The sequence below is a fragment of the Cynocephalus volans genome, chromosome 15 (genome assembly GCF_027409185.1).
Source record: "Cynocephalus volans isolate mCynVol1 chromosome 15, mCynVol1.pri, whole genome shotgun sequence".
NCBI classification, from domain to species: Eukaryota; Metazoa; Chordata; class Mammalia; order Dermoptera; family Cynocephalidae; genus Cynocephalus; species Cynocephalus volans.
Genome location: NC_084474.1, coordinates 68,898,344 through 68,970,432, shown reverse-complemented (window position 1 = coordinate 68,970,432; position 72,089 = coordinate 68,898,344).

Genomic DNA, 72,089 nt, shown 5'->3' with positions numbered 1-72,089 from the left:
AAGAAAAAAAATAAACAAATGGGTTTATACCAAACCAAAAATCTTCTGCACAACAAAGGAGACAATCAACAGAGCAGAAAGACAACTTACGGAAAGGGAGGAAATATTTGCAAACTATACACCCAATGAGGTATTAATATCCAGAATATATAAGGAACTCCACTTCACAGTAAAAAAATTAAATAATCCAATTAAAAAATGGGCAAAGGAACTGAATAGACATTTTTCAAAGGATCATACAAATGGTCAACAGATACCTGAGAAATGATCAACATAATTAATCTTCAGGAAAATGCAAATCAAAACCACATTGAGGTATCGTCTCATCCCGATTAGACTGACCAATATTTAAAAGACTGAGAATAACAAATGCTGGTGAGGATGTGGAGAAAGAGGAACCCTCCTAACACTGTTGGTGTGATTTTAAACTAGTGCAGCCATTCTGGAAAACAGTATGGAGGTTTCTGAAACAAATATAGATAGAATTACCATATGATCCAGCAATCCCACTTCTAGGTATATACCCAAAGGAATGGAAATCATCATGTTGAAGGGATACCTGCACTCCTGTGTTCATCACAGCTCTATTTACAGTAGGCAAAATATGAAACCAACCTTAATGTCCATCAACACATGACTGGATAAGGAAATTGTGGTATATATACACAATGGAATACTACTCTGTCATAAAAAAGGAGAGAATTCTACCATTTGCAGCAACATGGTTGAGTTTAGAGAAAATTATATTAAGTGAAATAAGCCAGACACAGAAAGAGAAATACTGCATGTCCTCAGTCATGTGTGTGCTAAGAGAGAGAGAGAGAGAGAGAGAGAGAGAGAGAGAGAGAGAGAGAGAGAGAGAGAGAGAGAGAGAGAGAAAGAAAGAAAGAAAGAAAGAAAGAAAACACCACAATAATATACTGATCTTTCCAAAGGAGAGAAGAAACTATGGTTTCTAGAGGTAGGGTGGGGGGAGATGGAGGTAGGGAGAGATTGACTAAGGGGCATAAGGAACAATTATGATTTGTAATAATGAATGAGCTAATAATATTGATTTGATCAATCATGTTGTACACAGGTGATGGTAGTCAATGTTTTACCCCCCAAACTATGTGTAGTAAATCATGCTTCAATTAAAAATAACAATAAATGGAATATAAGCACAACAGCTGCTTCAACTTAAACAAAGGTACTTATTAGCTCTGCCTCTATGCCCAGCATAGATAAAAAAAGAAAAGAAAAGAAAAGAAAAAAAAACTCAACACCCTGATATCCATTTTATTATTTTGGTACTGTAACCCTACTGTCCTTTCCCAAAATGAGTTGAAATAGCATTCCTAAAAGAATATTTCTGCCTCTTCCAAGTGTAGAGGGTGGCAATGAAGATTCAGGCATCAGGCCCAGCCAGAATCCATGGAACTACCCATAATAACAATAAATCCATTAATTTTATGGAGGGAAAACCTGAAAAATGTAAGAAATATCTCTATATTGTTTTATACTGTATGTTTGTAGCAATCAACATGGAGACACTAAATGATAAGGAGCGGCAGGTCATTTGATGTACTGTTGTTTCTCTTTCAGAACCTGTATTCTGGTCATAATACAAATACATAAATCTTGAACTTAATGTATTTTTGGCATATTTTCATCACCATCTTCTGTCTCAGTTCAGCTTCACAGGTGTTCACTAAACACTTGCTATATTTACTGTTCTAGTTAAAGCCTTTGTAGTCGGGGAGTAAACACTCTATAGTGAGAAAGCCAGACAGATGTGATAGGATGGCATAGTTTTTCAGCACATTAGGGCAGGTAGATGTGTTCCACCAGACCTAGTATATTGGTTAGATGTCATCCAATTGAATATTGACAAAAGTGTTAAATTGAGATTTGAGAATAAATTTAGGAATGCAGAGAAACTTATTCAAAGTGAGTAAAGTGTTATAACTTAAGGGAAAAAATACATTAATTAAGCCACAATTCAAACAAAACACAAAATATAAAAAGATAAAATATCAGAGACCCAAAGCTGAATGAGGAAGTATTTCAAAGAAGGATAAAAATTTTGATTTTTTTATTTCATTTATAGTATGTAAAATGTTTTACTAAATCCTTCTCTTGACAATTACAAAATAAATTTGAATCAAGTGTTTAAATATAATACTTAGATTTAATAGAGTGCAAAATGAAAATATTAATAGAAAATTGAGGAAAATCATAGCATGTCATTCTATGGAAAGCTCAAGGAAAGCTGACAAAAATATATATTAAAATCATTCTACAAACACAAACATTGGCATACAAAAATGGGCAAGATTAACTGCAAATAATATTATTATGGAAAGATATCTGTGTAGTAAGCTAAAATAGAAGCTCTAGACTCATTCAACTGCTAGGAGGCAGGGACTACGTGAAAGGGAATGAATTCAGACATTTAAAATTTTAAACAACAATATCAAATTGGTAGATGCAGTGTATCTTTATTGTCACTAGAGGGAAATCTGAGAGGGATTTAGGAGAAAGAAAGTTTATTGTTACAGCTGTAAGTTGAATAAAGGATCCTGTGCGAATAAATTTTCTTAACACTATGCCTACCTCAGGGGAAAAATGAAGCATAGAATGTCTGGGGAGAAGCCCTACTGTCCACCTGTATTGAAATCATTGTCAGCAAGGAACAAGATCTGTGAGATGTCCATGTTTAGACTCACATACTCTATTTCCGTATGCGTCAATAACATGCGCTGTATTTTATCAAATAGCAGGGAAAAAATCAACTGAAATAAGTGTTTTAAGGAAGATATAACATGGTGGTTAGCGATTTTTAAAACCCAAACAAACAAATAAGTAACAACAACAACTATTGGTTGAGTCTCAGCCTTTAGCCCCAGAGTCAGGGTACAATGTAGTTCTCAGATTGCCTAAAAAGTAAAAATTTTCTTCCCATGATAATAGAAGGAAATATATTAAGGTATTATATTAGTAATTGTGAACATTATTCCTCTGGCTGGCAATTGATCAATTTGGCATAAAAGAGTATGCAGAAATGATAGTGGAAAGTTTAGCTTTTTCTTTAGTTATGACATTCCCTTACCTTTACCCATTACTAAACTCTAATGCTCTCACACTGGTAAAGTGTTACTGTTTAGTTCCACTTCCTGTGCAACTATTTATTTTATTTACAATTTTGTAGTGTTTATTCCTTGATGCCTTTTTTGCTTTTCACATTACAGAAAACCACTAAGGTATTTATTGACCCGCTGCATACTTTAGGGTAAACAAATAAATAAGTCATACAGATCTACCATAAAGAATTTATATTCTAATTGGAAAAAAAACTACAAAAAATAATTAAAAGAATTCAAAAGTGTGTGAGGTTCCTGCAAGCTCATTATCTTTCTCTCTGAAATTGGTGCTTTTCTGATTTTTCCTATCGCAGTGAAGTGCCCCACAATTCATTCACTTATACAATTTAGAAATCTGGAAATTAACCCAAACTAAACTATTTCTTCTCCTTGACTCCATGGGCCAATCTCTTACCAAGTCTACTGAATTCTACCTTTTTGAGACCCATCAAATCTATTTGCTTCTCTTTAAGTCTGCACCACAAGCCTGGTCTATCCCACCTTCATCTCTCGCTTGAATTAACCTCGTAGCCATTTACTGGACTTGCTGCATTCGCCCTTGCTGAACTGCAAAATCTTCTTCTTGATGCAGTCATAGTGATCCTTTCAAATAACACATCTAATTGTGTTTCTTCCCAGTTCATAGTCCCTCAAGAGTTTTGTTTCTTCTGAAGTTAAAACGATGCTCATGAGGTACCGTAAGGCCCTGTATGCTGGATTCTTTCTGTATCTCTAACCTCATTTTGTAACATGCTCATCTGTTTTTCTTGTCCTGTCTATACTGGCCCTCTTTGAGTCCCTCACTCTCACAGTTATCTCTCTGCTAATGCTTCCCCCCCCTCCTTTCGTTCATGTATATGGTTTATTCTTTTCTCAAATCCATCTTTAATTCCACCATGAAGTATTCTCTGATCTCCTTGACAAATCCAAATCACTATTTTATAGTTCTTAAATGTTTCACACTTATCCTGCATAACATAGAGTTAAATTTTAAATTCTTATTTGTATTCCCACATGAATGTCTGTTACATGACATACTTTACCTATTTTATTAATACCAAGTTAATAACTGTTGGGTAAGAAATAAAATCACGAACAGATAAAGAGATGATCACTTAAAAATACAGTTTAAAGCACTGACCGTGAGTTTTAGACTCAGTAGAGAAAGATATATAGCCAGAACGTTGAAAAGAAAGTTAAGTGGGAATGAGGTAATTGGTGAGATGAAAGCAGATATAAATCATGATGATCTAGCTTTTGTTGAAATATCAATTAAGTTTAAAATCTTAGTGGATAAAACATCAATATTTTCTCACACTCAAGCTGTATATCGATTATGAATTGGCTAGGATTATCTTTTGCATTGTTTTCTCATGGGACCAGGCTGATGGAGAAGCTACTGTTGAATATTGTTTGTTACTGTGGCAAATAAAATGAGATAATGTGGCACACCAAGCACTGGTTTATAAAATTTCCTGTCATAAGTGACCGATAACACTTCCTCACACTTCATTGACCAAAGAAAGCCACGTGGTCAACAGAGAAGGAAAGTGAAATTTTAACATGTACCAAGAAGGGGACAAAACCAGGGAAATATTTGGTGAAACAGAAAATACTTCCATAAGATGCAAAGTTTGTCTGAAAGAAAATAATTTTAGAGTTCAGAGCTTAGAGAAGGACAAATTTTGGTCCATTATGTGGTGATTAAGAATAAAATTGTTTAAGTAAAGTAAAAGTGAAATATCAGGTAGGAAAATAATAAATATATAATAAAAAACTCACCCATTGTTATATTGATGTTATATACATTTATAAGACAAAACATAAATGTCACGATTATTAGAAAAAAATGTTAATGGAGAAGCTAGCAGTATGCATTCATTAACAAATATTTATTGTGAATCTTATTTTCTGGTGAGAGTGACAGGCAAAAAGTGATAAACAACATAAATAAATAAATTATATAGATAGCAATGTTATGGAGAAAAGAGAACAGAGTAAGCAGAATTGAAGTGGAGAAATCAGTGAAACATCAATTTGCAGTACTAAGTGGTGGTCAAGGCAGGCACCACTGGAAAGGTGACCTGCAAGCAAAGGGTAAGGAGGTGAGACAGCTACGTGGATAGTTGGTGAAAGAGTGTTCCAGGAAGACAAAGCAGCAAGTGCAGGGATGCTACCATGCAAGCATGCTGCTATGGCTTGAATATTTTGTGTCTCTCCCAAACTCAATGATCAGTATTCCTAATGCAGTAGTATTAAGTAGTTGGGCCTTTAGGAGGTAACTGGTGCCCATATAAAAAGGCTTGTGTATGTTAGTCCCTTTTTGCCTCTCCATCCTTCTACCATGTGAGAAAACACAACAAGGCATCATCCACAGAGCGGAAAGAGAGCCTTCACCAGACACGAAATCTGTTGGTGCCTTGATCTTGAACTTTCCAGCCTCCACAACTGCAAGAAATAAATTTCTATTATTTATAAATTCCCCAGTCTAAGGTAATTTGTTACAAGCAGGAATGGACTAAGATATGTGTCTTAAGTGACAAAGGAAAACAAAGAACCAAGTATGACTAAAACAGAGGGAAGGAGATGACACGAGAGAGAAAGGGGTTTGGGCAGGTCATAAACGTGGGGCTTTCTAGGCCATGGTCAGGACTTTGGCCTTTGCTCTAGTTAAAATGTTTTGGAAGGTTTTGGCGCATATCAGTGAGATGACTTCTGTTGTAGAAGGATGCTTGGATAGGTCAGAAGCTGGGAAAAGGGAAGATATTTCAGTAGTTCATAGAGGAGAAGACGGTGGCTTAGAATAAGGTGTTAATGGTGAGGGTGGTGAGTATTAGCCTGACTGTAGATATAATAAATGTGGAGCCAACTATATCTCCTCACGGATTGAATATTGGGTGAGGGAGAAAAATGGGAGTCAAAACTGCCTCAACATTTTGGCCTGAGCAATAAGAAGAAAGAAGCTGCCATCTCATAAAATGAGGACACTAAGCAGGCAGAAGAGGGTTGGGTTAGAATCAGGAATTCAGTTTGAGATACACCGTTTGAGTGGACAGCCTGGGCAAACTTGCTTGAGAAGTCATTTAGTTTAGCTTTACTTTTAGGGCTATAATACTTGTCATTATAATCATAATCAAATCCGTAATCACCATGGCAATAATGTCAGAGGCAGGGTCTGGGGGGCCCAGTGGTCGGCCTTAACCCACCCCGTCCTCTTACCAGTTTTTTGATTCCATCTCAGGATAGAATTCAGGAAGTGAGAACAGTTTAATATAACGAATAAGAGATCCAGATTTCACGGAGTATGGCCTAGCTCCAGAGGCTGAGTAGGAACCACACCAAGTTTAACACCAAAGCAAGAAATGCATACTTTAAAGTTCAGTATAACGTGCAGGCTGGCTCAAGAGAGTGAGCAGCCACCTGCTGAAAGTAAGTTTGAGACAAAGCAAAGTATACACACCTCAGCCCCAGGAAAGTGAGCAACAACGAGCTGAAAGTGAGTTTGATACAAAAAGGAAGAAATACACAATCCACAGGCAGAGTGCGGGTGGGCTCTGGAAGAGTGAGCAGCAACCCCCACTTCTGCCGGGATTTGACTTTTAGGGTTTCACTATCTAATGCGTATTCAATTAAGGGGGTGGTTCCCAATTATGTACCATAGTCTTGCACATGCTCAGTTGGTCCCTTGGAGCATGTTCATTGGTCAAGTCCTATCACATGCACCAGGCATGTTAAAGAATAGTCTGTGCTCTCCAGCACCTTTAGTGGAAGGCCATTCAGAGGATAAACTCCACTTCACTGAACACGCCTGGCTAGCAGATTTGCATAACCCCTTTCTACTGAAGCATGCCCAGCCATGGGATTTGTAGAAGCCATCCATCCTCTTGTGGTCTCATTTTCCCTGTGATGGTACCCAGAATAGGTCTAACTAGCAAGATAATTTTCCTGTAAGGGGAGGGCCTAGAGCAGGGACCTGAGACCTTGAAGAATGGCTTGAAACCCAGAGTTGTGTCCTGAAACCCAAGCGCAAGGAAACAGAGCACCTCCTATCTCAGAAAGAGCTGAGGAAGATCTCCACTCTCAAAAATAATTTCACTCCATTACTGACAAAAGGTATATATTAACTTTTTCTTAAAACTATTGCTGCTGTCTTTGTTTTATAACTTTTTAATTGTCACCATCCACCATCTGTCTATATGTACTGAAGTTTTCTCTTTGTGCTCATAGTCCAGAGAACTCATCAACTTTGCTTGCATTTTTCACGTAAGCGACTGTCTCATTTTACTACTGATCCACTTTAAATAATGAGATGCATTTAAAATCCCTTCTTTTTTTTATACATCTTATGTTCATCTCCCATATTCAACTCCTATCCATTTTATCCCCAAAGAGTTGTTTCACCCCATCTCATGTTTGTAAGCACCTTCTTATTCAGATTTTTATCATCTTTTACTTAGGCTCCTGCAAAACTTATTAGTGTCTTCTAGCCTCTCTCTCTTGTAAGATTCATATTCCATCTTTTTGGTAGAGCTATTTTTTTTTTGAAAGCCACTATCATGTCACAATATTACAGTTTCCCTACTTGTAAGAATGTGCTGACTCTAATCCCATTGTCTACAGAATAAAACACAACTTCAAAGTTGTGAATAAAAAGTCAGATCTCAATCTGACTTAACCTAGTTTTTACAAATCTATCTCTACTCATTCTCCTAGTAACATCTTATATTTTAACTATGGATTTCCTCAAATATGAAATTCACTTTGGGGTCTTCACACTATGGCAGATACTATTTTTTTTTCCTGAAGAGCCCATTGAATACATTTTATTCAAGGACAAGCTTCTAATAATTTTTTTTCATGGGTAATTGATGATTCATATCTGTCCCCTTTAAGAATTTATAATGTGTAACTTTAAATTAGTTTTTAATATACCTGATCTCCTTGAAGCCAATATCCACTATTTATTTGCCATTGAATCCAAACTGCCCAGCACAGTGTTTGTCACGTAGTAAGAGCTCACCAAAAGTATACTAAATATATGAATGAATAAATTAGTGTGAATGTTCAACAGATGTGCCATAATTCCTAAGGAATATATATGCGTTTAAGAGTAGACCATAATTCATATTGTCTTATCCAAAAGGATTGACTCTCTTTCAATTGTAATTCAGGTTGTTTGGCTGGGTTTGTGAAGAAGCATCTGTTTGCTTTTATGTTTCTTTACGTAATCAATAAAAATATATAATTTAAGCCACCCATAAATAAATGGGTATAGTTCTGTAGATATCCATGGTGACTTACAGATGGTAGCTACCCATGGTGACGTATTATTAACGTGGAACAGGAGAGCAACTGAGACCCTTACAAAAGTCAGCACAGCAAAGATTTACTATTGCTATTGCTTACACTTACAGGTACACAGATTATTATACATTTGTGGCATTTTTAAAATGTGATCAAGAAGATACAGGTTGAGTCTCAGAAACTGAACATTTCACAATTTACTATAACTTTCCATTGAAGAGTCACATTTCATTTAAAGACATTAATCAAAATGAAACTCACAAAGCAATTCTTTAGTCAGAGGAACAGATATTATTTAAAATTATTTTGTTCTTTAAAGTGAAGTGTTAGGTTGTTCACTTGACATCTTTCTATTCTTTTGAAGTGAGCATTTAATGCAATAAATTTTCCCCTCAATACTGCTTTTGCAGTATCCCACAGGTTTTGGTATGATGTATCATTGTTTTCATTAGTTTCAATGAATTTTTTGATTTCCTACTTGATTTCTTCTTGGACCCATATGTCATTAAGTAGAATGCTGTTTAATTTCCATGTGTTTGTATAGTTTCCAGAGTTTCGTTTGTTATTAATTTCTAGTTTTAATCCATTGTGGTCTGAGAAGATACATGGGATAATTCCAATTTTTTTGAATTTATTGAGACTTGATTTGTGACCTAATATGTGATCTATCCTGGAGAATGATCCATGTGCTGATGAGAAGAATGAATATTCTGAGGTTGTTGGGTGGAATGTTCTGTAGATATCTGCCAATTCCAATTGGTCTAGAGTCTTGTTTAGATCTTGTGTTTCTCTACTGATTCTTTGCCTAGATGATCTGTCTAATATTGACAGTGGGGTGTTCAGGTCCCCTGCTATTATGGTATTAGTGTCTATTTCCTTCTTTAGGTCTAATAGAGTTTGTTTTATAAATCTGGCTGCTCCAACATTGGGTGCGTACATATTTATGACTGTTATGTCTTCTTGATGGATCAGTCCTTTTATCATTAACAAAAGACCACGCATAGCCAAAGCAATGCTGAGCAAAAAAAATAAAGCTGGAGGCATAACACTACCTGACTTTAAGCTATACTACAAAGCTATAATAACCAAAACAGTATGGTACTGGCATAAAAACAGACACACTGATCAATGGAATAGAATAGAGAATACAGAAATCAACCCACACACTTACTGCCATCTGATCTTTGACAAAGGCACCAAGCCTATTCACTGGGGAAGGGAATGCCTCTTCAGCAAATGGTGCTGGGATAACTGGATATCCATATGCAGGAGAATGAAACTAGATCCATACCTCTCACCGTATACTAAAATCAACTCAAAATGGATTAAGGATTTAAATATACACCCTGAAACAATAAAACTTCTTAAAGAAAACATAGGAGAAACACTTCAGGAAATAGGACTGGGCACAGACTTCATGAATACGACCCCGAAAGCACGGGCAACGAAAGAAAAAATAAACAAATGGGATTATATCAAACTAAAAAGCTTCTGCACAGCAAAAGAAACAATTAACAGAGTTAAAAGACAAACAACAGAGTGGGAGAAAATATTTGCAAAATATACATCTGACAAAGGATTAATATCCAGAATATATAAGGAACTCAGACAACTTTACAAGAAGAAAACAAGCAACCCAATTAAAAAATGGGCAAAAGAGCTAAGTAGGCATTTCTCTAAGGAATATATACAAATGGCCAACAGACATATGAAAAAATGCTCAACATCACTCAGCATCCGGGAAATGCAAATCAAAACCACACTGAGATACCATCTAACCCCAGTTAGGATGGCTAAAATCCAAAAGACGATGAACGATAAATGCTGGCGAGGTTGCAGAGAAAAAGGAACTCTCATACACTGTTGGTGGGACTGCAAAATGGTGCAGCCTCTATGGAAAATGGTATGGAGGTTCCTCAAACAATTGCAGATAGATCTACCATAGACCCAGCTATCCCACTGTTGGGAATATACCCAGAGGAATGGAAATCATCAAGTCGAAGGTATACCTGTTCCCCAATGTTTATCGCAGCACTCTTTACAATAGCCAAGAGTTGGAACCAGCCCAAATGCCCATCATCAGATGAGTGGATACAGAAAATGTGGTACATCTACACAATGGAATACTACTCAGCTATAAAAACGAATGAAATACTGCCATTTGCAACAACATGGATGGACCTTGAGAGAATTATATTAAGTGAAACAAGTCAGGCACAGAAAGAGAAATACCACATGTTCTCACTTATTGGTGGGAGCTAAAAATTAATATATAAATTCACACACACACACACACAAAAAAAAAACCGGGGGGGGGGGGGAGAAGATATAACAACCACAATTACTTGAAGTTGATACGACAAGCAAACAGAAAGGACATTGTTAGGGGGAGGGGGGGAGGGAGAAGGGAGGGAAGTTTTGGTGATGGGGAGCAATAATCAGCCACAATGTATATCGACAAAATAAAATTAAAAAAATAAATAAATATAAATAAATAAATAAATATATAAATAAATAAAATAAGTATTCTATGTTGTTAAAAAAAATAATAATCAGATGAACTGCAATAAATAATATCCCAAAAAGAAAAAAAAAATAATAATAATATATACCATGCACGTAGTTTGACAAAATATAGTGTATCTGGAAGTAAATGAATGTAAACAAAATAAATGATTAAAATGTTACACTGTAAGTTATTAAAAAACATTTTGTACAGAAAGGATCTATATAATAAGTCCGTGAAATATTAGTATTCAGTAAAATATTTTGGAGCATTTAATAAGACAGAGCAATAATCTTTCTCAGGGCTAAACTTTATATTAGAATTTTAAAATTCTACCATTATTCTTTATGCCATTATTCAGAAGTAATTTAGAAATTTTATTTTCCAAAAATTCTGTAGGATAATGTCAAATTATCATGCTTTTACTTTGTGCGGTTTATTAAAGCACAATGAAGATTAGTAATAAAAAAGAAATATCTTAACATGGTTTTTACAAACTCAGAAAAACACTTGTTGACAGCATGGATATAACTTACAGTTCACATCACAGCATGAAGAAGATTGAAGTTAAAACCCTTTTAAAACTAATAAAATACAAAATAGAAATGAGGCTGAAGACATGAGCCACAAGTGACAAATTAGTCTAAAGTGAAAACATTGGGGAAAAAAAAAACAAGCAAATGAATTAAATGAAAATAAAACAAAATAAAAACTATTTAGTGGTCATCCTACATACATACCCAAGGCATTCACCATCCATCCATCCATCCGTTCATTCATTCACTCAACTAATGGGGAAGCAGTGTTGATGATTGATACAAATAAGGTCTCTGCTTTCGTGGGGCTTTATTCTAACTGAAATAAGAGTGAAACAAAAGGCATATTTTCCGCACTTACAACATCATCGGGTTCGTTGAGTTGACAGCATGTCAGTTAAGCCCCTAAGGATTTCACAGAATCTCCCACTGACTTTTTCAACTAAAATCAGAGTGCAATTCTACCAAATTGATGAGCTCAATGTTAGATCTTTTGGGGGTTTGTTTATTAGCAACTCTATAAAACCCTTGGGACTTACAACTCATACAAACACAAAAGGAAATATGTTACCAGCTGTCTTAGATAATTTTCTGTTGCTTATAACATAAAACCTGAAACTGGATAATTTATAAAGAAAAATAAATTTATTTCTTACAGTTCTGGAGGCTGGGAAGTCTAAGATCAAGGCGCTGTATCTTGTGAGGGCCTTCTTGCTGGTGAGGACTCTGCAGAATCCTGAGGCAGCACAGGGCATCACATCAGGAGTGGGCTGAATGTGCTAACTCAGGTCTCTCTTCCTTTCCTTATAAAGCCATGAATCCCACTCCCATGATAACCTATTAATTCATTAATCCATAAATAGATTAATCCATTCATGAGGGCAAAGCTTTCATGACCCAATAACCTCTTAAAGGTCTCACCTTTCTATACTACCACATTGGAAATTAAGTTTCAACATGAGTTTCAGAGGGGACAAATGTTCAGACCATAGCACTAGGAGATTTGTGTCTGGTACCAAAACATTACTAAATAAAATAAAACAGATTCTCAGAAAATATAGTGCCAAATATGGTCTTTGAATAATGTCTACAAACCTCCTCAAGAAATATGACTATCAAATCACATGAGAATAGGATTCACAGGAAATTGTTTGGATTATCTGCTGTATTAAATATTTTTATCAAAAGCACTTATTAACAGAAGAAAACACCCATGCAATGACTTCTGTTGATTCCTCAGAAGCATTTTGGGCGGAAGTAAAAATTATGCAGTAGAGGTATCTTACAGTTTCAAATAATTCCTCTCTTTATTTAACCTTTTCAGGCAAATTACAGTATGGCAATACTAGAGAAAATCTTTTTGGCCAGAGTGTTACATATGTGGCCTGATAATACACTTTTGAAGAAGTTATCACCCCAACAGCTGTTGTTCTGAAACGTAATCCAGAGATAAAGCAAAGTTTCAGTAGCTAGAAGGAATAAGTTCTGGTGTTTTAAGCTGATTATAGCTAACAGTATTATATTGTATATTTCCGAATATCTGTAAAATAGGATCTTGAACATAATCACCACAAAGAAAAGATAAATGTTTAAGTGATTGGTATGCTTTCTACCCTAATTGAATCATTGTACAATTTATGCATATATTGAAACAACACACTGTACTCCACAAAAATGTACAATTAATTTCTTTAAAAAGCTTTACATGTGGAAATAAAAAATATACGTTTTTCTAATACTTGAGAATTTTTTATTGGTATCATGTTAACACTAAATTTGATAGCATTTTGAGATGTGGAAATACTGTCATCTGATGAAATTCTAAGAAGTTCGATTAAAATTTTTCTATCCATCATTTTACTCAGTCAAAATGTGTGTGTTTAAAGTCTGCATGGTAAACAGAATGTTTAAATGTTTTCAAAAATACTTTGGAAGTAAATTAGGTTGGGTTCCCTCAGAAGCCAACTTTGGAACAAAGATTCAAGTGGAAGTAACTTTGGGGGGACGTGATCCAGAAACTCTGGGAAGGGAGTGGGGGAGTGAGAGAAGGAATGAGGGCAGCCAACAAAGGCTGTAGTACGAAGCCCGTCACTGTGTGAATCTTGGGGAAATCATGGAAACCATGGGTCTGAGTTTTTTCAGCTATGGTGAAAGTGAGCTAGGGTATTTATTTATAAACTCTCAGGACATCATGGGTTAAAGTTTACTTGGGGAACTTTAACTTGCTCAGGCCACACTTAGCAAAAAGCTGGCAAGAAGAGAGTCACAGGTGTCTCCAGTAAACAGTCTGGTTTGAAGATATGAATGCTGAGAGAGTAAAGCCGGAACACTCATAGCTTCCACACCAGGGGATACGTTAAAATTTGTAGAACTAAGACATAAGAAAATATAATGACTGTCTCTGAATTAAAGTTGGGATAAGTATTTTTTCTCCAGTAAAATACTGAAAATTTTCTCTATTTCTATTGGCCTCACATGAAATCCAATTTTCGGTTTAGGGTGTAGACAATTTAGTCTGAGCATTTTTTCCATAACACTTATTTTAGCATTACGAAAGTAAAAGAAACTGAGAGGCAGCACTAAAAGCTTTTGAAACCAAAAAATTCCTCTGATTTGGGGGGGAAGAAGTAGCAGATCTAAGCAAAGAGCCCAGAGCTCCTGAAATCTAGCTTTATGCTTTTACCAAGAACATCATTTTTAATACAAAGTGAAAATATTGTTAATTGTAAAAATATTTGCTTCGAGTTTACTTTAAAATTTCAAAGGTGGAAAGTATTTTATCTGGACAGGTTTGCCTCCGCTATTGGCTTCTCCGTTCTGTTATAGTTTAGACATTTGACTTTTATTAATGCATACTGTAGAAATGTAAACAATCTTCATTTGTAAACTTTTGAAAGATCTAAATTAATCACATATATTCTTCTGTGATGCATTCATAGAAATTTTTTTTCTTGCTTTTATTTGGCTGACAGGCATTTTTAAAATTGAAGATCAATACAGCTATGATAAATTGCATTATGTGTAATTACATTAGTGATTTTAATAATTAAAATTATTTACTTAAAAATAAAACTAAATGATTAGTTAAATTGATTTTCTCATTGGAGTAGAGTGCAAAGTTCTGGGTAAATCTACAATATGTTAAACTCATGCTTATTAAAGGGTCATTATTTTAAAAAACACAATAGAAATATGAACATATTATATGGTATGATATTTTAGAAATCATAAAATAAAAATATCACATATCAATAATTTATATTTACATATGTTTCATACACACTTATATTTACATATAGTGCAATACTGGAGAGGAATACATGAAAATATTAGCAGCAATAGCAATTAAAATAGCAGAATCATAAATGTTTAATATTTTACTTGATATACTTTTCTTATGTCTCAAAATTCACAAATAAGCTTGCATCGTTGCTAAATAATTATGAAAAAAGTAGGGTACTATAGAAATGAATTAAGTGCACTTTAATAGTAAATCCAGTTTAGGCTTACACATTGCCAATGGCAATAACATTTGATACAACCTACCTTTTAGAAAGACTGAGCCTAACAAATACTAGTGAGGATGTGGAATGTGGGGAACTCTTCTACGCTGTTGGTGGGACTGTAAATTAGTGCAGCCAGTATGGAAAACAGTGTGGGGATTTCTCAGACCACTACAGATAGATCCTCCATACGATCCATCAATCCCACTGCTGAGCGTATACCCAAAGGAATGGAAATCATCATGTTGAAGGGAAACCTGCACTTCCATGTTTATCGCAGCACTATTTACAGTAGCCGAGATATGGAATCAACCTAAATGTCCATCAATGGACTACTGGATAAGGAAAATGTAGTATATACACACTATCGAATACTACTCAGCCATACAAAGGAATGAAATTCTGCCATTCGCAGCAAGATAGATGAGTTTGGAGAAAATTATGTTAAGTGAAATAAGCCAGATACAGAGGGGAAAATACCACATGGCCTCATTCATAAGTGGGAACTAAGAGAGAAAGAAGGAAAGAAAGAAAGAACGCAGTAGTGCATTGGACTTACAGAGGGAGAGAACACACCTAAGGTTGCCAGAGGATGTGGGAGGTTGGGGAGGTGTTGAGCGGGGGACGTGGGAAATAAAGGCAATTTGTGGTAATGCGCGTACTGGTAATATTGATCTGATCATTATATCTTGGATACAGGCAGTGATGGTCAGGTTCGTACCCCATGAATATGCATAATAAATTTAAAAAGAAAAAAGAAAGGAAGGAAAGAAACATGGAAGAGGAGAAAGAAAAAAAAAAAAAAAGACAATTCGGCAATATGTGTAAGTTTGTTTCTTCCCATACCTGTTTACCCAACAATTCCACTAATACAATGGCTTTACAAAATCAATAAATAAATTGATCAGAGAAGTGTTCAACAAATGAAAAGAGACTCTTCCCTCACTCCCCAGGCGTGGAGTACTGCGAGCTAATGAGAGATAGAGAGACAAAGAGACAGAGACGGGGGAAGAGAAGCTTTTGTGCATTTCAGTATAAATGAAATGTGGGTCCAGCATTCTGGTAGTAACAGTAAAGTAATAAGATCTCAGAGAGAAAGATCTATGGTACATCTAGGCAGAATGAACCAGAGGAAAATTCAAAGAATTCTGTTTGAAGCAATGAGACCAATCCCACTGAGTATGTGAAATATACTGTTTTTTCACTGAAAGCATTGTAAGGGGTGGGTGGGAGGGAGAACATTCAAATACTCTTTGATGCTTGGCATGTATAAAATTCTAGAATTTTATACCCTAGAATCCACCCTTTATTTGCAAGGGATATGTTCCAAGACTCCCAGTGGATACTAAAATCACAGATAGTACTAAGTCATATATATACCATGCACACATTTCTTTTTCCTTCTACGTAATTTCACAGATAAAAGATTTGTTCTTACCATAAATTTTAGCAGCCTTAGCATATGATTTGTTTTCTCCTTCCTTATTAAGTCAATTACTTTCACCTTTCCATTTAGAGGAAGCATAGTACTTTGTGGCTTAGTACCTTATTACTCCTTGGCATATCTGAATTGCCAGCATCACTACTCTTGTGCTTCAGGGCCATTATTAAGTAATATAATGGTGATTTGAACACAAGCATTTCAATACTGCGACAGTAGATCTGATAACTGAGTCAGCTTCTAAGTGACTGATGTGGGGTAGCATAAAGAGCATATATCTGCTGGACAAAGGGATGGTTCATCATGTTACTCAGAATAGGATGCTATTTAAAACTTATGGGTTTTTCATTTCTGGAATACTCCATTTAATTTTGTTGGACTGCAGTTGGCTAAGGGTAACAAATCATGGCAAGTGAAACCCCAAATAAGGTGGGACTACCATATTCATTCGTCTCTTATCCAAAATGATAAGTTAACTTGTTTGACTTTAGTAATTCATCAGGGAAAAATAACATGCAACATATTACAAAATTAAAAGTTTAATTATAAATGTACAATTTATCACCGGATTTTATCCATGTTATAAAAATCTACTAATCAAAAGATGTCATTAAGAAAAATTTTTCCCCTTTTTTCTTCTTTTTTTCTTTTTCCAAATTTTATTTTATTTTGTCAGTATACAATGTGGTTGATTATTGTGGCCAATTACCAAAAATTAATGGCAAGTTATAAATTGGCTGAAAATCTTTGCATGCATATTTTGACAACTTCTATCAAAGATAAAAATTTCCTACAACTCAACAATAAAATGACATACAAATATCTTTTTTTATGGGGAAAAAAGGCATTATGAAGTAACTAAAATTGAATTTAACTTAAGTCAGAAATAACTAGAAAATTGAATATATAAAAGAGCTGTTTTCAGATATTGGACAACAGGTAGCATAGGGCTGTGATTCCTGATAAAGTGGAAACAAAAGGTACTGAACAGTCATCTTGGCTTCTGCCCTGAAGGAATGTCTGAACTTTATTTTCAGGAGAGAAACCAAAACAGAGCAATGGATTCCCTGATAATGACCACTCTAAGACCAGATTTTCAAGCTAAACTGTATGTTAGGTGGAAGGGTAGAGTTCATCCACATGAAGAAGAAACTAATTTTTGAAACAATATTCTATGTAACTTTAAGCAACAAGTCTAGATAAAGAAACCAAATTTTATTATCAAAATGTCTCAAGTAAATGTTTTACATGATTCAATACAATAAATCAAAGCTGACAATCTGGCTTGTCAGAATCAGTAACTCAGATTAATTTAATTCTCTCATTGGAGAATACGAAGAATACTACATATGTATTTATTCATATGTATATGCTGTGTGTGTATATCCATATATATATATATGGATATACACACACACCCACATGTACGTATGTATGTATATGTACTTAAGGAGAGACCTAACATTTTCAAAAAGCCAAAAATAAAAAATAATAACTAGGTCAATCTGGGATATGACTAAAATGAATAGATGCAAGTTCGGCCTTGGGAGGTCAATTTGTTCTGGGACTTTACCATTTCTGAATAAGGACAGAGACTACTCATAGGAGCCATTCTTTGATAGGCTTGTAGGATGAGGTAGCAAAAATTGGCGTCCAAAGTATACCATGAGTGAAGGCTGCAGGGATTTACCTTCAGAATAAGATAATCAAGGAGTAAACAACCCTCACATGAACTACTACCTAGCTTTAAGTCGTCTTAGTGACCCCCCCAAAAAATCTCATACTCTGAAATTGTATTAAAATGATCTTACAGTACTAGTTGCCCATGCACCTGACAGAAGCAAACATCTTGAGAAAAATAAAATCATCTTTGGTCTTAAATTATTTCCATACATAGCTTTTCAATCTGAAGTTCATCACATAATTAACGATAATCAGCCCCATAAAAAAGAAGAAACAATATGAATTGAAAATGTACAGAAATAACAAACATCAGAAACAGATGCACAGAACCTCAGATAGTGGAATTATCAGAAACAGATGGTAAAAATTATGCTGACCATGTTCAAATAGATAAACTCAAGCTTGAACATTCTGGCTGAAAACTGAAAAAGAGTAAGTGACTTAATAGGTGAGAAAAATAAATAGTAAAGATTCTTAGACCAAGAAAATATAGTAATCAAATTATTAGTTCAAAGGATGTGTTTAACAGCTTACCAGATATAGCTGAAGAGAAAACTAGTAAATTAACTAAGTCAAAATATTCATAAAGAATTAGGGAGAAACAAAATAATTAAAATAGATAAGATAAGAGATAGAAAAAATATAGAGGATATTGTGAGAATGTATGTGGTAGATGGTATTATTTTTCACAGTTAATTTATGGGCATTCTTTTCATGGGATGATGCTTCTTGATGCTGTTGATGTAAACTTGGTTATGTAACTAGATTTGGACAATAGAATGTAATGAGTTAACATTGCTCACTTCTTTTTTATTTTATTTTATTTTAACTTCTTAGTATACATTGTAGTTAATTTTCATGTCCCTTTACCCATTCCTCTTTCCCTCTTTTCCCCCTCTCTCCTCCCTCTGTCCCCTCCCCCCCGAATAAGTAACTCAGATTAAGTTAATTCTCCCATTGGAGAACACTAAAAATACTACATATGCATGTATGTATATGTATATACTGTGTGTGTGTGTGTATTTGAGAAAAGACTTAAAATATTCAAAAAGCCAAAAATAAGAAATAATAACTTGGTCAATCTGAGATATGACTAAAATGAATAGTTGCAAATTCGGCCTTGGAGGGGCATTTTGTTTTGGGACTTTGCCCATTTTTTAATTGGGTTATTTGGTTTTTTGCTGTAAAGTTGTTTGAGTTCCTTGTATATTCTGGACTGTTGAGAGAAATTAAAGAGGACATAAGAAGATGGAAAGATATTCCATGCTCTTGGATCAGAAGAATTAACATTGTGAAAATGTCCATATTACCCAAAGTGATCTACAGATTCAATGCAATCCCCATCAAAATTCCAATGACATTTTTCTCAGAAATGGAAAAAAAACTATCCAGACATTTATATGGAATAACAAAAGACCATGAATGGCCAAAGCAATCCTTAGCGAAATTAAATAAATAAATAAATAAAGTTGGAGGCATAACACTACCTGACTTTAAACTATACTACAAAGCTATAAGAACCAAACAGCATGGTACTAGCATAAAAACAGATACACAGATCAATGGAATAGAATAGAGAAACCAGAAATCAACCCACACACCTACAGCCATCTGACCTTTGACAAAGGCACCAAGTCTACACACTGGGGAAGACTGCCTCTTCAGCAAATGGTGCTAGGAAAACTGTAGGAGAATGAAACTAAACCTGTACCTCTCACCATATGCCAAAATCAACTCAAAATGGATTAAAAAATTAAATATACATCCTGAAACAATAAAAACCCTTAAAGAAAAGATAGGGGAAACACTCCAGGAAGTAGGAGTGAGTACAGACTTCATGAATATGACCACAAAAGCACCAGCAACCAAAGGATAAGTAAACAAATGGGATTATATCAAACTAAAAAGCTTCTGCACAACCAGAGAAATAATCAACAAAGTGAAAAGACAACCAACAGAGTGTGAAAAATATTTGCAAAATATACGTCTAACATTTCTCATTTCTGATCAGAAGTTTTAAAAGTCAGGACTTGGTTCTGCAATTCTTTTGTCTATGACTCAAGAAAAGCATTCTTCAAATATTGGGGCTGCACCTTTAGTCTGGAAATCTGAATAAAGAAGATGCATGGAGCGATGACATGGCTGGCCAATGGCTGATAGTAACAGTAATAATTTTTGTAAGCAATTGAGATTTTGCATCTTTCGTAATCACTCTATAGTCTAACAAAGGCAGACTTAAATGGGGTCTGCAAGGTTGAATTAAGGTGGATGGATAACAGGAAAGAGAATACAGCAGAAGCAGATTTTAAGATGAAAAGGCTCAAAACTTTCCAAAATTGATTGATTAAAGATATGAATATACTAATTATATATTACAATTATGTATGTTAATTATATATAACAAGGCCAAATAAGTCTGAACTACAAGAAGACCACACCTAGGCACATCAAAGTAAATCTGATAAAAAACAAAAAGAGAAGCTACAAAGTGATCACAGTGATCAAAGCCAAAAAAGATTATCCTCACAGGGACAAAAAGCAGGCGGAGACTGAAAGCTAACGTGTCAGTAGAAACATTGGAAGGCAGATAAATTAAAATGATGTCTTAGAAATGTTGAATAAACATCTCCCAATGTAGAATTCATATCCATTAAAATTATTACTCAAAAATGAAACTGAGATAATTCACCACTGGCAGACCTGTACAAAATGAAATTGTAAAAACTGTTCTTCGGGCATAGGAAAATGTTGTCAGATAGAAGGTGAGCCACACAGGAGAGATAAAGAACAATGATGATTAAAATGCTTCCTGCAACTGAAAATAATGATTGATTTGTTTGTGGAGAAAATATTTGCTTATATTAAAGCTTCTGGAAAGGTGGAAAACCAGCAGGATGTATGCAAAGTAGAAAATAAACAATTTCAACTGAAACATTGTAAATACCACAATACATAATTCTCTTACAACACATATATAAATTTGTTGAGGCTATGGAAAGAAAAAAATACTTTTTATTTGTACATGTTGTAGATTCATAAGCAGTTGTAACAATACAAGGAAATCCCATATTCACTTCATCCAGTTTCTCCTAATGCTAATATCTTACATTTCCACAGTGTAATGGCACAACCAGGCAATTGACATTGATATACTCCACTGACCTTGTTCAGATTTCACTTCTTTTTTATGCACTCATTTGTGTGTGTGTGTGTGTGTGTGTGTGTGTGTGTGTGTGTGTGTTTAGAACCTTGAAACTTTATCACATATTTAGATTTGTGTCACCACCACCAATCGAGATTCAGAACAGTTCCATTACAGGGATTCCTTCTGCTACCCCCTTTTAGTTATACCCTTCTCCTTCCACACCCATACGTATCTATAATTTTGGTATGCAAAAATGCTATACAAATAAAATCATACAATATGCAAACTTTTGAGACTGGCTTTTTTTCTGCTAAGCATAATTCCTTTGACACCCATCCAATTTGTTGCATGTATCAAAATTTCATTCCTTTTTATTGTTGAATACTATTTCATAGTATGGGTGTACCATGGTTGGTTTGATCATTATCCATTGAAAGAAATTTGTATTGTTTTAGTTTGAGGCTATAATGAATAAAGTTGCAAAGAACATTTTTGTAGAAGTTTTTGTATGAACATAAGCTTTTATTCCTCTGGGGATAATGCCCAAGAATTTTCTGGATTCTGTAAGAAGTGTCTGTTTAGTTTTTAACAAGAGACTGTCTTCTTTATTCTTGAGTGGCTGTATCATTTTACATTCCCAGCAGCAATTTATAAGTGATTCAATTTTTTTACATCCTTGCTAGCATTTGGTGTTCAACACAAAACTTCAAGAAAAAACATCATCAGCAACAATAAATCTGAAGAACTGTTCAAATAAATGTATAAATGTTAGTAAAATACTGAATTGAAAAGGTATTAGACATTCATGGAAAAAAATCAGCACTATTTTAAATTTAATTTTCATTCCGTTGTCTTTTGTTTCCCTACAACTTTCCTGTATTTCACAAAGTTCCTTGAGAAGATGCTAGCTGCCCCAATGGCTTAATTTTTTAAATTAATAAACTTTACTTTTTTAGAGCAATTTTAGATTCACAGCAAAATTGAGTGGAAATTACTGAGTTCTTACACAACCCCTGTCCCCACACAAGCTCAACTATCCCTAATATTGTCATCCTGCACTACAGTGGTACATTTGTTACAGTGGATGAATCCACATCAATACATCATCATCACCCAAAGTCTATAGTTTACATTAGTTTTCACTCTTGGTGTTGTACATTCTGTGGGTTTTGAAAAATGTATAATGACATATATCTACTGTTACAGTATCACACAGAGTAGTTTCACTGCTCTAAAAATCTTCTATGTCTACCTGTTCATGTTTTCCTCCCCTCTAGTCCCCAGAAACCAGTGAATTTTTACAGTCTCCATATATTTTCCTTTCCCAGAATGTCATATAGTTGCAATCATACAGCATTAGTCTATTCAGATTGCCTTCTTGCACTTAGTAATATGCATTTAAGTGTCCAGCATGTCTTTTCATGGTTTAGCAACTAATATCTTCTTGGCACTCGATAATATTTCATTGCCTGGATGTACCACCATGTATATATATTCACCTACTGAGAGACATCTTGGTTGCTTCCAAGTTTGGCAATTATGGATAAATATATCATAGACATTTGTGTTCAAGTCTTTGTGTGGATATAATATTTCAACTTGTTTGGGTAAATACCAAAGATCAAAATTGCTGGATCATATGGTAAGAGTATGCTTAGTTTTGTAATAGATTTCAAAACTCTCTTTCAAAGTGGCTGCAGCATTCTACATTAGAGTTCCCATGGCTCCTCATACATTCTGGCCAGCATTTGATGTTTTCAGTATCTCGAATTTTAAAAGGCCTTTCTAACAAATATGTGTGGTGGTATCACACTGTTGTTTTAATTTGTAATTTACTAATGTCATATGTTTAATTACCATCTGTGAGGCTTCCTCAGTGAGGTATATGTTCAGGTCTTTTGTCTATTTTTGAGTCAGATTGTTTATTTCCTTATTGTTGAGTTTGAAGAATCTTTTTGTATATTTTGGATAACCGTCCTTTACCAGACATGTCTTTTGCAAATATTTTCTCCAAAAATAGCTTATCTTTAGTCCTCATTTTGTGTACTTTCTTGGTGACTTTTCCAAAGTTGTAAACTCCGTCCTATTGAAACTTTCAAAATCAGTTGATTATCAAGAAACTGTACTCTTAATATATCTTTGTCACGTACCATTCTCTCTCAATATTAACTCCTTTATTTCTGCATATCTTCTAAATTTGGTAATCTTTTTTCTCTCAATATTTGTAGATAGATGGATTCTTTGTGTAAGGCATTATGACAGTAGACATATAAAAATGAAAAATACAGAATTCTTAGCCTATGGTTTCCCAATAAATTAATCCTCTTTTCTTTTAGGAAAATACATTGTGATAAGTTGATCTTATTTACACTTTTGATTTTAAATATTCCTTAAAAGCTGATGACTTGTATCATCTTAATCTCCACTCCCATAATCCTACTGCTTATTGGAAGTCTTCACTGAGTTTCCTATCATCCATATTAAATTTCAGGTTAGAAAACTTTAGTTTTACTTCATTCCTCTGACACATACCTTTCTGTCACCATAACATTGAATAAGTGCATTTTTTAAACTACATTTCTAATATGTCCCTTTTCTTTATCTCATAATTTATTCTCTGTATTTAATATCTCTTGAGTTTTTAAGAATAGTCTTCTTTCCAGATCTCCTGCCCTTCTATTTGTGACCACACCTTATACAAAAATACTGTTTAAATTTCTAATAGTTTATCATTTAAAAAGTAATTTTCAGCTTCTTTTATATAAAGGTACATATGTGTGTGTATTCATACACAATAGTGCATAGATCTAAATCCATATATATCCAGTTTCTTTGTGTTTAAATTTTGGGAGGAGGTAATGAATAGCTATGGGCTCTGAACTTGCTAAATTATAACTGCACAATATTTAACAAATATTTTTTATTTTTATTTTTTTATTTTATTTTATATTTTTTTTAATTTTATTTTGTCGATATACATTGTAGCTGATTAATGCTCCCCATCACCAAAACCTCCCTCCCTTCTCCCTCCCCCCCTCCCCCCCAACAATGTCCTTTCTGTTTGCTTGTTGTATCAACTTCAAATAATTGTGGTTGTTATATCTTCTTCCCTCCCCCCCGATTTGTGTGTGTGTGTGTGTATGTGTGTGTGTGAATTTATATATTAATGTTTAGCTCCCTCCAATAAGTGAGAACATGTGGTATTTCTCTTTCTGTGCCTGACTTGTTTCACTTAATATAATTCTCTCAAGGTCCATCCATGTTGTTGCAAATGGCAGTATTTCATTCGTTTTTACAGCTGAGTAGTATTCCATTGTGTAGATGTACCACATTTTCCGTATCCACTCATCCGATGATGGGCATTTGGGCTGGTTCCAACTCTTGGCTATTGTAAAGAGTGCTGCGATGAACATTGGGGAACAGGTATACCTTCGACTTGATGATTTCCATTCCTCTGGGTATATTCCCAACAGTGGGATGGCTGGGTCGTATGGTAGATCTATTTGCAATTGTTTAAGGAACCTCCATACCATTTTCCATAGAGGCTGCACCATTTTGCAGTCCCACCAACAATGTATGAGAGTTCCTTTTTCTCCGCAGCCTCGCCAGCATTTATCGTTCATAGTCTTTTGGATTTTAGCCATCCTAACTGGGGTTAGATGGTATCTCAATGTGGTTTTGATTTGCATTTCCCGGATGCTGAGTGATGTTGAGCATTTTTTCATATGTCTGTTGGCCATTTGTATATCTTCCTTAGAGAAATGCCTACTTAGCTCTTTTGCCCATTTTTTAATTGGGTTGCTTGTTTTCTTCTTGTAAAGTTGTTTGAGTTCCTTATATATTCTGGATATTAATCCTTTGTCAGATGTATATTTTGCAAATATTTTCTCCCACTCTGTTGGTTGTCTTTTAACTCTTTTAATTGTTTCTTTTGCTGTGCAGAAGCTTTTTAGTTTGATATAATCCCATTTGTTTATTTTTCCTTTGGTGGCCCGTGCTTTTGGGGTCGTATTCATGAAGTCTGTGCCCAGTCCTATTTCCTGAAGTGTTTCCCCTATGTTTTCTTTAAGAAGTTTTATTGTCTCAGGGTGTATATTTAAATCCTTAATCCATTTTGAGTTGATTTTAGTATACGGTGAGAGGTATGGATCTAGTTTCATTCTCCTGCATATCGATATCCAGTTATCCCAGCACCACTTGCTGAAGAGGCAGTCCCTTCCCCAGTGAATAGGCTTGGTGCCTTTGTCAAAGATCAGATGGCAGTAAGTGTGTGGGTTGATTTCTGGATTCTCTATTCTATTCCATTGGTCAGTGTGTCTGTTTTTATGCCAGTACCATACTGTTTTGGTTATTATAGCTTTGTAGTATAGCTTAAAGTCAGGTAGTGTTATGCCTCCAGCTTTATTTTTTTTGCTGAGCATTGCTTTGGCTATGCGTGGTCTTTTATTGTTCCATATAAATGTCTGAATAGTTTTTTCCATTTCTGAGAAAAATGTCTTTGGAATTTTGATGGGGATTGCATTGAATTTGTGTATCACTTTGGGTAGTATGGACATTTTCACTATGTTGATTCTTCCAATCCAAGAGCATGGAATATCTTTCCATCTTCTTGTATCCTCTCTAATTTCTCTCAGCAGTGGTTTGTAGTTCTCATTATAGAGATTTTTCACCTCCTTGGTTAACTCAATTCCTAAGTATTTTATTTTTTTGGTGGCTATTGTAAATGGGCAGGCTTTCTTGATTTCTCCTTCTGCCTGTTCACTATTGGAGAAAAGAAATGCTACTGATTTTTGTGTGTTGATTTTGTATCCTGCTACTGTGCTGAAATCATTTATCAATTCCAACAGTTTTTTTGTAGAGGTTTTAGGCTTTTCGATATATAGGATCATGTCATCTGCAAATAGGGACAGTTTGACTTCATCTTTTCCAATCTGAATGCCCTTTATTTCCTTCTCTTCTCTGATTGCTCTGGCTAGTACTTCCAACACTATGTTGAATAGGAGTGGTGAGAGTGGGCATCCTTGTCTAGTGCCTGTTCTTAAAGGAAAAGCTTTCAGCTTTTCCCCATTCAGGATGATATTGGCAGTGGGTTTGTCATATATGGCTTTAATTATGTTGAGATACTTTCCCTCTATACCTAACTTATAGAGGGTCTTTGTCATGAATGAGTGCTGAACTTTATCAAATGCTTTTTCAGCATCTATAGATATGATCATATGGTCCTTGTGTTTGAGTTTATTAATATGGTGTATCACATTTATTGATTTGCGTATGTTGAACCAACCTTGCATCCCTGGGATGAATCCCACTTGATCGTGATGAATAATTTTTCGTATGTGTTGCTGTATTCTGTTTGCTAGTATTTTAGTGAGGATTTTTGCATCTATATTCATCAAGGATATCGGCCTGTAGTTTTCTTTTTTGGTTATATCTTTACCTGGTTTTGGTATCAGGATGATGTTTGCTTCATAGAATGAGTTTGGGAGATTTGCGTCCGTTTCAATCTTTTGGAATAGTTTGTAAAGAATCGGTGTCAATTCCTCTTTGAATGTTTGGTAAAATTCTGCTGTGAATCCATCTGGTCCTGGGCTTTTCTTTGTTGGGAGCCTTCTGATAACAGCTTCAATCTCCTTTATTGTTATTGGTCTGTTCAAATTTTCTACGTCTTCACGGTTCAGTTTTGGGAGCTTGTGTGTGTCCAGAAATTTATCCATTTCCTCCAGATTTTCAAATTTGTTGGTGTATAGTTGTTTATAGTAGTCTCGAATGATTCCTTGTATTTCAGATGAATCGGTTGTAATATCGCCTTTTTCATTTCTAATTTTTGTTATTTGAGTCTTCTCTCTTCTTTTTTTTGTTAGCCATGCTAATGGTTTGTCAATTTTATTTATCTTTTCAAAAAACCAACTTTTTGATTCGTTGATCTTTTGAATTGTTTTTTGGTTTTCAATTTCATATTTTTTACAAAGTTTACAAGTTACCACATTCCGTTTGAGATGATTTTATGAGTGAGACTTGCACAACCTGCTAAGGAGGTATTTGCCCTTCCTTATTAATGGCTTATTTTATTCTTCAGCTAGAATACATTTCACTTCCTCTGACACCTGTACTATATTTATATATTAGCAGCGATGCCCGACATTTTCTATGAAAAACGTAAATCACCAAAGAAAGCATGCATAAACAAAGGGCTGCAGGCCATAACATTGTCGCTGTCCTCTTCTGTCTCAATTAAGACAGAACACTTGTCTTATTTCCTTTACTTTGTGAATGTTGACAGATGACTCACACTGCAGATTGCCTTCGCAATCATAAAGATTATGCCAACTTTTTTTTCAAAATTACTTTTATGTGAATTATTTATGCTAACATTGATTGCATATAAGCAAAATTCTATGAAAAATGTTTTTCATATCTTTGCATTTCCCTTCCCTATACTTTTTTTCCCTTCTTTTTCGTTACGTTCAGAGAATATTGGGTGAGAAAGAGCAGGAGGTTTTTCTCATGTTAAGGACGTATATCTGAACGGTAATAACTATCAGCGTGAGATATTCCAGGTGGTCTTTATTTAGAAATTACAAAGGCATTCCGACTTTGTGAAAAATATTCACATTGATAACTGGAAATATAAAACTGTGTGTATTAAACACAGAGTAAATAAAGAAAATTTTAGTAGAATAATATAATATGCTACTAAATTTTTACTCAGAAGACTTGGATTCATATTCTACCTGTACTGCTGACTATAAGTTCCCATGTGAAAATCATATCATGTGAATTATTTGACTCAGTTAACTTTCCTGCAAAATATGAACTGTGTTTAATTGAAATTTGATTATATTCTAGTTCGGTAATTTGTAACTTTAAAGTAAGATTGACAGTTTAAAGCATTCTTTGCATATTACAGGTATTAAATATATACTGTATCGTTCTGTACTAAAAACAATGCCATAGGTAGGCAGTATTTTTTTTTTCAATTTAGAATAAAGAAACTGAGCTTGAGAGGAATAAATAATGTGCTTAAATAATCTCAGGAAATATCATCACTCGAGTACAGTAGTCCAGGCAATAAAAAATGATTTTTTATTTTAAAGTGTAGTATGAATTGCCTTTGCTTAATATTGGCTAAAATACCCCATTGAAATCTTTATCAAACATCAGAATATTTTATAGTTGAGAGAGATACAGAAATTGATCCTATAGCTGGACAGAGGCAGGTTTGGTTTCCCATGTAGTTTAAGGCAGGATTCAATCTATATCCCCAGAAACTACTTCCTTTCTATGTATTTCTTAGCTTTTTCTTCCACAACTGATCAGCTCTTACCTCTCATGGTTACAGCCTCCAAAATCTGAATCCACTGGAAAAGAGTAAATTTCCCAAGACTTTCTGATATTCATTATCATTGAAATGGCTTAGATCACAAGCCAACTTTGAACTGATCATTATGGACAGGAGAATTGTAGGCTTAGGCTGGGTCATGTGTTCTACACCTGTGCCTGGGCCTAATAGTGGGTAACAATATCTTTCCACATGAAAATTGGGATTGCTATTAAAAGAAGACAGAATTTATTTTATAAATCCAATAGAATTCTTTTCACTGAAAATTTTTATTATTGTTCAACTGGATTTCATACTTTTTTCCTTTTAAACAGAATCCACACTTCCCACAGTAGATATTTTATTACTTATCAGAGCCCATGCTATTGGGTGGAGGAAAAATAGATGATTCAATCCCTATATCTAGGAGGTTATACTATTCAGGCCTTAACAATCAAAGTGTCACATGCTCCAGAGGACACTGATTGAATCATAAATGAGTATGAGATCTGAGATCTTATCAAAACACATGAGACATAATAAAACTAGTACAATAAGAACTAGAAATAAAACATTTTTGAAACAAGAAAATTTAGATTAAAAATTAATTGTGGGATAAAAACAGTGATGCAAAGAAGTCATCAATAACATTGATGACATAGGAGAAACACTTCAGGAAATAGGACTGGGCACAGACTTCATGAATACGACCCCAAAAGCACGGGCAACCAAAGGAAAAATAAACAAATGGGATTATATCAAACTAAAAAGCTTCTGCACAGCAAAAGAAACAATTAAAAGAGTTAAAAGACAACCAACAGAGTGGGAGAAAATATTTGCAAAATACATATCTGACAAAGGATTAATATCCAGAATATATAAGGAACTCAAACAACTGTACAAGAAGAAAACAAGCAACCCAATTAAAAAATGGGCAAAAGAGCTAAGTAGGCATTTCTCTAAGGAAGATATACAAATGGCCAACAGACATATGGAAAAATGCTCAACATCACTCAGCATCCGGGAAATGCAAATCAAAACCACATTGAGATACCATCTAACCCCAGTTAGGATGGCTAAAATCCAAAAGACTATGAACGATAAATGCTGGCGAGGCTGCGGAGAAAAAGGAACTCTCATACATTGTTGGTGGGACTGCAAAATGGTGCAGCCTCTATGGAAAATGGTATGGAGGTTCCTGAAACAATTGCAAATAGATCTACCATACGACCCAGCCATCCCACTGTTGGGAATATACCCAGAGGAATGGAAATCATCAAGTCGAAGGTATACCTGTTCCCCAATGTTCATCGCAGCACTCTTTACAATAGCCAAGAGTTGGAACCAGGCCAAATGCCCATCATCAGATGAGTGGATACGGAAAATGTGGTACATCTACACAATGGAATACTACTCAGCTATAAAAACGAATGAAATACTGCCATTTGCAACAACATGGATGGACCTTGAGAGAATTATATTAAGTGAAACAAGTCAGGCACAGAAAGAGAAATACCACATGTTCTCACTTATTGGTGGGAGCTAAAAATTAATATATAAATTCACACACACACACACACACACACACACAAACCGGGGGGGGGGGGAAGAAGATATAACAACTACAATTATTTGAAGTTGATACGACAAGCAAACAGAAAGGACATTGTTGGGGGGGATGGGGGGAGGGATAAGGGAGGGAGGTTTTGGTGATGGGGAGCAATAATCAGCCACAATGTATATCGACAAAATAAAATTTAAAAAAATAATAATAATAACATTGATGGACTTGAAATGGAAACAAGTGATCAAAAGATTGTTAATGAGGGCCGACCCCGTGGCGGAGTCAGTAGAGTGCGGCGCTGGGATCGCAGCCGTGCTCGTGCCGCGGGTTCGGATCCTATATGAGGATGGCCTGTGCGCTCACTGGCTGGGCGCAGTGCGGCCGGTCACAAAAAGACAAAAGAAAAAAAAAGATTGTTAATGAAATAAAAAGATGTCTGATTAATTAAACAGGTGATTAAATACAGCTGAATAGAGAGTTGGTGAATAAAAGACAAATCACCAAAATGCCACATAGATAAAAATATACATATCATAAAAAAGGTAGTTAAGAGGCCTGGAATATAGAATATGGAACATAAATATCTGCCGTACATCAAATACAAATTCTACAAGGAGAGAATTAAGAGTAGGGAAGGCGATAATCAATGAGACAATGGCTGAGAAATACCTCAAATAAAAGATTTTTTTAAAGATTAAAGAAGCATATTTTAAAAAGCCATATCTAGATATATTACACTAAAAATATATACATGAAAGGTACATAGAAAATATTAAAGACATAGATAAAAATGACATATATTAAAGGAATAGTGGTTAGACTCACAACATGCTTCTCTCATCCATAACAATTCACAATTATCCCTCAAAGAAATGATAAAGCATAAGGTCCCCAGGTCTCCATGCTCTTTCCCTTGCCCTGAGAGACACAGTGCTGTGATTTTTCCCTCGAGGCTTGAATTCAAGCCAGACCTTGAACAATCTCAGGCACTGAGAAAGATGTTTTTGTTGTTGCCTTTAACACTGATCAAAAGGAATGGTAAAGGGCCGACCCGTGGCTCACTCGGTAGAGTGCGGTGCTGCTAACACCAAGGCCACGGGTTTGGATCCTATATAGGGATGGCCGGTTTGCTCACTGGCTGAGCGTGGTGCTGACAACACCAAGCCAAGGGTTGAGATCCCCTTACCGGTCATCTTTTTTTTTTTAAAAAAAAAAAAAAAAAAAAAAAAAAGAATGGTAAAGAGCAAACTATTCATTCAAATTTTTAAATTGAGCACATAAGCCATTTAATCTCGTATATATAGACGTGATGTTATACTCCAACTGGAGAAGAGCTTTCCTAACCCTGTGGAATATCTGTCTGAGGAAAAAAGGGATATAAAAACTTACGTAAATTCACAATAAAACCGATTGTCCTTTTCTGTTCATCTCTCTGATTTCCACTTCAACCCACAGATTTTCTGGACCAAAATTTCTTTTAATACTGATGAAATGTAAGAGAAGATGCAGAAGATTATATCAAGTATTTTGGAGGTATTTCCCAATCTTGCATCATTTTCAAAATGGTCAATATTTTCTCTTTGTTTTTCTGTGTCTCTCTGTTTCTGTCTTTCTCTTATGCCTGTACATGCACCATCTTTCTCTTATCTATCTACCATCAGTTTATCCACCACCTTCTAATAAACATCAAATGCTGATTTTTCTATGAAGCCTTCACTACCTCAGACAAAACTTCTCTCTCTTCTCTAAATCTCTGTGGCACTATGTGTTTAAATCTCCTACTACACATTCAAGCATGTATTACTTTTTGCAAACATATTTTAATTAATCCCTCCTGGAGAGGGGAAATACCGATCTAACATCTGATTTCTTCTATACCTATACCTTCTCACATAGATCAAGAATTTATTAAATATGTTCTTGGTGAGAACATAATTGAAATAAACTGTTAAAATGGGTTATTTTCAATTGTAGCTTCTATCAAATGTACATTTTATACAAAGTCTTTTACACAATGTATAAAATGTACATTGTATACATTTTATACAAAAAAATATTTTGAAGTTATTCACGTAAGAAACTAAGATTTTTGGCTCTATCTTGAAAGCACGTGATTTTAGATTTCACTGGAGTAAATAATTCTGAGGAGGGGTGAAGTCTTTTTTCTAATTCAGTAGCAAAATATTTTGCTGCTTTCTTATTAATAAGAAAATTCGCTAACTCAGAAAGTGATTTTTTTCCCCACTCTGCTGTTAAAATAGCTCAAAATCCTGCTGAAAGATTTACTTTAAGATATACTTGCATATATGAATATAAATTTGAAATGAAACTGCTTTAAATGTTTTTCTATGCTAATGCACAATTTTACAGGTTTAGAGAGGTTTTAAGGAGTCAAATACTTCAGTACTTTAAAAGCAAATTAAAATCTCTCTGTAATATCATATAAAATGGTAAAGAATTGAATTTTCTTTTGAAAAATTGTGCTACTTTTTAAAAATAGATGATACAGGTGACTTATTCTTTAAAAACCTATTTTATTTATCTTCTCAAAAAACCATCAAACACCTCATTCTCTATCAAATCTCTCTGGACTTTTGGAGCTGGTATGGTGAGATTTCCAAGAATAAAAAAAGATAGTTTAAGTATAGATTCCTATATTTGTATTTTAAAAGCATAGCGTTCCTTAAGAAAAACAATTGAAATAAGATGGCTTCTTGCTAAAGAGCTGTCATTGGCTCTGGTCCTTTAGGCAACTGGAGAAAAGACTTCTCAAAGAAATCGTATATCCTAGCACAGCTCCACAGTCTGATCAAATCCATAATGCAAGACAAATATAGCCCACATTCCCATTTGTTGATTTTCCTCAATTATCTCTAAATCTCAGAATCTGCAAATCTCCCAGCTCTGAATCCTGTGAGAAATTTCCATACCTGGAAATTTGCTCAGTACCTACATGTTAACTTCTGGGAACTGTTTCTCTCTGCCAGTTACCCAGCACCTGCAAGAATATCCGTACTGTAGCCCCCTAGAGAGCAGGAAAGTGGTGCATCCTTGCGTGAATCTCTCTCTACAGCTACGGATCACATTTCCCACACTACTTCCCAGAGAGGAAACTCTACAAACTGGCTCACTGAGTCTCAGCCCTGTAACCACTTAAGTCCACTCATCTTTTTTTTTTTTTTCTTTTTCTTTTCAGCTCTTTGCTCAGCTTCAACTTTGTTCTACTTCCTATATTGAATTATGTTGAGTTGCCACAGGCACACTTTTCCTTTTCCTCTTACTCCTCCTCCTCCTTTACTAGAGGAAAATGTTTGCCTTTAACTTTTTTTTTTTTTTAGCTGTTTTTATCTGTCAACAGCAGCCATTCAAATCTAAAAATCACTTCATGTTTTGAAAAGATCGTCATTCAGCCTTCATAGGGCTTTTAGACAATTTTTCTTTCATGTGCTTCCAGATTTTCCTTTAATTTTTTTTCCTGAAAAAGTTGGCATTTACGCATTTTATTCAAAATTAAATGAGGGAACTTAGGATTAGGTTTAAATGAGCCTTCCTCTTTGATTACATAAAAAACTTAAGTTCATAGGAAAGTTACTTTTTAAGATATTAATGTATATTTTGTGTTCACTGTGGTACAAGAATAAGTGATAATGGAATTTTTGGTTTTTTTCCAGATTTTATTTTTTTCTCATCCAAGAATTGAGATATAGCACTGTGCTGTATAACTTTGGGGGCATTTGCAGAGCTCAAAGCAGAAGTTTCTGAAGACAGCCTATACTGACCAGCATTCATAATTGTAATTAAGACCAGCCAACTATAACTAACTTTAACAAAAAACAAACATAGGAAAAAGTATTTAGTAACTCTTGGATTCTCCCCAAAACCCAATGATCGGAGTAGGACATTACACAGCCAGGAGAAGTTTACAGTCTTGGTGTCAAAGAAGACACCTATACAATCTTCAGTGGACACAGATGTTAGTATTAACACCATCAGGTCACCCTACTGGCCACTCTCCTTAAACCCTCTGACATGCCCACTTCTGGAAAACTAAATTGACATCGCATTCACTGTAGGAGATTCAACTATAAGTTTCCTTGTACTTCTTGCATCTAAAATGGTTCAGATTGGTGGAGTTGAGACCAACTGCCTATAAGAAAGGCAAGAGAAAGTAAGTTTCTGGCTTTAAACACAGAAAGGCAGGGAGTAATATAATCTAGAAATTTCTCAAATTTGCACAGGGTGTTTCATGAAGGTGCAAAAGGATATGGTGAGAGGTTGTAGGGACAAGATAGTGCCTATCGTTCTGAGCCCTGGCTGCTTCTGAGACACTCTGGTCATTTCTGAGCTATTGGTAGGGGATGGGGAGTGCCTGCTGCACATGGATCAAAGCTTAAAAAAGCTGCCACAGCACCCTTTATGTAAACCTGCTTGGAGACTACAGGGGAGAGAAGGGCTTTGGAGCATACCATACCATCCAACAGATCATAAAGGCCACTGACAGAATTCCCCTGGGCCCACATAGGAGGAAGTGACCAGATCCAAATGGCAAGGGAGCCAGCCAGAGGCTGGTGAGTTATCATGAAGGACGCATATAAGGCCTGCCCACAGGAAGCGACTGGAATGCAGGAGAAAGGCTGGCCTGCAGGGGGAACATTGAGCACAGTGAGGACAGCTGGTCTTAGTGGAAGTCTGTCAGGGTGATAGAATTGCTGGGGTGCGATTGGCAGGAAAGACTCAGTCTGGGCCAGAATTTTCACACAGCCTAGACCTAGAAGTGATTAACAATTTACACAAAAACCTTCCCCAGAGAATCAACAGCAAAGCAACAATTTAACTCAAGCACAGAGCTCAAAGTCTGGTCACCAAAAGAAGTTCCCTCAACTTGGGAACAAACCATAGAAAAGTACATTATTTTCTATGCAGAGTCTAAGAGGTGGTGGTAGCTATTAAGCCACCACAAAATAGGGGGGGGGGAACCACAGACCAGAGACAAAACTGTGATAACCACCTATAAATCCTAGAAGAAGTAGCAGTCTCCCCAAATGCCCAGGCATCAATGTAAATACACAAAGATCAAGAAAGAACAGATAAATATTTCACCACCAAAAGAAACAAAGTCATGAACAATGGACAAAGAGGAACAGCAGATCTATGAAATAGCTAACAGAGAATTCAGAATAATCCTCTTAAGGATGTTCAGGAAGTCACAAGAAAATACAGGTAGAAAATTAAATGATACCTGGAAAACAATTCAGGAGTGAATGAGAAACTTGACAAAGAATAGAATCATTTAAGAAAAAAATGAATAGAAATCCTAGAAATAAAGAAAACAGCATCTGAATTGAAAAAAATAATAGAAAGCTCCAACAGCAGACTTGACCAACAGAAGAAAGAATCAGTGAGTTTGAATATAAAACACGTGAAATTATCCAACCAGAGGAGTAAAAGAAAAAATGAAACAGAAATATAGCAACTATGGGACTCCCTGAAGCAAAATAACTTCCACATAATTTTCATACCTGAAGGGGAAGAAAAAATAAAAGACCTAGAAAGCATATTCAAGGAAATAATGGCTGAAAGTTTCCCAAGTATGAAAAAATGATGTCAGCATCCACATACGGGAAGGTTGGAGGTCACTAATCAAATTCAGTCCAAAAAGGAACACCCCAAGGCACATCGTATTCAAATTATTAAAAAGTAAAGACAAAGCCAGAATACTGAAAGCAGCAAGAGAAAACAAACACCTAACTTTCAACAGAGCCTCACTACATCTCTCAGCAGGTTTATCAGTAGAAATTCTACAGGCCAGAAGAGAGTGGGATGTTATATTCAAAGTGCTGAAAGAAAAAGACTGTCAACCAAGAATTCTGTATCGGGCAAAACTAACCTTCAACTACAAAGGAGAAATAGTCTTTTCCAGACAAACAAAAACTAAGGGAATTCATCAGCATTAGACCTACCTACAAGAAAGGCTAATGGGAACTCTTTGGTCTGAAAGAAAACAATGCTAAAGAGCAGCAGGAAAACATCTGGAGGTACATAACTCATTAGTAAAGTAAATACACAGACAACCTCAGAATACTCCAATATTGTAAAGATTGGTCTCACACTACACATTAAGTAGATCATTCACTATGATCAAATGGGATTTATCCCAGGAATGCAAGGATGGCTCAACATATGCAAATCTATAAACATAGCACATCAAACAACAGAATAAAGGAAAAAAATATTATTTCAAAAGATGCAGAAAAAGCATTTGATAAAATCCAACACCACTTTATGATAAAGACATTCTACAAATTAGCTATAGAAGGAATGTACCTCAACACAATAAAAGACATATATGACAAATTCACAGCAATTATCATACTGAATAGACAAAAATTAGAGGCTTTTTCTCTAAAATATGAAATAAGACAAGGATGCCCACTTTTCCCACTTTTATTCAACCTGATTCTAGAAGTTTTAGCCAGCACAATAAGGCAAGAGAAGCAATAAGCCACATTCAGATAGGAAAGAAGGAAGTCAAACTATCCCTATTTGCAGATGACATTCTATGCACAGAAAACTCTAAAGACTCCACCAAAAAAAAAAAAAAAATACTAGAACTAATAGATGAATTCAGTATACTGGCAGGATATAAAATCAACACACAAAAATCAATACCTTCCTATACACCAATGATGAAATAGCAGATGAAATCAAGAAAGTAATCTCATTCACAAAAGCAACCAAAAAAATGAAATACCTAAGAGTAAATTTAACCAAGGAGGTGAAAGATCTCTACAATGAATATTATAAAACATCGGTGAAAAAAAGTTGAAGGAAACACAAATAAATGAAAAGATATCTTACGTTTCAATCAGAAGAATTAATATCACCAAAATCTCTAAATTACCCAAAGCAATCTACACATTCAATGCAATTATCATCAAAATATTAATGACATTCTTCACAGAAATACAAAAAAAAAAAAAAAACATTTTTCAAATTTTTATGGATCTAGAAGTTCCCTGGTTAGCTAAAGCACTTTTGAACAAAATGAACAAAGTTGGAGGCATCATGTTCGCTGACTTCAAAATATACACTAAAGCTATAGTAACCAAAACAACATGGTACTGGCATAAAAACAGACAAATTGACCAGTGGAATAGGACAGAGAGGTCTCAAACCTACACATTTACAGCAAACTGATTTTCAACAAATGTGTTAAAAAAATATACAATGGGTCTTTCTTCAACCAATGGTATTGGGAAAAGTGGATATCCACATGCAGAAGATTGAAACTAGACCCTTATCTCTCTCCACACACACAAAAAATCAATTCAAAATGGATCAAAGACCTAATGGAACTGTGAAACTACCAGAAGAAAACAGGGGAAATGCTGCACAGAATGGGAGTGAGCAGTGCTTTTTTCAGCAAGATTACAAAGGCACAGGCAACCAAAGCAAAAATACACAAGTCAGACTACATCAAACTGCACAGCAAAACACGTCAACAAAATGAAGAGAATGTACAGAGTGGGAGAAAGTGTTTGCAAACTATACATCAGACAAAAGGCTAATATCCAGAATATATAAGTAACTTAAAAAACTCAACAGTAAGAAAAAAAATAATGCAATTAAAAAACAGGCAATGGACCTGAACAGACATTTCTCAAAAGAAGACATGCAAATGGCCAACAGGCATGTGAAAAAATGCTCATCACTAATAATCAGGGAAACGTGATTTCAAACTACTATAAGATATTGTCTCAGTCCAATTAGAATGGCTTTTTTCAACAAGACAAAAAATAATAAATGCTGGTGAGGATGGGAAGGAAAAGGAACTATCCTACATTGCTGGTAGGAGTATAAATTGGTACAGCCATTGTGAAAAACAGTATGGAGTTTACTCAGAGAACTAAAATTGGATCTACTTTATGATCCAGCTATCCCATTACTGGGTTTATATTCAAAGGAAATAACATCTATATATCAAAAAGACACCTACACTCTCATGTTCATTGCAGCGCTATTCACAATAACCAAGAGATGGAATCAACCTAAATGGCCATCAATGGATGAATGGATAATAAAACTGTGGCATATATACACAATGGAATACTACTCAACTACAAAAAAAAAAAAAAAAAATTCCTATCATTTGCAGTAACATGGAATGAACTAGAAGCCATCATGTTAAGTGAAGTAAGTCAGGCACAAAAATACAAATACCTCATAATATCACTCATATATGGAATCAAAAAAAAAATATGTGGATCTCATAGAAGTTGAGAGCAGTATAATGGTTACCAGAGGCCAGGGAGGTGGGTAAGGAAGGAGAGAAGGAAAAGCAGTGGACTAATGGGTACAAAACTATGCTATCTACCCTAACTGAAACATTGCACAGCATACTCATGTATTGAAACAACATACTGTACCCCACAAATATGTTCAAATAAATGTTAAAATATTCTGTTTAAAAAAGTAGCAAGAGATTGGAAGAAGCAGAAAAGAAAAAAATAGTTAATACATACAAATATATGTATAGTACAGCACAGAATTGAGTCATTTAATTTAATTAGAACTAAATGAGTTACATTCCTCACTTTTACAATTGACTTTGAGGCCTTATTTCTATTATTACTTATTTCTTCCACTACTTTCTATCTTCCTGTTACCCTTAGTTCCATTTCAGCTGCTTTGGTGCTTTTTGCACTGAGATTGATCCAATCTTTTTTGAGAGACTCAAGATCCTACCTCTGTGAGACTTCAGCCCCACTGCTTCCTTACATACTTGTTCTTGCTCTATTTTAGCAGCTACTCTATTTCCTCATGAAATCTAGGATTGTATGTCTGCCAACACTCTAGCTTCCTAACTTTTTTTTCTTTGTTTTTCCTGCAATGGCCCAATAAGCATGAAATGGACAGGGCTGATCTCAATTTCTAATACAGCGGTAAGCTAACATTGTTGGGTCCCTTGCTGGAAATGTTCTTCCTTTGAGCACTGAACCTGTAACTAGCAGAATCCAGAGGTATAAAGACAGGAAGAACAACGTTCGCTAGTGGCTTATTAAATATAATAGTGAGAGAGGCCACTCTCATTTCAACACCATGTCTGGTGAGAGGGGCTATTCCCATTTCCAACTCTTATTTTCGTAGCATGAACCAGCATCATAGTCACTGGTTCATAGTACCCTGTAATAAACAGGACAAAGGAAAATAAACAAACACTATGTAGTAAACTACTTGAATCATCGAGATGCCATATGTGAAATATCTTATTCTTGACCCTTAACAAAGGTGAATTTATGACATAGTTGTTTTAATAAAGAAGCCTTATTGAATTAATTAGGTTTCAAACAAAATAAAAATTTTGTTATGCTTTGATCATCATAATTGAAAGGTTTTTCTGCTGCTATTTCTTTTCATTTAATCTAAAAAATAAGGACTCATTCCTTTTTCTGTGAAATTATTTTTTACTTCTGGGATTGTTCTTACCCACCTTTATTTAAGCCTTCAAATGTGGACGGATTGGTGAAACACGCTGTAGATAAGTATGGGGATTCATAAAACACAAATATGTAGGGGATTAGTCAGGGTTCTCCAGAGAGACAGAATCAACAGTGTGTTGTAAACATATGAGAGGGATTTATTAGGGGAATTAGCCCGCACTATTGTGGAGAAAAGTCCCACGATAGGCCATCTGTAAACTGGATGCCGGCAGTGTGGCTCAGTCCAAGTCCAAAGGCCTCAAAACCCGGGAAGCTGATGGTGTTCTTGGTGTAAGTCCTGGAACTCAAAAGCTGAAGAGTCTCAAGCTCTGATGTCCATGGAGAGGAGAGAAGAGTGTATCCCAGCTCCAGAGAAATCCACCTTTTTCCTCTGTGTGGATTGGATGGTTCCCGCCCACACTGAGGGTGGGTCTTTCCCACCCAGGCCACTCTGACTCTCATACTAATCTCTGCTGGAAATACCCTCATGGACACACCTAAAAAGATAGCTTTACTGGGTTTCTCAGCATTCCTTCATCTAACCAAGTTGACACATAGAATTAACTTTTGCAAGTAGCAGCTAGTAATAATTCAGGAATTGTACGTAATCTTTTTGCATGTACGTGAGCATACGATGAACTCCTCGAGTTTTCAGATGTAGGTCAATGTTTGCTTTTAGCATATTCTATAAAACCTCAGTATAATTTCTTGTTTTTGAAAAAGCATTCAACTTTGTCATTCTCTCTTTTTGATTTTTATTTGTTTCAAATAAATGACCGTTTCAAAGTTATAAACACCAGAAAAGTTTTGTTTAGTTTTCCATCCCTTTCTATATGTTTATATCTACTATCACATACTTGCATTATTTTAGAAATGTTTCTTTATGTGCTTAGCACGTTGTTGAGGCTGGCCCTAAACAGGGATTGGGTTGGGAAAGGAACGTTCTTCTCTCTTCTCTACACGTGAATACACATAATTTTTACTGCATTCACGAAAGGGTTTAGCTTGGTATCATCTGGGACTGACAGAGGGGGAGAGAAGTTTTATGCAGAGGAACTTCAAGCTTAGATAAAAGGAGAAATGGAAAAATATGGTTTCTCTTTTCATGCCTATGGAAAGAAAATATACACTCAGAAGCAAAGGGTCCTTATTTAATGAAGAAGCTCATACATACTATGCTGTATGGAGGTTAAAATGACAAGATTCAACACTGACTGGGAAAACAAATAATAAGCTCGATTCTTTATAGAACACATGGCATCCCATGCTAAAGACATAAACTTGAAGCAAAACAATGACTGTTGCCATGGCAGAAAGACAGTGTTTATGGAGGCACCTACTGCAGAGATTGGGGCACAGCATGTGTACATAGTGTTCATGTGACAAAGCTGGAGAAAAGGAGCTGGAGCAGACGAGTGTGTGAGACACTCAGCAGCCAGGACCAGGAAAACTGGGAGACACTGTGAGATTGGCCTGATAACCTGTGTCTACATCAAAGGACTAACTGACAGAAGAATTTTGATATTAAGGTGAAGAGGGCATCTGTACCCTGAGACTGATGAGGGTTGAAGGCTTTAAGGGAAACTTAGATCTTTTTCTCTCTAATTGGTGAGATAAAATTAGACTTCTTAATATTGGGACTGCAAGAATCTGAACTTTTTTTTTCTTTGGATTTTTAATTACACAGCATAAATGTTTAACCAAGTACAATGTGTTAGCCATTACTACCATAGATGGGAAAATTCTAAGTAGCATGTTCCTCTATGCTGTTTCTGTGGTATTAGTATATTAAATATTTTGTATAATTATAATGCATCACTATTAAAATCAGAACAAAATATGTATGTTTAAAATCTTCCTATGCAATTCTTTTTTAATCCAATAACCTATGAGCTTTTTAACATTATAGAACCAGGAGAAGCAAAGATCTGGAGATTGAATGTACTATTCAGTTGAAAGCTTTTGTCAGAGGCCTGATTTAAATAGAAGCAGCAGATGTTGCATGTTAAATTTTGCATCTTCTTTTAGTTCAAAATTCCTGTTTCAGTGGTTATAAGCATTGTCTGTGTTTTTCCATAAGGAAATTCTCTAAAATCATTTATGAGTGTTCATAATTTTTTTTTCAAAAGTAAGTTCTCAATCAAACATTAATCATGGCTCAGCTCAAAGTTGCCCTCCACTTGGAAGTTTTCTTTGAACCCCTCTGCCTGGTTATGATGTCCCTCTTGTGTGTTCTAGTGTTTACATTCGAATTGTTGATTTGTTTCTTTGATTCCCCACATTATTGTAGCATCAATAAAGGGGCTGGGTCTTACGTGCGTTGCAGACCACAATACTTAGATTTGCGTGCATTATATATTATAAATAATCCATAAGTATTTAACAAATGAGTGAATGTTTTGTAAGTTCTCTAATTTGATTACATATTAATGAGTTTCTAGGTCTAACTTCTGACAAAATAATTATGTGTGAAGAATATCTTAGTCTTTATCTTTAAATTTTACACATATTTGGAAACAAAAAATAGAGCTGTTTTTTATCCCTCAGAGTAGAAATAGAATCTCATGAAAAGTAAAATTGAGAGTTGGGTAATATAGGGAGTATTTTTTACTTATTTGATATGCTTTAAAAAATGTCTTATCTTAATACTATGTTTAATAGTAGCTTCTGGAATGAATATCACAGTGGAGTCAATTGGATTAAATGTGTAATTGAAAGACTTGTCTCAATTCTTTGCTTTGCTTTCATAAACATGGCTGGTGAGTTTGCTCAGTTTGACAATCTGGCATAAGTAAGCATAATTTAAAATGTTTTTAAAATTATGCATAAGAATGCCTGATGAAACTGGGTTTTAAATTCATTTTTGTCAAAGTCTTAATTTAATTCACTGTATTTAAAGCAACAGACAGAAAATCCAAATTTTCCAACTCCCACGATAAACATTTCTCATACTACGATGCTTTGAGATTTTATAAACAGTTTGTGTCTGCCTGCATTTAAAAATAGAATTAACTTAAATTGCATCCAGTAAAAGTCAATTCCCTTTGCCTTTAGTCAAGAAGTCAAATAATTGTTTAATAAATCCATAATTTTGTCATCACCTGACTCCAATTTGCACTATAATATTTTCAGGGACCAATTTCCCCTATTACTATTTCCTGTGATTTTATAAAATCAGCTATTACTGAAAAACTCTCTGCTAATCAACCTTATATTTTCTGACCCTCTGTCTTTGTAACCTGTATGCAAGGTATAACTCTTCTCTTATTATTCCTTTATGGTAGTCCAGTAAATAAGGATAATGCAGATGATATTTCAACAACAGCAAATGTTTATTCAGCACCCATTATGTGTCAAGTGCTGTGCTAAGTTTTGAATGTCACGTGCGAGCCTATGTAAAAGTCAACATTTTACATAACAGTCTTTGTACCAATACACTTAACACCAAATAGTTCCATAGAAAATGTGTAACAGGCTTTCAACACATATCATGGATATATAGCTCCAAATTTTTCTGAGTTTATAAGAAATTATTTAAGATACTAATTGTGGTGTCATTTTTCATGCTTCTATTAAAAGACAAGACCTTTGTCTTCTCCCCTTGAATTTCAGCAAGCTAGTCACTGTCCCCAAACAATGGAGTACAGCAGACATGATACTAGGTGACTTCTCAGGCTAGGTAAGGAGAGTTTAGCAGTTTTTGCCTGGTTTTCTTAGAGCACTCACTTATGTTCGAAGTCTGTAAAATGTCTGATGTAAGAAGTTTGAATATTCTGAACCCATATGCTGTGAGACAGCCCAGGCCACAGGGAGAGGCCACTTACAAGTGCTCTTTTCAACAACCTCAGCTGACGCTCCAGTGGACATCCAGCATCAACCCCCAGACACCTCCACATTATACCAGCTCGTTGCTATAAATCATCCACATTCATTGAATCTCCTAAGCTAAATTCCTAGACATCAGGAAGTGAGACAAGCCAAACAATTAGTTAACATAATAAAATACTTGGGTTTTTTTTGTTTATTTTCCCTTTATTGAGGCTTCTTTTTTTTCTAATTTTTATTTTTTATTGGTTATGAATATTCATAAGATATAAAGCTGATTGTCACCCCTCATGCCCATGATGTGAGGGCCAGATTTATACTGATAGCATACCCATTACCACAAATTGCATTTGTACCCTGTGTCCCCCACCCAATTATCCCCAACTTTCCTCCCCCTCCCCCTTTTCCCCTATTCCACTTTGTACCCCAGGGAATGTTCTCTCCCTCTGCAAGTCCACTACACTACTGTGGTCTTTCTTTCCTTCCTTCTTTCTCTCTTAGCTCCCACTTTTGAGTGAGTACATGTGGTATTTATCCTTCTGTGCTTAGCTTATTTCACTCAACATAAATTTCTCCAGGATCATCCATGTTGTTGCAAATGGAACCATTTCATTCTTTTTTTTATGGCAGAGTAGTATTTCATGGTGTATATATACCACAGTTTCCTTATCCAATCATCCATTGATGGACATTTAGGTTGGTTCCATATCCTGGCTATTGTAAACAGAGCTGCAATGAACAAGGGAGTACAGGTATCCCTTCAGCATGATGATTTCCATTCCTCTGAGTATATACCCAGAAGTGGGATTGCTGGATCATATGGAAGATTTATCTGTAGTTGGTTGAGAAACCTCCATACTGTTTTCCATAGTGGTTGTACTAATTCACAGTCCCACCTACAGTGTAGGAGTGTTGCCTTCTCTCCACAGCCTCACCAGCATTTGTTATTCACCGACTTTTTGATTATAGACAGTCTAACTGGGATGAGGTGGTATCCCAATGTAGTTTTAATTTGCATTTCCCTAATGACTAGTGATGTTGAGCATTTTTTCATGTACCTGTTGGCCATTTGTATGTCTTCCTTTGAAAATTGTTTATTCAGTTATTCAGCTTCTTTGCCCATTTTTTAATGGGTTATTTGTTTTTTTTACTGTGTAATTGCTTGATTTCCTTGTATATTATGGATATGAAACCCTTGTCGGATGCATAGTTAGCAAAATTTTTCTCCCACTCTGTAGGCTGTTGTTTTACTCTGTTTATTGTCTCTGTTGCTGTGCAGAAGCTTTTTAGTTTGATGTAGTCACATTTGTTATTTTTTGTTGCTTGTGCTTTCAGGCTCATGTTCATAAAGTCTGTGCCCAGACCTAGTTGCTGAAGTGTTTCGCCTACATTTTCCCTTAGTAATGTTACAGTTTCAGTCTTATACTTAAGTCTTTAATCCTTTTCAGTTGATTAACCCATAATCAACTAAAATCTAGTTGATTTTAGTGTATTCTGAGACGTGCATACCTAGTTTCATTCTTCTGCATAAAGATATCCCATCGTCCCAGCACCACTTGTTGAAGAGGCAGACTTTCCCCCAATGTAGATTTTTGTTGCCTTTGTCCAATATCAGATGACTGTAAGCCTGACGGGTTGTTCTGGGTTCTCAATTCTGCTCCACTGGTCTAAATTTTTATACCAGTACCATGCTGCCAAAAAACAATAGAAAAGATCAATAAAGCAAAAAGTTGGGTATTTGAGAAGATAAATATAATAGACAAACCATTTGCTAGGTTAACAAAAAAAAAAAAAAAAAAAAAAAAAAGAAGAGAGATGACCCAAATAAAAAAAATCAGAAGTGAAAAGGGAGACATTACAACTGATACCATAGAAATACAAAGAATCATTAGAGAATATTGTAAACAACTGTATGACAACAAATATGAAAATCTGGAAGATATGGATAAGTTTCTAGACACAAACAAACTACCAAGACTGAAACAAGAAAAGACAGAAATCCTGAACAGACCAATAACAAGCAAGGAGATTGAAGTGGTAATTAGCAATCTTCCAACAAAAAGTCTGGATCTGGATGATTTTACAGCTGAATTCTATCAAACTTTTAAAGAGAAGTTAATACCAAATCTCTTCAATCTATTCCAAACAATTGAAACTGAAGCTACTCTCCCAAACTCCTTCTATGTGGCCAACATAACTCTGACACCAAAACCAGATAAGGACACAACAAAAAAAGAAAATTACAGGCTAATATCCTTGATGAAAATAGATGCAAAAATCCTCAACAAAATATTAGCAATCAGAATACAGCAACATATTAAAAAAATCATACACTATGATCAGGCGGGATTCGTCCCAGGCATGCAAGGATGGTTCAACATATGGAGTCAATAAATCTGATACATCATATCAACAAACTCAAGGATAAAGAATATATGATTGTCTCAATAGATGCTGAAAAAGCATTTGACAAAATTCAACATCACTTCATGATAAAACTCTCAACAAATTAGGTATAGAAGGAAAATATCTCAGGACAATAAAAGCCATTTATGACAAGTTCACCACCAGTATCATTCTGAATGGGGACAAACTGAGGGCCTTTCCCTTAAGAACAGGAACAAGACAAGGATACCCACTCTCAACACTTCTATTTAACATAGTACTGGAGGTACTAGCCAGAGCAATCAGGCAAGAGAAAGAAATAAAGGAAATCCAGATTGGAAAAGATGAAGTCAAACTTTCCCTGTTTGCAGATGACATGATACTATATATAGAAAAACCTGAGGACTCTATCAAAAAAACTCCTAGAGCTGGTTAATAACTTCAGTAGCATTGCAGTATACAAAATAAATGCCCCCAAATCAGTTGCATTTATATATTCAAATAATGAACTAAAAGAACGAGAAATAAAGTAAGCCCATTTATAATTGTCACACACACAAAAAAAAATACCTAGGTATCAATTTAACCAAGGAAGTAAAAGACCTCTACAGTGAGAAACACAAACCACTTTTGAAAGAAATTAAGGAAGATACAAAAAGATGGAAAGATATGCCAGGCTCTTGGATTGGAAGAATTAACATTGTGAAAATGTCTATACTACCGAAAGCAATCTACAGATTCAATGCAACACCCATCAAAATACCAATGACATTATTCACAGAAATGGAAAAAACAATCTTACCTTTCATATGGAACAACAAAAGACCCCGAATAGCCAAAGCAATCCTGAGCAAAAAAAAATAAAGCTGGAGGCATAACACTACCTAACTTCAAATTGTACTACAAAGCTATTGTAACCAAAATATTTGTTTTATGCCACTGAGGTTTGAGGTAGATTTTTAGGGCAGCGTTAATAACTAGAAAAGATTTTGGTTCAGAGGAGGGTCATATGAAGCAGATGGGCAAGGTGACTGTTCTGTGATGTCAGCCTACCGACTTCCACAGTCTCCTGTGTCCTTGCACAATGGGCTCAAAAATAATGTGACTGTGGTGGCAGGGGTGGTGCTTACTAAGTATGAGCTAAGTAATGTGAACATTAAACCAAGCACAGTTTCCTTCTAAAGATGAGAACCTGTGAAACTGCACAGGTTACATATTCATGAAGCCAGGCTTGACCGCACACAATGACAGAGTCAACCTATTGTACTAGTTGAGAGTACGGATGCAGGAGTCATACACCTAAACTTTAATTCTATTTTATCAATATTCTAGTGATTTTACCTTTGGCTAGTTACTTAATAGATCTCTGCCTTATCTGAATACAATAGTGGTAATATTATCTGCACAAACACAATTATAATGTCTAATTTATGAGGTTATTTTGAGGTATGAATAAATTAATACATACAAAAGTTCATAGAACAATGGCTGGCATAGTTAAGACTTCAAAAATTTTAGGTACATTATATTTATATGGAGCAAATATTTTTGAAAAAACCAATTGGTAAGTCAACACCTGTAGACAACTCCTTCTCATACCTTTTCTATAAAATAAGATCTTATAGTTGGCCCTAGCCTTTGGTGATTTTGAGAACCACCGACATGAGGAAAGATCAGAGCAGACAACCAGTTCCCATTTTTTTACTATTCTAGGTTTATACTAATATGACATTTAGCTTTGGAGGCACATTAAGGATCAATTAATTCTCCATTTGTAAATTCTGTATATCTAACAGATATGCAATGAATATATAACCAATAGAAATCCAGTCTGAATTTCCTAAGGTTGTTATAATGACCTAATTTAATATTTAAAAAATATTAAGGACATAATTTTATGATCTCTCTAATTTGCATGAATATATTTCACAATTTTCCATGTAAAATAAATGTCTGTACATTTGTTTTTACCCTAAGGACATTCAGTTTATCTAATTAGTAGTTCTCTCTCCTGGGGTGGTCAGCTAGTATTTAATCAGAAAGTCCACACTCCAGAGGTGGTTACCCCAAGTGTTTCCATAGTCTGTATCTGACTCAACAATAGAAAATTTGCTAATTAGCATAATAGATATTAGAAATGAATCCCTATTTGTTAAACTAGTAGTTTTTAAGCCTTATGGTTTGTTTAAAATAGGTTCCAAAAATTCCAGCATCTTGCTTGGTCAGGGTATAAGAATTAAGTGATCTCTCATTCTTTAGACAAGGGATAGTACCCTTTACATAAAGAACCCCTTACATAAGTCTGGATCAACCTAGACTTGATCCCCTAAAAGGTTCTGTGGTTAACTGGAGAGGGCTTCAAGCCCAATTCCCACAAATCCCAGTTTCACAGTTAAAAAGAATTCTTCATACCTATAAATCTTGCATCCCATATATACAGGTACCACCTTTACAACCGCCCAGTGTAAACCCTAGGAGGCTCAAATCTAATGTTTTATGGCAAACTGATGTCACTCATTTTCATGTCTATTGACACTTATTCTCATGCCTGTTGGGCTACAACCCACAACTGGGGAAAAGGCTAAACATGCACAAAATCATTTACTACAAAGTTTTGCCACACTCGGCCTCCCCTCAACTTAAAACAGATAATGGCCCTTGCTTTGTTAGCAAAGCTTTCCAATATTTTTTATCCACTTGCAACATACGCCACTCCACTGGCATCCCTTACAATCCTCAGGGACAAGCCATAATAGAATGTCACCATCAGAATCTAAAGAACCAACTTTTAAAACAAAAAGGGGGAATTATTAGCCCCCACCAACAGTTAGGAATGGCATTATTTACCTTAAATTTTTTAAATTTTCCAAAACATGAGCCAATAACTGCTTTCCAAAAATACTGGTCAACCCAGTCCCCACATCCTGCCATTCAGGTGCGATGGAAAGATCCCCTTTCAGGACAATGGCGAGGCCCCGACCCACTCTTAACTATAGGAAGAGGATTTGGATGTATTTTTCCTTTCAATGAGCCCAGCCCTATATGGGTGCCAGCCTGAAATCTTAAGTTCTCGCCCACTGCCCGGGGCGATAATGACCCTGAGGAAAACCTTTCTTATGTTTTCCAGGAAGGTCTACAATGAAGCAAGCTTATCTTCTGCTAAGGGTCTTCTCCGTGATTGGTGAAGCAAGTCCACCCTCTTCTCCACACACTCCGTCTAACCAAACATGAACAGAAGGGGCTTGGACTTGCTGTTTCTGCAACAAGGAGTATTATGTGCAGCCCTCAAAGAAGAATGTTTTTACGCAGACTATTCCGGCATTGTTAAAGATTCTTTAGCTAAATTAAGAGAAGGATTAGAAAAACGTAGGAGGGAAAGAGAGGCCAATTCTGGCTGGTTTGAAGGCTGGTTTAGAACTTCCCCTTGGCTCACCACTGTAATATCCGCCTTAACAGGCCCTCCATGCATGTGGGGTCGGCTAACGGCCCTTATAAGGCGCAACCTAGGGTCCCTCACCATGCTCACCCAGGTGGTGGAAAAGGTAGTTAATGAGCAACACCCTCAAGACCCTTGGGTCAATTTGGCTGTTCAAAAAAATTAATACCAAGGTGGAATCTCCTGTTTGGCCTCAGGTTGGTTGGATAGTCAATGATGGGTAAGATCCCCCATGGGGGGGACAACCTAAGGCAGGCACAACCACACAAGATCAATACAGGTTCTTTCAGCCTCAGCTTGGTTGGATAGTCAACGACGGGTAAGATCCCATAACGGAGGGGGGGGGGACAACCTAAGACAGACACAACCACACAAGGCTTCTATTAAAACAAAAAGGGGGAACTATGGGACCACACCCTTTTTCTAAGCAAAAACAGCAGATGGCCTAAACAGATAAAAGGTGGTGCCCAAGGGAAGTTAAGGAGGAGGGCTAAGCATAGAGAGGCAAGGCACGTGCACATTTGGCCTTTTCAAGGATTGGCCTAAGCTTGGAAATCCCCACCTGCTAACCATATAAATATGATCTTTTGTGTTACAATAAACGGAACTGCCTGACAGAACCCCCTCTGTGTGTGTATGTGTTCGTTCCCTATCTGGGACAGCAGCAGCGTGCTCACCCATCTCTTGGAATCTCTTTTTGCCCCGTGTCCTGGGGGGGAGAAAAAGGCAATACCTTTGGCCCCAGCCCTCTAGGGAAAGGAAAAACCTGTTGGGGTCCCGTGCGGCCACCGGAGACGCCCAACATGAGGTCATTTACTGGTCCAGGTAATTTTTGATTGCCTAATCCTACCTCTAGAGTCTTTCATCATATACATCAGAGTATTTCAAAAAAGGTGTTTTTGGAACACCACAAAGGATAAGAGCTGATATTTCATTCTAAATTACATAACTGGATATGACAGTTTTTGCCTATCTGCTTATGAATATCTATAATATGGCATAATAGGTATGAGATTTCTTAGTGGTTAATTTGATTAGTAGTAGTGGCTGTCATCTACCTCTAATAATTGGCAGCTATCAGTAGAGTAAAGAAGATAATAGTTGTTTATGATAAAGTTAGTCAATTTGCGTATCTACTACATATAATTAACTGTTCAACCTTTCTTTTGGAATTTTCATATTAGTCATACATAAACTGTTTAAGCATCTGTTGTGACTGTATAATGTCTGATACCTATAAAAAGTTACTTAATTTGTATCATTCATAGTGGTTCTTCCTCTCTCATTAAAACCAAACTATAAACTGTATATTGATTTACATATGTTGTAAATTTTGATACATTTTATATGCTTGATTAATGATTTTATTCTTGCTTAGTTATGTAAAAATTCAAAATTAAAAAGGTTTTTAGTTATATTGCATAATATAATGGAACACAAATTACAATTCAGGAGAATGTATGGGAACATATTTATTTTATTAAAATTCCATTTTAAATAGAAATATTTCAAATGTATAGTTTTTGTATCAAAATGTAAGGTAACATCTAATGTTTTCTGGTAAGAATAAATATGCAAATGCAATTCTGTTGACATTTAAAGCATGCATATTCATTTACTCAGACTTTGTTCCTGGGGACTATGTAACCTAAAACACTCACTTAAAGAAATCAGTCAAAAAGCTGGATCATGTATACACATATACACACATTTAAATGAGTAACTGTGCTGGCAAGAAATTAAGGAATTAGCAAGAAGAAAAACCTTAATAAAACAAAAGTCATGGAGGTAAGCTAGTTCCAAATCAGCTTTTATCTTAAGAGTATGAGCCAAATCATAGTAACTTAGATCTTCCATTTTTACTGCTATATAAAATATGGGAGACAGGAAATAAATTATCTAACTCACTCAGGATGAAGAGTAAAATTAAGAATTCATGCATAAAGGTAGTTGCTCAAGGGGCTATAACTTCAGAAAAAGGGTAAAAGAGGAATACTAATGCATAGATGGAGTCAATAAGAAAATTGTGGAATCTGTGTCATGAAGGGGTGGTGATAGATGGTATTTGAGAACTGCTGTGAGCTGCCTGTCACTCTTGCATGGATTTATGCTACCTGTATGTTCCAACACATTTCAAGAAGATAACCTAATTAATGTAGTCATAGGATGTTGTGCTGATGATGACAGACAACTGACAGAAGCATAGGCAAATAATCTAGAGAAGCCCCTTCAAACTAAACCTTCAATGAATTTCGACAAAGACAGAAATTCTAAGGAAAGTGAGTTCAATTAATAGAGACAGAACAAAATGTTTAAGTATAAGATACAGAAAAAAACAGACAACACAATTACATGCATTAAGGCATCCTTTATCTTTGACACTAACATAAAATAGCTATATTTAACTTATTTTTAAAATAAGTAGAATCTGAAATATACTTAAGAATAACGGATGAAAAGATTTTACAGCCAAAAAATCCCTGAAATTAAAACTTGATAAATTAAAAAACAACAACAAAAATAAACAGATTATTAAAAATTAGAGAAATGATGAGTTGGAAGATGAACTAAAAAAGATATCTAAAATGCAGCTCGGATAGTAAAAAGAGATAAATAATACAAAAGTGAGATTAACATAGGATTAAGAAACGCTACAATATTAAGGTTTATCATGTGTCTGGCGGATTTTCAGAAGAAGTTAATAGAATTAGAAACAAGGCCAATATTTTAAAAGCTATAGAGTAATAAGTTTCCAGAAGTAAAAATTGACAAAAATATAAAAGAAATTAAGAGCACAACGTTGCAGTAAGAAAATCCATAATTAAAAATGTGTACATTTTAACAACATGTTTAATCCAACAAAACTACATTAAAAATCAATAATTAAAAGGTAACTAGAAAAAATCCACGTTTCAAAATTTAAAAACACATTTCTAGGTCAAAAATAAATTTTGATAAAAATGAAAAACATATTTATAACCAAATATGAAAATGATAGGTAAAATCTTTGAGATATATAAAAGAAAATGTATTGCCTTACATTATTCAAAAAGGAAGTCTAAACAATCAAAAAGATAATTAATCACTAGAAGACAAAATAATATAGTCATATGTGCAAACAAAATGAAAAAAATATGATAATACAGTAAAGAATTGAATGCAAACGTAGAATCAAAGCATAAATGACACCCTTTTTGAATTAAAAAGAATATTTAGAAGGCAAATTTCTTACAAAATAAACAAAAAACTAGAGAAGGCAACAAACAATATTAGGAATAAATAACCATATATAAGAATAAATGCTACAGGGTTACTCAGATATAAGAAATTACTACTGCATTTTTTGATAACAAGCAAGAATTTTAGATGAAATGGGTAAATTCACATAACATGTAATTATTAAAAGTAAATTGGGAAGAACAAAAACACCTGAAAAATTCTACAACTGTTAAAGGCCAACAATTAAAAATAAAAAGGAAAACTATTCCTATTGCATCAGATACATAGGATAATTATAAAATTTTATTTAATGATTTCATTGATATTAAGATAAATGTCTATCTGAATTTATGACGCATCTCACAATAGTTGTCAACTTAAAATCACTGCCATCTAGGCAGCAGTCTTCATGCAGTTGTCGTTAATATCTACGTCTAAAATTATTTCAAATTTTGTAGCATTAATACTTATTAAAACTTGGGTATTGTTTCAGTGATTTGGAAAAAAGTCTCAGAGACTAAAGAATATTAAAGCGCCCCTTCAAACGTAAGAACAAATGGCTTCATGTGGAGGAATGGTGTGAATAAGAAGGATGTTGTAAGTCCCCCCAGTGGGAGTCAAGTTAAGCTAAAGCTTTGTAACTGCAAACTCTTTATTGTTGAATAATTGTAAACAATGGCTTTTTGTTATTTTATGAATTTTTTAAAGAAATTCTGCATCAACATTGTTCTTGATGGTACAACAAATAGTGAAAGATGGACCTCTATATCTGTTAGTGAATACATGTTTTAGAAAATTTTGAACTCTTAATGTTGAAAAGGTTTAGGAATAGTTGGCCCAATTTTTGTTTCTGCTTTAATTTTTCTTTTTTCTCTTATTAAAAATAAGTAAAATTTAATTGAATATGTGCCTAAAGAAATCTAAAGGAAACCTTTCCATAAGTACAAAGCAAAATTTCCAAGTAATTAAAACCCATTGTACCATGGTATATTATCATCTTACAATTGATGTCATGTTTGTTTAACAAAATGTAGTCATTAAGAATCTCTGATACTGGCAAAGGGATCTGTAAATAAGCAAATTAGACAAAACAGAGAGCCCAGAAAAATACTCATGTATATATTGAAAACCTGTTCTTATCACAGAGAGGATATTCTGATACATATGAAAAATAATCACATAAACGTTATTGAAAAGATAATCTGTACAGAAAACAATAATAAAGTTGATCCTTAATCAAATCATACATAAAAATAAATTCACACAGGTTTAAGATTTAAATACAAAAAGCAGAGGTACAAAACTTTTAGTGATAAATACATCAGAATATTTTTATGAGTTTAGAGTGGAGAAAACTTTGTTAAATAAAACAGAAAACAGTAAAAGATTAATTCAACAATCATTTTGTTGAATGGTGTTTATTACTACACTATTTGTCATAATAAATTTTTGAGGCAACGTAATTGTTCATAAATAAGAGAATATTTAGATAAATCACACACACGACAAGGTATTATTTAAAGACTAAGTTAAATATATATGAATTAGGTACATAGTGATGGAAAATAAGCAGTTTCAAAAAAGTAGGTATTAAACAATCTCAGTTTCTCAGAATCTGTAAGAAGTTGCTTGAACATTTGTAAACAGATACAGCATATGTCATTCTTTGTTCACTAATTTTTTACTTCCTTCCTGCTTTTGACAAGATTCCCTTTAGCTAAAACTTACTTCCTCAACCACATTGACTTTGGGCTTAGCCATGTGACTTGCTTTGACTAATGAAATACAAGTAGATGTGACATATTCCACATCCATTTAGACATATTAAATTGTAATTTTATGGTTTGTTTGGTTCTCCCCCTTTTCTTGCCCTTTATAAGAGAACACCATATCCCAGATAGGGTCTACTGCTTCCTTACAGGTGTGAAATGAGAAAAAGGTGGAGGTGACCTCACCTAAGCTAGATAAGCCCACCAGAGTTTCTGCCAACCAGCAGCCTCCAAGCAACAAGAGCAAGAAATAAGTTCTTTTAATTCCTTGATGTATTAAGGTTGTCTGTTACTATAGCAAATACTGACTAAAGTAATAGATAATGTAAAGGCATGCATTGATGATAGACAGGTGAGCATTAGATACACATATCACATTTTGAAGTTATTTGGGTGATGTTAAGATGATTGTATTTAAGTTGCATTAGAATAGCAATCATAAGGAAGAAACAAAACAAAAACTTTGTATATCATCTCAGTAAAATACCTCACAGTAAAATTGCACTCTTAAATACCAAGCCTAATATACAGTATCCTGGAATCTAATAAATCTCATCAGCCATCTTCCTCTTTGGGTTAGAATGTGGAAAGAAGTAAGGAAGAAGTCTTGATTATTCTTCAGTGTGAAATAATTATATATATATATATATATATGCACACACACATGCGTACACACTTATGAGGAGGTCTTCAAAGAGTCCGTGGAAGGATTTGTATCATCTTTTAATCTCCATTTTTCACCAACTTTTTGAAGTGCCCTCATATATATATGAGTACAAGTATATATATGTATATATATGTTAATTTAATGTGGACATCCAAGGTGTGTCAGTGTCCCCTGAGAGGAGATCAGCAGCGTATCAAAGAAATTCCACCATGTCTTCACGTGCTGCCCATACCCTCGGGTACTGGAATCTGATCAGCATAGAATGATGTGTTTCCTTTTTGGAAATGGAAGCAAAGGGAATGTGGTATGGACATGTATGTGACAGGGAAGAGTGGGCAGGAGACTTAACTACCTTCTTGCTGAAAAATGTTTTGAAAGGAATGGAGGCCTCTCTAGACTCTATTCATGTGTCAAAATTATGTTCAACAGCTAAAATCTTGAATAAAACCTAATCATTTTCTCTATGTTATTCTGATCACTCCTTTCCAAATATCTGTTGTCTCTTTGAAATTAGTAAAACAATCTGTATATCAGCCATAAGAGTTGCACTGAATACATTCTATTATTGTAGCAATTTGTGTGCTATCTTATTATTGCTAATTTCCAGAAATATAGGAACTCATTATGTATTTTTTATTTCTATCAAAAATTTGCAATAGTAGACACACAATATATGTGTTTATCATGCTAGAAAAAGTAAAACACATATACCTATGTTATCATCTTACCTGCCTCTGTTAAGTAGTCTAAATGTTTACTCATTATGCTTTGCTTCCTGCCTGCCAAAGTTGTTTAGAATTTTTTGTGATCTGACTGGTAAAATAATTAACATGTTAATATAATATATTAATATAAATCAAACAGAAAAATGTATTGGCATATATGAATATAATGTGCACATGTTTTTTTGCAAAATTCAGAAAAATAAAGAATATGTTCTCAAACTTGCCCATGATTTCCCGGTAGATAAGGAGATAGAAGGTGCTAAGGTTCAGCAGAGAATAAAAAAAGCGAAATTGTGTATATACAATTTATAATAAATACATAGGATTACTGAAATTGCTCCATAATTTGTTCTCGTTTTCTCTGAAATCTATACATATTAGCTGTAACAAATGGTACACCAGTCTAATATGGCGTCCTGTGTAAGTATAGCAGCAAGCATTAATTTTCCATCATTTGAGGAGTAAAAAGGAAGCCCACATTTCCCAGTGTCTGAGTAATTAAGGATGCCAAACAAGAATTTTGCTTGTCCTCCAGATGGAGCAATAAACTTGCATAAGACATCAGTGAATATCCTCACTCCAAGGAAACATAGAGGAAAATCCTATAAAATTTTGGCTCAGTGGTGGTATATTGATAGTTTCATTATAAGCAGGACTGCATGCAATTGTTTTATGTTATGGAGGATTGAGTACTTCTGTGTGAAATATAAAATATGTAGATAATTTATTAATGAAAGGTTATGGTGATGTTTACTAATGGCAATTTGATGATCATTGAGGGATCTAAAAGTGTGGAGAGAAAAACTGGGAATACAGTTTAATACAATCTAGCATCTATTATTTCCAACTATATGTGAGTGTGAAGGATTAGAAGAGATATAAAACCTAATTTCTGTCCATTAGAAGCTCATAATCTTTCTTTCATGATACAAATTTATTCATGCATCTCTCTGTATGGTCTTCCATTCTAGGCCCAGAATCTTCTGGACCAGTCCTATTTTCTCACAGTCTGTGGTAGACTACATTTGGATTTTCTTTCTTTCTTCCTTTTTAATTAGCAAATCATTGCAAACTGATGCTGTTATAAAATATGAGTACAAGAAAAGAAATTCCCAGGATAAAAATAAGAATATATATAACTGGTCCAAATTTTACTACTGATTTTAAAAATAATAAAGTTTTGTTTAATTAAATGTAACACTCATATGAAGAAGATTGTCTCAGCAAGTTATATCGAAGAAATGAAGACGCGACTTTGAAGCACATTCAACAAACTCAAGACAATAATTTTTATCAAGAATGGGGAAATTGATACTGGATTTTCAAATTTATTTTCAAAGTTTCAGCAGCATCCTCGTCCTACAATTTATTCTTAGAAAGGAGGATTTATTAATCTTGGCACAATTGACATGTTAGACCAAATAATTCTTTTCATTAAATATTTGAACCACTTAAGTTATTTTCTTTTATTTATTTTTGTAATTGACAAATACAAATTATATATTTATGATGTACAATATAATGTTTTGATATATGTATACATTGTGTAATGGCTAAATCAAGCTATTTAACATATGCATTACTTCACATACTTATTTTTTTGTGGTGAGAGTACTTTAAATCTCCTCTCAGCAATTTTGATGTGCAATATATTGTTATTAAGTATAGTCACCATCATGGCACTATAGATCTCTTGAACTTATTCTTCCAGTGTAACTAAAATTTTGTATCTTTTTAAATTTTTTATGGCTTTCTTTTATTTTAAATTAATTAATTATTTTATTTTAATTTATCAATATGCAATGTAGTTGATTTTCGTGTCCCTTTACCGATTCCTCTTCCTCCCCTTCCTTTCCCCCCTCCCACCCATCAGCATCATATCTGTTCACTTGTCCTAACAAGTTCAAGGAATTGTGATTGTTTTGTCTTCTTCCCCACCTCTTCCACCCACCATTTGTTTGTGTATTTATTTATTTATTTTTAGCTCCCACACATAAATGAGAACTTGTGGTATTACTCTTTCTGTGCCTGACTTGTTTCACTTAATATAATTTTTTCTAAGTCCATACGGGTTGCTGCGAATGGTGGTATTTCGTTCTTTTTTATAGCAGAGTAGAATTCCATTGTGTAGATATACCACAGTTTCCTTATCTACTCATCTGATGATGGACATTTGGGCTGGTTCCAACTCTTGGCTATTGTAAATAGAGCTGCAATAAACATTGGAGTACAGGTATCCCTTCGCCTTGATGATTTTCATTCCTCTGGGTATATTCCCATCAGTGCAATAGCTGGGTCATATGCTAGATGATCTGATATTGTTTGAGGAATCTCCATACCATTTCCCATAAAGGCTGCACCATTTTGTTGTCCCACCGACACTGTATGAGGGTTCCTTTTTCTCCACAATCTCACCAGCATTTATCATTCTCAGTCTTTTGGACATTAGCCATCCTAACTGGAGTGAGATGGTATCTCAGTGTGGTTTTAATTTGCATTACCCAAACGCTGAGTGATGTTGAACCTTTTTCATGTGTCTGTTGGCCATTCATATATCTTTCTTTGAGAAATACCTATTCAACTCCTTTGCCCATTTTTCAGTTGGGTTATTTTTTTGAAATTCCTTATAGGAAAGTAAAAGTAAAAGTAAAGTTGTTTGAATTCCTTATATATTCTGGATATTAATTCTTTGTCAGATGTACATTTTGGAAATATTTTCTCCCACTCTGTTTTATTGTCCTTTCACTCTGTTGTTTCTTTTGTTGTGCAGAAGTTTTTTAGTATGATTTAGTCACATTTGTTTATCTTTCCTTTGGCTGCCTGTGCTTTTTGGGTCATGTTCATGAAGTCTGTACCCAATCCTCCTTCTTGGAGTGTTTCCCCTATGTTTTCTTTAAAGGGTTTTATTGTTTCAGGATGTACATTTAATTCTTTAAACCATTTTGAGTTGATTTTGGTATATGGTGAGAGGTACAGGTCTTGTTTCATTCGCCTACATATGAATAACCAGTTTTCCCAGCACCATTTGCTGAAGAGGCAGTCTCTTCCCCAGTGTGTAGATTTGGTGCCTTTGTCAATGATCAGATGGCTATAGAAGTATGGGTTGATTTCTGGATTCTCTATTCTATTCCATTGATCCATGTGTCTCCTTTTATAACAGTACCATGCTGTTTTGGTTATTGTACCTTTGTAGTATAGTTTAAAGTCATGTAGTGTTTAGGCCTACAGCTTTATTATTATTATTATTATTTCACTCAGAATTGCTTTGACTATTCATGGCCTTTTGTTATTCCGTATAAATTTAGGATAGGTTTTTTTTTTTCCATTTCAGAGAAAAACACCATTGGAATTTTAATGGGGATTGCATAGAATCCCCATTAATTGATCAACAGTGATCAATTTGGATAGTATGAACATTTTCACAATATTAATTCTTCCAATCCAAGAGCATAGGGTATCTTTCCATCTTCTTGTGTCCACTTTACTTTCTCTCAACAGTCGTTTGTAGTTCTCATTGTAGAGATTTTTCACATCCTTGGTTAACTTTATTCCTAAGTATTTTATTTCTTTAGTGGCTATTGTAAATGGGCTAGCTTTCATGATTTTTTTTTTCTGCATGTTCTCTATTGTAGTATAGAAATTCTACTGATTTTTGTGTGTTGATTTTGTATCCTGTAACTTTGCTGAAATCATTTATCAGCTCTAAGGGTTTTTTTGTAGAGGTTTAAGGCTGGTCACTATATAGGATTTTGTTATCTGCAAACAGGGACAGTTTGATATCAACTTTTCCAATCTGGATGTCCTTTATTTCCTTCTCTTCTCGATTTCTCTGGCTAGTATTTCCAACACTATGTTGAGTAGGAGTGGTGAGAGTGGGCATCGGTGTCTAGTTCCTGTTCTTAAGGGAAAGCATTTCAGGATGATATTGGCAGTGGTCTTATCATATATGGCTTTAATTATGTTGAGATACTTTCTGTCTATACCTAATTTGTAGAGAGTCTTTGTCATGTATGAATGTTGAATTTTGTTAAATACTTTTTCAGTATCTAAAGAGATGATCATATGGTCTTTGTCTTTTATTTTATTGATGTGGTATATCACATTTATTGATTTGCATATGTTGAACCAACCTTGCATCCCTTGAATGAATCCCAGTTGGTCATGGTGGATAATTTTGTGTATGTGTTGCTATTCTGTTATCTAGTATTTTATTGAGGATTTTTGCATCTATATTCATCAAGGATATTGGCCTGTAGTTTTCCTTTTTCATTGTTTTTTTGTCTGGTTTTGGTATGGGGTGATGTTTGCCTCATAGAATGGCCTCTGTTTCATTCTTTTGGAATAGTTTGTAGAGAATTGGTATCAATTCTTCTTTGAAGGTTTGGTAGAACTCTGAAGTGAACCCATCTGGCCCTGGGCTTTTCTTTGTTGGGAGCCTTCTGATAACACCTCAATCTCTTTTATTGTTATTGGTCTGTTCAGATTTTCTATATCTTCTTGGCTCAGTTTTGGTTGTTTGTGTTTGTCCAGAAATTTCTCCATTTTCTCCAGATTTTCAAATTTCTTGACATATACTTGTTTATAGTAGTCTCTAATGATGTCTTGTATTTCTCAGGTATCAGTTGTAATATTACCTTTTTCATTTCTAATTTTTGTTATTTGGGTCTTCTGTCTTCTGTTTTTGGTAAGCCTTGCTAATTGTTTGTCAATTTTATTTATCTTTTCAAAAAAACAACTTTTTGTTTCATTTATCTTTTGAATCATTTTGGGGGTTTCTATTTTTTTAAGCTCTGCTCTGTTCTTAATTATGTCCTTCCTTCTGCTAACTTTGGGTTTGGATTATTCTTGTTTTTCCAGTTGTTTAAGGTGAAGTGTTAGGTTGCTTACTTGCCATCTTTCCATTCTTCTGAAGTAAGCATTTAATGCAATAAGTTTCGCCCTTAGTACTGCTTTTGCAGTATCCCATAGGTTTTGGCATGAAGTATCATTATTTTCATTACTTTCAATAATTTTTTTGATTTTCTGTTTAATTTATTCTTGGACCCATATGTCATTATGTAGAATGTTGTTTAATTTCCATGTGTTTCTGTAATTTCCAGACTTTCATTTGTTATTGATTTCTAATTTTAATCCATTGTGATATGAAAAAATACATGGGATAATTCCAATTTCTTTTAAATTTGTTGAGACTTGATTTGTGACCTAACATGTTATCGATCCTGGAGAATGTTCCATGTGCTGATGAGAAGAATGGATATTCTGAGGTTGCTGGATGAGATGTTCTGTAGATATCTGCCAAGTCCATTTGGTCTAAAGTGTTGTTTAGATCTTGTGTTTCTCTGTTGATTCTTTGCCTAGATGATCTGTCCAATAATGAGAGTGGGGTGTTCAGGTCCCCTGCTATTATGCTATTTGTGTTCGTCTCATTCTTTAGGTTTACTGGTGTTTGCTTTATAAATCTGGCAGCTCTAATGGTGGGTGCTTATATATTTATGATTGTTACATCTTCTTGATGGATAGATCCTTTTATCATTATATAGTGGTCTTCTTTATCTGTTTTTATGGTTTTTGGTTTAAAGTCTATTTTATCTGATGCAAGAATAGCTAGTCCAGCTCATTTTTTGTTTCTATTTGCATGGTATATCTTTTTCCATCCTTTCACTCTTAGTCTATGAGAGTCTTTACAGGTGAGGTGAGTCTCTGGAAGGCAGTATATTTTTGGGTCCACCTTTTTAATCCAGTCAGTCAGTCTGTGTCTTTTGATTGGGGAACTTAATCCTTTTACATTAAAAGTTATTATTCAAAGGTGTTGATTTACTCCTAGCATTTTATTGATTTTTGTTTTGATGTCTTAAGTATCTTTTGTTCCTTTCTTTTCTTTCTGATTCACTGTTTGTCTTCTGTATTTGTTGGTTTGGGGGGTGGTAGATAAACTTTTTTTTTTTCTCTTTATTGTTAGCATTTTTATTTTACTAGTGGGTTTTGTTCTTTCTTGAGTATTTATGGCAGTGGTGGCTTTTTTTTCAGGTACCAAACCCAGTACTCCCTTGAGAATTTCTTGTAAAGCTGGTCGTGTGGTAGTGAACTCCTGCAGTTTTTGTTTGTCTGAGAAATATAGTATTTGTCCTTCATTTCAGAAGGATAGCCTGGCTGGGTAAAGTATTCTTGGCTAGCAATTTTTGTCTTTTAGTATTTTGAATATACCATCCCATTCTTTTCTGGCTTTTAGGATTTCCAGTGAAAGTCCTGTTAGTCTGATTGGGGTGCTCTTATAGGTGACTTGATGCTTCTCCCTTGAAGCTTTTAAGATTCTCTCTTTGTGTTTGAGTTTTGCAATTTTACTATAACATGTCTTAGAGAGGACCTTTTTGGGTTGAATACATTTGGGGATCTTTGAGCCTCCTGAATCTGAACATATATGTCTTTCCCTATACCTGGGAAGTTTTCTGCCATTATTTCATTTAATATGTTTTCAATGCCTTTTCCTTTTTCCTCTCCTTCTGGAATATCCATGATTCAGATACTTGAGCACTTAAGGTTATCTGTTATCTCTCTTAGATTTTCTTCATTTTTTTTTTTACTCTTTATTCTTTGACGTTTTTTCTTTGGTATGCCTGTGTTATTTCAAACAGTCCATCTTCAAGGTCAGAAATTCTCTCTTCTGCTTGTTCTAGCCTGCTATTTAAACTCTGTGTTGTGTTTTTTATTTCATTGAATGAATTTTTCAACTCCACAAGCTTAAACAGTCCATCTTCAAGGTCAGAAATTCTCTCTTCTGCTTGTTCTAGCCTGCTATTTAAACTCTGTGTTGTGTTTTTCATTTCATTGAATGAATTTTTCAACTCCACAAGCTCTGCTACATTCTTTTTCAGAGCATTGATTTCCTTGTATATTTCTTCTTTCAGGTCCTGTGTACTTTTTCTCATTTTATTATGTTGTCTGAGTTTTCCTGTATCTCATTTAGTTTCCTTAGAATTGTTGTTCTAAATTCCTTGTCAGTCATTTCAAGGACTTCCTGTTCTATAGGATCTAAAGCTTGAGAGTTATATTCTTCTTTGGTGGTGGTTTACTTTCTTGATTTTTCATTTTTATGGTGTCTTTCCTTCTTCATTTCGTCATTGTGGCAGGGGATTTCATGTTCCACTCATTTGACCCTAGTGTCTGGCTAGGATCCCGTAGGGACTGCCAATTTGGCACTGCTGTCTCGGTGCCTGTGGGCTGGAGGCTCAGGCCTCTCTGGTCTGCAGAGACTGGCCTGGGCTGGAGTCCCATGGTAGGTAGCATCTACCTGTTTTGAAAATTTTGTATCTTTTGACTTACATCTCTCCAATCTCCCCATACCCCAGCCTCTGGTAACTACCATTTTACTCTCTGTCTCTTTGAGTTTGATTTTTTTAGATTCCATATATAAGTGAGATAATACACTATTTGTCTTCCTGTGCCTGGCTGCTTATTTCACTTAACATAATGTCCTCCAGGTTCATCCGGTTGTTGTAAACGACAAGATTTCCTTTGGTTTTTGTTTGTTTGTTTGTTTGTTTTTAAAGGTTGAATAGTAGTCCATCAGATATTAATGTGGGAACTGTTCTATTCATCGTACAATGTCTAGCAGCTTTCCTGACCTCTACCCACTAGGGACCCGTAGAAACCCCTTGTGTTATGACAACCAAAAATGTCTCCAGACATTGCTAAGGGACAAAATTAATTCTAGTTAGAACCAGCATATATTTAAGTTTGATATACTTAAATTAAGTTATTTTTATTAAATAAATTAATTTCAGTTTCATGGATTCTTCATTCTTGAACTTTCTTTTGAGAAAATCTAAATCAAATTGTTCTATAAAACATATAATGTATTCAAAGTTATATTTTTTGAAAATATACACTATCATCTTAATTGACTATCTCATTGATAAATGCTTTTAAATTACTGAACATGTTATATAAAATTATGGAAACTGTTCATTGAAGCTTCTAAATTTCAACAATAATGTCTACAAATTCTCAAATTCACACACATTTGGGTGGCAGTGGCAAACTAATTTAAACATCCTGCATTGTATGTGGTCCTACTATGCTTGACTGCTATGTTGGTTTTACAGCATTTGACCCACTACAGAAACTCAGCAGCCAGCACCCCACGTGGCCTTTAGTCTGTTTAATAAGAATAGTTAATTTATCCTGGAACCCCTCATATTCAATAGCCATTTTCTCTTTTCAACACCAATCACTCACACAGAGTCTCTAATTGATGTCATCACAAAAATGGCACTAATCAAATTATAATGTCAAGCATTATACATTTTCATCACAATTATCCTAAGTTAAAGTTCACTTGCACATAATCTCTTACTCAAGGTATTTTAACTTTTTCAAGACCTTCAATTAGTTATCTCCTCCAATTCTTCCCCACCAATCACAACCTTTTCTTCATCATGCTTAGATTTAATAATCTATCATTGTAATCAATGCCTCTCAAATAGCCACAGCTCCCTTTCTTTTGCTCCAATGTATTCATCTAACAAACACTCAAACCTGGGTAAATTAAACGATGAGCTCCATAATTTATTGAGAAAGTAGAACCCGTTAAATAATGACTTCTTCATATCACCATCTCCATGTCTATTAAATTGTCTATGTCATTGTCTTTTTCTTTCTCTTATTTAAAATCTCCTTCTTCTTATCTAAGGCCACTCATTCCAAGTGTGCTCTTAGTTCCCTTGTCTCCTGTTCTTCCAGGTTCTACCATATTCTATTTTTAATTTTTTGAGGAAGCTTCATAATGTTTTCCATAATGACTGTACTAATTTACATTCCCACGCACAGTACAAGGGTTTCCTTTTCTCCACATCCTCACCAACACTTGTTGTCTTTCAAGTTTTGGATAATAACCATTCTCATAGGTGTGAGGTAGATCTCATTTTGGTTTACTTTATAATTGTAATGCACTTTCAGCTTGGTTAGACCATTCTTATTAATACTTAAGTGTGACAATGTAGTCCATCTTTTAAAATACTCACTTTCTTGATCTCTGACTTTCTGCAACTACTGCCCTGTATCTCCACCTCTCTTTACAAAAAGGAATATTTTTGACAAAGTTGTTTATGAATGACTTCTTAATATTGTGATCCATTCTTTCCTTAGTCCTCATCAATCTGGATTTCACCACCCAAAATGAGTATATTTATGTAAAAGTAAATGATGATGTTCATGCTGCTGAATTTGATGGTTAATGTTTATTCTTCAGCTTAAAGCAATTTCTGCATCATTTGAAAAAATTATGTTACACTATTTTAATTTGGTATCCATGACAACAATACTTCTCTGCCTCTTCTGTATCTCCTTTTGGGTTGCTGTTTTTCTGTCTAACTGCAAAATATTAAAGTTTTGAATTCATGAATCCTCAATATAATATACTCTACCAGAGGAAATATTAATTTTCCTTTTTATTTATAACTTTATACTTGTCTGACTTTTGATTGTCTTTCTACCTACTAAATCACAAGTCCAAAAAGAAAGAGCAAGACTTGTTCCATCATTTTGCATCTAGTGTAGTATACAGTGCTTGGAATATAGTAAATTTTTATTAAATTTTCTTAATTAATTAACTCAATTATAAATCAATTTATAATTATGAATAAATAATTAAAGGTATATAAGTATTCTAGCTATAAGCCGTAAAAGAATATTAATGTCATTCAAGAAAATTTGGTAGGGAAAAACTACAGAGAGAAATTAAGAAATGCTTTTGGTTTTCACTCTTCCTGGGTGCTAGTTGATTGTGGCTAATTTCTCAATTTTACCTCTTGGGAATTAAAACTAATTTGGGAGAAATTTCACATCAAAATGTTAACTGTCTTGACTATAAGCCCAAAAGGCACACAGAGTTAACCAGTGGGATGCCATCTATCAGTGTTGAACACTTGAATAAAAAAGACAATACAAATGTCCTTTTTGAGTTCTAACATACCTGTATAAGTTCTAGAAATGAATTCCAGCCATAAACAACTCATGAAACAATAGCACTGATAAAGAGGAATGGGCAATGTTTCCTCTATTTAAAATATTATGCCCATGTATGGCTGACCCCAGATTTTGAGAATTCTCCAGAGTCCTTTCTCTGTTTTCAGAATAAAACTTCTATTTTGAAAAAGAATGACGTTGCAATGGGTTAAATGTGTCCCCCAAGGGTTTATGTGTTGGAAACTTAATCCCTACTGTAACAGTGTTAAGAGGGTGGGGAATACTATTGTGGTAATTGAAAGGAAGGACCTTAAAGAAATGATTAGATTGTGAGGACTATACCCATATGAATGGGTTGATCCATTCATGGAGTAATAAATTATAGTTTAATGGATGGTTATAGGCATGGTTCTGATGGCTTAATAAGGAGAACAAGTGAGCAGTTTAGCTCTCTCTTGCTCAGCCCATTCACCATGTGATACCCTTCATTGCTTTGGAGAGTCACCATGAAAGAAGGGCCTCACCAGGTACGTTGCCTGGATTGTGGACTTCCCAGCCTTCAAAATTGTAAAATGTAAATCTTACTACTTTATAAATTACCCAGTTTCAGGTATTCTGTTACAAACAGTAGAAATGGTTCTATCTACTAAATCTTTCTGTAATCTATGAGCATCATTCTACTATAAAGTTTTGCTCACAAGAAGCTTAACTGTAGAATTTTTAGGTTTCATAACAGTTTTCTACAGCCTACGAACACATTTGTATTCCTGCAAACTCTGGTATAGAACTGCCCGCATATTGATAGCTGTTGGGGAAATAAGATAATTTAATCAGATCCCCTCACCTGGGGCAGGTTGGGGGTGGTGTAGCCCATCCTTGTAAATTGCATGTGTGTGGAGGGGGTGGAGTTAGTGCTCCTGTGCATCGAGGCCAGCTTGGCTGTTGTCTGCCTCGGTGTCATCCACTCACACGGCCATGCTTTTTCATCCTACGGCTTCCAAGGACCTGTTTGCTGGTTACCTAGCTCATAGACCTGCGTGTGAGGGGTCTAGTGACCCAGCCTGGCATGTAAAGGGTTTGTGACCCAGTCTGTGAACAGGCTTGAGGGGTCTGTGAGCTCCAGACCCAGCCCTAGCTGGACAGTTGGCCCAGTCGGCAGGATTACGGGCAGGTAAAAGAGCTGGACAATTGGTGACATCTGCAGGATTCCAACATTAGTCTTAGCGTGACAATAGCTAAAAATGAAAGAGCCTTCACAGGGCAGAAAACTTGAAAGCTCTATTGTGGGCTTTATTTCTCAAGTGCTAGGCTGTTTACTATATACCATCTTAGGTAGCCCATGTAGTGCTATATGTTGGGAATGACAGGCAGGGTCAAAACAAAGTGTCACTAAAGAAGTGAATAGTGATTTTGTTCTGATCAACAACGATACACTTAACTCCTTATACTTCACATTTTCCTTAACAATATACACTTTTTTTCTAAAAGGATAAAATAATAAGATTACTTGGGTCTTCATCCTCACTTCAATCACATATTCAAGGGAGGTAATCTTAAATGCTTTTTATTTATTTATTTATTTTCTTCGTAAACCGTTAACCAAACATATATTTTGGTTTTATTTTATTTTGTCAATATACAATGTGGTTGATTATTGTGGCCCATTACCGAAACCTCCCTGCCTCCTCCTCCTCCCCCCTCCCTCCCAACAATGTCCTTTCTGTTTGCTTGTTGTATCAACTTCAAGGAATTGCAGTTGTTATGTCTTCTTCCCCACCTCCTCCACCCACCAATTGTTTGTATATTTATTTATTTATTTATTTTTAGCTCCCGCAAATAAGTGAGGACATGTGATATTTCTCTTTCTGTGCCTGACTAGTTTTGCTTAATATAATTCTCTCTAGGTCCATCCATGTCGATGCAAATAGTAGTATTTCATTCTTTTTTTATAGCAGAGTAGTATTCCATTGTGTAGATATACCACATTTTCCATATCCACTCATCTGATGATGGACATTTGGGCTGGTTCCAACTCTTAGCTATTGTAAAGAGTGCTGCGATGAACATTGGGGAACAGGAATACCTTTGACTTGATGATTTCCATTCCTCTGGGTATATTCCCAGCAGTTCAATGACATGCTTTTACATAATTAAGTGGTTTTAATGGCCTGCAATCAAAGCACAAAAAAAAGGGTGCATTCTGTCTACTTTGACTCCTAAACCAACACATGAGTGATAGCAATTCAGTGAGAAGAGAATCCACCACCACTTTCTGAAAGCAGAAGGAATATAAAAGAAGATATGATTTGCTCCAATTCCTGTAGGTTAGACTCATGTGTCTGTCTGTGGGTGTGTGTCTGCATATGTGTATGTGTATGTGTAATAAAGAACACAGTCGTTGAACTCTTACAAGTTGCCTTTTACACTTTAGTGTAGAGAAATCAAAAGAAGAAAGTATATTTATCTGCACTTATTGTTCAGTCTCTTTGAAACCTGTAAATATATAGGTTTCAGATTGGCCTACGATTTTCCTCGTCTTTGACAAACCCAGACAGGCATGGATCAGCACAGCGGCATACCTCTTTGAGGTAGCATCAGGGACATTCCAGAGCCAAAAAGTTCTTTGTAGAACCTAATGATACACCCTCAAAAACAAGGTGAAAAGTTTATCTCGGCAAGTTAAAACGGATGCTAGTGATTTCGTAACCAAATAAATAAAGATGAATAGAAGCTAAGATGGAATATCTCCTTTACCAGAAGCTGGCAGATGTGAGATACACATAGATTATCATAGTTTCTTTCCATGTATAATTAGTTCTAATCACAGAACACATTATGTTGTTCAGTATTATTTTTAATGCTTGTGGGGAAATGGCTCTGCTGTGTCACCCTGTTGTCACACCTCTCTGCATACACTGTGTAGGCAAGGTAGCCAACATGAGCCTTGCCAGAATGCCCAGTAATCTGCCTAGAATGTGAGAAGACAGGAGGTTAGTGAGTTGCTGCTGCAAGGCCACTTTTCCCTCACCTCTTTCTGTTTCCGGGCAGCTGCCATGACACAGTTTCTTATCACCTCCAAAGTTCTGATGAGGTACGAGACTTATTGCCCTGGCTCATGTTAGGGGGCAGCCGCAGGCTATAAAACTGCTTAGCTATACCACACAACTACTCAACAACCCAGGCCAAACTATTTGTGTTTCATTGCGATGTCATCTAATCCCCTTCTTTCCGTGTCATCCCAGGTACAAGGAACATGGTAGGAATTGTCATCTTTACCTATCCTTCTTTTTCTGTCCGTGTAAGTAATACACTCAATCTATGAAGAGATGATTATTTCATTACTGCTCAAATCTGCCAGCCTTATGTAACAACTTTGCTGTTGCTTACTAATGAATTAGTGTTACTACTACTGATTATTATTATATTTATTTGAAATAATAAATGACCCATATATTCAAAGTATTCTATATAATATTTCAAAATTTATATCTTTTGGAGCATGTTATTTTTTCTTATAATTACAAAATCAAGATCACTGGTCTCATAAACTTGTCAAAATATCTAAGCTAGTTATAAAAGACTTTGGATACCATGAGATTTAAAATCATATGATACTCAATACTGTTAGTATTAAACCTTAATCATACCTAAATGGTTACAAGACTCTCCTGTAACAGATTGTTAAATCCATCTCTTTACCTTCATTATCTGTACCCAGTTCAAACTGATTCTAAAAGTTTACTTTCATTTTCAAGTCTTATGAAGAAGAAATAATATAACGAAAAGAGGCTCAAAGAGTCTTTTTTATATTCCATCTACAGAAAAAAATAGTTTTTTGAAATGTAAAATTATATACAGGCACTATCATTAATATTGTATTAAAAACCTGCAATTAAACATGTCATGCAATAGGGTAGTATTAGATCTGTCCTATCATGTCTTGAAAAAAATAGATAATTACAAATACTAATATTTCTTTGAAATTCAACCTTCAATGCTCTTATTAGCAAAATCTGAGAAACAAAAATAAATGTTTCCAATATCAATTTTTCTTCAAAGCAAACAAAGTAATGAACTTTAATTGTTAGTATCTAGACATTCATTATGCTGATAACTAGGAACACCCTCTGCACCAACCAAGTATGAAAAGAGGAAACGTGCTACGCTTTTCAAAAAGAGAAGCTCATTGCAGGAATGTTTGAAGAGTGAGGGAGAACAAACAGGAAGGTAAGTAACAAACATTACAAAGTGCAGGAAGTTATTATCAACTTTAAGACTAGAGAAAAAAAACAACAACAAAAAAGGAGGTGATGTTATCATAGCACTAATCGCACTTGTTGCTTAAACTGGTGGACACTGCTGCTATTGTTTAATCCATTCCTGAACTGCTGATAAGTTTGGAGCCTGTATCCCTCATCGGCTGTTATCAACTACCGTTTGATTTCTTGGAAATAATCACTGATGGCTTCTGAAGACTCAGCCACCTGTTTTTGTCAGAGAGTTTAAGAGGCGAAGAGATGAAAAGCAATGTTTGGGTTTCATCTCCTGCCTACTAATCCCCATCCATTAATCACACTTATCTTGAAGCCAGCTGGCAACTGAGTCTTGGAAATATAGTTTTCATGGTCTCAGACTTTGCAATACAGTGCAGAACATAAAAGGGCAGGAATAAACCTGGAAACCAGCAGATTAAAAAAAAAAAAAAAAAAAAAAACTGGCATACTCTCCAGATTTTCTTTGACATTATGTGCCCATTACTCATGCTCTGAATGAGGTTGCATGATTTACGCAGGGATGAAAAAGAATTAATCCAATCTAAGCCAATCTGTCCATGTTATTGCCCTGTCCACAGTGATTGTCTCAGTAATGAGCAAATGACCTAAGGGAGTTTATTTGAATCTCAGAACATTTTCAAGATGTACTAAAAAACATGTTCTGTCTTTCTATTTGAACCTAAAAATGTGTGGGGTAAGAGCTGCTATAGCTAAATTTTTCCACATGCAGTCTAAAAAAGATGCCAAAACAGTCAAAAGTTCCAGCAAAGAGACCGAGAAAAAAGCAATTCATGATTACTCTATTTGACTTCCAAAACTAAGTCTGGATTACCCAGATATGTAAAAAAAAAAAAAAAAAAAAAAATGATTTAAAAGGATACCTATTGTTATTTTTCTTAAGCTTTTTTTTCACTTGTAACCAAGAGAATTCTAGCTGACACGCCTGAAGTAAATGTTTTGAGAGACCCTTTAACTTGAGGACTATGAACAAAAATGGTAGATGATGACGATTTATGTACAAAGAGAGAAACAGGTTTATACATATTTTAAAGGTTATTTTCCCTAGATAACATAATGGAATTACAATCAGATGCCATCTTATAGCAAATGTTATTCAATGTACTTTTTCTAATAACCTTTATCAAATTTTTACGGAAATCCTTTTCTCTACAACCAGGACCAGCCACATATTCTGTGGGTCCCAGTGCCAAATAAAAATGTGAAGCCCTTTGTTCAAAAAGCGGGAAAAAAGTGACATTAAACTTACTAAAATACAAAAATGTTCCTCTCTTCTGTGGTGCCTCTTGACTATTCATAGTGTTTTTTGTTTGCTATTTAAGGTACTTCTAAATTTTAAATTAGTATAAATTTTGTCTTTCATCTTTATATTGTATAATGCCAGTTTTATTTTTATTTTTATTTTTCTTGGCAGCTGGTCAGTTCAGGGATCTAAACCCGTGACCCTTGTATTACAAGGCTGCACTCTAATCAACTGAGCTGATCGGGGAGCCCTGTGCAATGCCAATTTTAAATGTAAATATAATAACGTTTAACTCATATGGAGAATCACCCAAATTATATTATTTGATTCTCTTAGTCTGTATATGCCTATGTATTTTATGCTTAACAATACTCAGAGCAGAAATGCTGTTGAAAACAATCTCAATTATTTTTAATTCGTTTCTTGATATGCATACTTTATACCAACACTCTTCCTATGACTTGCTAAGTAAGGAATGTCTGAAAGGGAAAGGAACTATGGGTTGACTTACCTTTACTTTTCCCTCTGTGTCATCATTTTCAACCTAAGTGATTGGCTAATACAGTGATTGGCTAACATGAGTAAAAAGAATATGGTAGGGTTCCTTGGTCTTTGTGTTTCTGAGAATGTCACTGCCTTCTTTCTGCCTTTGAACAAGTTTTGGTTCAAACGGGAAGCTTGGTCTCTTTGGGTTGCCAGCATTCCTGCTTACTCATTTGTAGCTATCAAAAAAACTTTCCTTGTACTCCCCTGATTACCCTGAAATCCCAGGCATTGTGGATCTACTGGAATTCTGTGCTCATGGGGCATCACCATTGATATATGTGAATGGAGAACACAGGACTAAAGCCAACATGCCTATATACACAAATCTCCCCTGCTCATGCATATGTTCTGTCATCAAACTTCAATTACAAAGTTCAAAGATAAAATTATTAAAAAATTCAGGATGGTATAGGCATAG